The sequence below is a fragment of the Vombatus ursinus genome, unplaced genomic scaffold (genome assembly GCF_900497805.2).
Source record: "Vombatus ursinus unplaced genomic scaffold, bare-nosed wombat genome assembly UNPS02014852.1, whole genome shotgun sequence".
Classification (NCBI taxonomy): Eukaryota; Metazoa; Chordata; class Mammalia; order Diprotodontia; family Vombatidae; genus Vombatus; species Vombatus ursinus.
In genome coordinates, this window is record NW_020954630.1 from 3,390,628 (window position 1) to 3,462,716 (window position 72,089).

Here is a 72,089-nt window from a genome sequence, read left to right on the forward strand (position 1 = left end):
TTTCAGGAATGTCACAGTCAAATGTACAATTTTCACATCAAAGAAAAATGATGCAAATAGCCAGAAAGAAGGAGTTCAAGTGTCAAGTACTCATAGTCAGGATCACTATGAGAGGAGACCTGGCAACTCTATTATAAATGAGAGGAGAGGTTAGAATACAATATTCTAAAAGCAAGAGATAGGACCTCATAATCAAGAACAACTTTCCCTGCAAAGTTAAATGTAATCCCCAGGGGAGGGAAATGGATCTTGAATGCAAAAGACTTCCAAGCATTTTTGGTGAAATAAATGATCAAAACTGAGTAGAAACTTTGAAAACAAATATAAAAACCAAGAGCAAACATTATATGTGATTATTATTTTGTTGTTCAGTCATTTTTTTCAGTTGTGTCTGTCAGTTGATATATAATTGAGAAAAGCCATCCCCGTAAGACACAGGGGTAAAGCAAAGACGTCCACTATCAACAATACTATTTAACATAGTGCTAGTACTGCCAGCTATAGCAATGACAAGAAAGAGAAACTGAAGGTGAAGAAAATACAAAATGATTAATTTTTGTAGATGAGAGAATGTCCCTAGAGAATTCTAGAAACTCAACTAAAATTAATTTTTAAGATAATTTAAGATAATTTTTAAAATTCAGCAAAGTTGCAGGATATAAAATGTTGTTTAGTCATTTATGATTCTTCATTACCCCATTTGGGGTTTTCTTGGCAGAGATACTGGAGTGGTTTGCCATTTCCTTCTCTAGCTCATTTTACAGATAAAGAAACTGAGGCAAACAGGATTAAGTGACTTGCCCAGGGTCCCACAGCTAGGAAGTATCTGAGGCCAGATTTGAACTCAGGAAGATGAGTCTTCCTAACTCCAGGCCCAGCACTTTATCCACCATGTCACCTAGCTGCCCAGGATATAAAATAAATACACCTAAATCATCAGGATTCTCACATATTACCAACAAAACCCAGCAGGAAGATCTGGGAAAAGAAAGTCCGTTTGAAATAACTACAAAAGCTATAAAATACATGGGAGTCTTTCTGCCAAGACAAACACAGGAATTATATGAATCCAACTACAAAACACCTTTTGCAAAAATGAAGATGGACCTAAATAACTGGAGAACCAGGAGCGCAGCCTAAAGAGAAATGAAGATCTGGCTGGCCTGGGCCTCATCTTTGAAAGGGAGGTTGTGGGAGGAACCAGCCTCTGATGAGGGAGAGGCTGCAGGGGCAGAGGGTACTTTCAGCATGTTAAGTGGTCCAGGGGACAGTGAACTTCCAGTTGAAGAGTTTCTGGGGCATTGTAAAGAAAAACTGGGAAACTCCAGAGTACAGGCTGGAGAGGAATATACTAGAGTAGAAAGGAGGAAGAAGGGAGTGAAATTTGCTATTTCTTATAACTGGGGTGTGTGAGAAGAAGATTATACAAATATGGAGAAAGTAGAGAGAGGAGTTAACATCAGATGAACCTCATTCTTGTCTAAATCAGAGAAAGGACTATTGAACACAAACTTATACACAAAGATTTTAGAGTAGAAATACATGAGACTCAACAGGTAAACAGGATGGGGTGGGTGGGATTAAGGAGGATAAAACCAGGCAGGCAACAGTCAGGAGCAAAATTTAAGGGGGAAATTAAAAGAAAAAAGAAAAGAACGGGAAATGAAAGGAATGCCCATCAGTAGGGGGGGAATGGCCAAAAATGTGGTTATAGGAATGTAACGGAATATTATTGTGTCATAAGAAATGATGAAATAAATGCTTTTAGAGAAACCTGGAAGTAGGAACTGATGGAGAATGAAGTGAACCGAACCAGAACATTTTTTACAATAACATCATAAAGAAAAACAACTTTGAAAGATTTAAGAATTCTGATCAAAGCAATGACCGATGACATCTCCAGAGCACCTATTATGAAGCAGTTTACCCACTTCCTCAGAGCGAGGTGATGACTCATGGTACAGGTACAGACATATAAATTTTTGGACATGACTACTGTGTGGATGTGTATTACTTAAATATGTTTATTAAGGACAAGGGTTTTTTTCCCCCGTTTGTTGTTAACCAGGGGAGAGGGGGAAGGGAAGGGCAGGGAGGTTTTGGAGGAAAGAGTATTAGAAACATGGTTCCAAAAAAAGAACAATGGAATTTTTTTGTTAATGTTCAGAAGACAACAAAAGGAAGTTTAGAAGGAAGTGCAGACAAGGAGGACAGTTTTAGAACGAACACGTGGAATTAATTGCATACATTTTTAAGTAAGTAGAATGAAATAGAAATTTGTGATTTCATATACAGCTTTTTGTGTTCTGTTATGTGTATGGAAATGCTTTTTTGTGTTTAAATTCACAATAAAAATAAAATTTAACAAGAATCCCATTGCTTCTAAAGGATACTCTTAGAACCCTGTGTGTTGGGAGATTAAGTCCAGAGTTTATAAAGCCACACATATCAACTTTTGTTTTGTTTTGTTTTGTTTTTGGCTAGGCAATGGGGTTAAGTGACTTGCCCAGGGTCACACAGCTAGTAAGTGTTATGTGTCTGAGGCCAGATTTGAACTCAGGTCCTCCTGAATCCAGGACCAGTGCTCTATCCATTTGCACCACCTAGCTGCCCCATCAATTTCTTTTAATAAATTAAATCCTATTTTTAAAAAATACTAAAGGAGTTCACTATTTAGATACAACATGAGGCAGGAGCAAAGAATTCTCTACAAAGTGACTCCTGTATAATTTATCTTTGGAATTTTGGACGATAGATTTACTCTGAGGGACACCTATAGTGTCTCATTCAAAGGGGCCCCAATTACAAATCCTACAGCTTTAAATCAAGGCAGCATGGTAGAGTCAGAAATCCTCACTATTATTTATTAACTGTGTGATCTTAGGCAAGTCTTTGGACTTTATTTTCCCCATCTGTAAAAAAAAAAAATAATACTCTCCTTTCCCACCTCACAGTGTTACTGTAACGATAAAATCCACTTTGATCAAGTAGAAAGAGCAGAACTTTTAGGACCTAGGTTTGAATCTCAGCATCTGTTTCTCACTGGATGTGAGACCTTAGGTATATTACTTTCTTTGTATGGAAATTTCTTTAGCTAAAGAAATAAGGGTATTGGATAGATGAGGTCTAAGGTCCTGTCTATATCTAAACTTAATGCATGTAAAAAACAATTATAACCAGAAAGCTGTATATAATCATTAGCTATTATTATTATTATTGTTAAATGTAACTTTCTTTAAATGAACCACCCTGTAAATTATTAGTAAGGCAATTAAATATCCTTCAGGTCCTTCTTTACAACATTAGAAATTAAGAAACACTGATGATATACCTACCATAAAAGCATTAAACGTTTTCTCTCCTTGACAGGAATTCTGTAAGATCCTACAAAGTAAACGACTAGAATCCAATATTTAAAAAAAACACTGCTGTTATTACTACAAGATTTTAGTTCCTGTTCATTCTAAGAAAAATCACATTTTCATTTCCTATATTTTATTTATATTAGAAAGACATTTCAATATTAATTCAAATATTCCTCCATTAAATGCAAAAATGTTAATGCAATATTAAGGATGAAATTTAAATCAAAGCAAGAAATATAATATGAAGGTTCCCATGGCAACTGTAACTACACTTTTTGCTTCTGCATTGTAATAGGGTTATTCATTACAAGTTCACATAAAATATTATTTGGCAAATATTTATTTAATAAATATAGGCTTTAACTTCATGAAATTAATAGAAGGTTCACAGATATTGTGCAATAAGGTGGTACTGTCCACATGAATCATACCATTTTGCAGATCTCTGCTGTTTTTTAATCTTTTTGTATGAAAATAATGAATGTTACTGAGATTCTCAAAAATGTCTCAGTTCTTGCTCTAGCCAGATTTATTGAATTTTGAATTTCTAAAAAATCAGCTAGATAATAAAGTGGATAGAGCACTGGACCAGGAGTCAGAAAGACTTGGGTTTAAATCTAGCGTGGGATACTTTCCAGCTGTGTGACCCCTTAGCAAGTCACTTAATTTCTCAGCTTCCTCATCTGTAAAATGGGGAGAATAAATAGCACCTATCTTCCACTGAGACACTATCTGTAAACAGCTATGTCCATCTTAAAGCACTATATAAATGTTAACTGTTATTTTTTATTATTTTAAATATTCATATGATGGGTGAGGCTATTGGCTATAAGGAAAGATGGTGGGAGATACAGGAGACTTCAGAGGTTCTCCAAAAGCTGGATACATTTGGGATCATGAAATCATAGTACTTAAAAGTAGGACCAACCTCTGTGCCAGGCAAACTGGCTCAGCTCATGTGCCACCTATTACCAGAGCCTGTTCATGATCCCCACATTGTTGGTTCTTCCTGTCTTGGTCCTCCAAGTCACTTTGTATTTATTTTTTATATATTTTATATTTACATATCTGTGTACATGTTTTCCCTCAATGAATGTAAGCTCCTTGAGGGCAGGCTATGTTTCATTTTTATCTTTGTATTTCCAGCACCTGGCACATATCAAATGATGGGGATGGCATCTGAACCCCTAAGAGGCCTTTGAAAGCAACCCAGTCCTTGAATTTCCCCATACATTTCAGTAGCCCAGATCAATTGTGCCTTGGCCCAAGGCATTTGCCACCCCCCCATTACTTAATTAGCTTACTTGACACTCGTTAATCCCATCTAGACTCCTTCTCCATTACCTCTGGACCACCCCAAGCTACTTGCCCTCCTTAATCCCATCCAGATCTTCCCACAGTCTTTTTCATATAAAAGTACCAATCTTGCCCCCATTAAATGGTGCAGATTCTTAGAATCTTGCCAGCCCAATCGGTGTATAATAAAACCTCACTACTCTGACTGAAAGAAGAGGCAGACTACCCTGTACTCTTTCATTTTGGAGTTCCCAGCAAATCACAACAGCAAGCACTTAATAAATGTGTTTTGTTATTAACAGTCACAGATATATACATCTAGTGCTGGACTTAGAATCCATGTGTTCTGCTTTAAGAAATTGCAGCATCTTTAAGTTGAATAGGTGCTCAAGGGATATCTATTCCAACCCCTAACTGATCAATTATTTTCTCTAAAATATCTCAAAGTTAAATAGCAGTTCAGAGGATATCTATTCCAACCCATCCTTGATCAATTATTCCCTCTAAAATATCCCAACACAAGATCATTCAATTTCCTCCTGACAACCTGTAGTAAGGGAGAAACTTACTATGTACCGAAGCAGCCTATTCCCACTTTTGGACAGCTCCAATAATTAGGTCAGAGAGGATAGAGCCCCAGGCCTCAAGTCAGGAAGACTCACCCTTAACCCTGTTTGCCTCAGTTCTTCTTCTGTAAAATGAGCTGGAGAAGGAAATGACAAACCACTCCAGTATCTTTGCCAGGAAAACCCCAAATGGGGGTCACAAAGAGTTGGAAACTACTGAAAAATGAACCAACAACAACTTGTGAGAGGTAAGAAAGGATTATATTTCCATATAAGGAAATTGGGAGAAAAAGTAGCACTAGGTCAGAGGTTCTAAAACCGGCTAAAAGTGGATGAAATTGGTTGTTTGGTTAAAGGTGCTGGAAGTAGGTCAAAGGTTAAGCTTTACTTAGAGTGCGCATGTGTAACAAGTTCATTAATACTGACTTCTCCACCCAGAGGGGAAGCAATAACACAAAACTAGGCACATTTCATATGTTAATGGGGGGGAGCCATGTTATGAAATGGGAGTATCAGGAAGATTGTAACCCTGAAGAGCACGGACAAGAAGGAACTAACTGCATAAAATGTTTGCTATGGTTTCTGTAGGTTTGTGTCTTTTTTGGGGGTACCACACACACCCACCTCTTGCAAGAACTGTAAATAAATGTCTCCTTCACTCACTTCAGTGTAAGTTTTGTTTCTTGAGGGAGGATGGAACTCTGCATGGTATGTTTCTAGGGGAGCAGTGAGTTGCGACTGCATGCTCGGGCTAAACCCCTACCCTGTTTCTCATAACCTCACCTGTAAAATGGGGATAATCATAGCAACTATCTCTCAAGGTTACTGTGAAGATCAAGAGAGATAATTTAGCACAGTACCTGGTACATAGTAAATGCTATATAAATATTAGCTGTTACATATCTTTATTAATATCTTTATATTATCTTTACATATCATGTAAAGATAATATGTAAGTAATATATTGCTTATTTATATTTTAGCCAATGGTTTATTAAATTATTTATACTTATTACTTATATTTGTTATTTATGTTTATTACTATATTATTATAAATTTATGTATAATTTAATTGCATCCTGAGTTTGAGCTGATTATTTGGGAAGGGGGATTAGAATCCGGCAGGAGAACCTATGGATAAGCGATTACACTAAATTCATCTGTGGCTGGGAACCTCCTCCTGGCTTGATTGCCTGGAGACTTACAGCATCTTATAAATTCTATTTACAATAAAGTAAATTATCTATCTTTTTAGTTTTGCAGAGAAAGGGAAATCAACTTGAAGTGGTATCTCTGCTTTAAACTAAAACCCTTACCAGCTAATCTTATTATTGTCAAGCTGATCTGGAATCAGTAGCACCTGAAGGCCTTTGGGTTTTTCTCCCCTTCCCACCCCCCTAGGCAAGAGAACAACAAGGACAAAAAAAAAAAAAAAAAACAACAACAAAAACCCCAAAAAACCCAAACCAGAGAGAGTCAGTACAGACCTCTAGGCTAGGTTACACCCAGAGCCACGCCCAGGAGTGAAGACAAGTGTGGTCAGTTCCACTTACTTCCCTCCAAGGGGGTGGGGGGAGGGAGAGAGTGTGTGAGTAGGAGGTGGGGGGAATTGGGGGGTGCTGGTTCTTCTGATCTGGGCTGAGAATCTCTTGTAATGCTATTTAAGTTCTTCATCCTGATAATCTAATGTGTATTGCATACTCAGGGCCCTATTATTAAACATTTGAGGAAGATAATGTACTGAGATTAAAGATTATGCTGTCCAGAACCAAGCAGTTTAGAAGGGAAGGCTGAGGTCCACTTAGGTCAAAGGAAAAGGAAAATGGTCCCCTGGAATTAAACAACATTTACCACTTTAGGGAAGGTCATTTTCATGTACATGTAGCTCTTTATTAGGGAGGGAAGAAGTGCAAAAGCTAAGTGTTTATAATCTAAAATGGGTAATACTAGTGCTAAGGGACAAATTAACTCAGGCTAAAAAAAACTAAACTCCCACACCTTTATTTTTAAAATGAAAAGAATTAAAATGTGGGAGTGATGTGGTCTAGAGGTTAGGGGTCCTGGAATCCCAAAATCACAACACACGGGTCCTGCCCGAAAAAGAATTCGACCCAAGCCTTCTTGCAGCCAAAAACAAGGTTTATTGAAGATTTACCCTATTAGCTAGACTCTTAAGGAATCTGAGCATCTCTGGGCTACTGGCTAGATTCTAAGAATCAGAGCATCTTAATGGAGACAAGATGGATCTTATATACAGAAAAACCGTGGGAGGGACCTAGGAGTGGCCAAGTAGTTTGGGGTGACTGCAGGAGGGGTCTAAGGAGATCTGGATGGGAGTGACTAGTAAACTGGGGTGAACAGAACTCCTGGGACCTGGACCTTGTGGCCTAGGGAGAATGAAGCCTAGCTAGGATTAAGGGTGGGAAATGGCCGGGGGCCATGGGGAGATAAGACAATGGAGGGGAGATTGGGTGTAGCCACAATGAAAAGTCAGTAGCCTCAGGGGAAAGCCAGAGATTTGGCCTTGTGGGAAAGTCCAGGGTTTTTCCTTTCTGGGGCCCAGATTCCAACCCCATCAGGAGTGTTGAGGTCTAGGGGTGCTGGGAACCCCAAAGCTCTAGGAAGTCGACCCAAGCCTTCTTTCGGCCAGACGCTATGTTAGAACACTGGTCAGGGTGGGTAAGATTTTAAGAAGCTGTACTATTGGTCAGATTTTAAGAATCTGTGCAATTTAATGGAGGCAAGATGGACACTTCTAAACAGTGGTCATGGAGTGGCCAATAGCTTGGGTAACTAGGAGCTAAGAGAGAAGGAATTAAGGGTGGGAAGTGGCCTGGGGCGATCCAGACAATGAATGGCTGGGCTGGGTTAGAGGTAAAGGAGAATTGGAGGTTTGGGTGTGGGACCACAATGAAAAGCCCGTTGAAAGGATTACTGGGATGAGTTGATGCCTCAGGTGAACACCTGAGACTTGGCTATTTGGGAAAGTTCTAGGAAAGTTGGGGGGGGGGGCTATTCTAGGGCCCATACCCAGTCAGGAGCAGGTAGAAATTATATTTGAGACATTACCCCCCTCTACAAAGTGTATTTCTTTTAAGTACTAATGTGGAACCAATAAAGTATTATCTGTGATTTGTTTATAGCACAATTAGATTGGGAAATGTTAAATCTTATGACTTATTCAGAAACCCATTCATTTACAAATACACAGAGTAAAGCTGAAGGAGTCATTTAAGACAATTCAAAACCATTTGATCCTTGCTGTTAAATTCCACAGAACACACAAAACTTACTAAAATGGGAAATGAGTCTGTCCAAACTCATTAAAACAAAATTTTCAAACTGTGGCTACTTTCTAATGTGTTTATTGTTTTGCTTAGCTTGCTTATTAATCTAAGTCAGGGAGTAACATCACATTTGTAATACACTCCATCTTTCAGAGTATACTGACACCCTGGTAAGGCTACAGATGGCTACATTTCTTAGGTGGGCTATAACATCATCTTTTATCTTTAAAGATGGACAAAAGCAAGGGTGATTATTACCCATGTAAAGCTACAGCTGGAAAGGTCAATGCATGACCAGCATTCTTTCTGTACTGTATATCACTCATTTATTTATCCAAAATGAATTTGAATGCTGCTGACAAGAAACAACTTTAAAATGATATAGCAGCTGTCTGGGCATTTCACTGTAAGACATTCTCTTGGCGCATGCAACTTGGTATTAGTTGGACCAAAAAAAGGATTGTTTCCTCCAAAAAAAAAAAAAGTGATGCCAGACTGGTTGTGTTAATAAGACTTCGTGGTAATTAACTGATCAATTAGCACTTACTAAGCTCCTACTATGTACCTGGCACTGTGCTGAGCATTAGGGTTACAAACTAAGGCCAGAAACATTTCCTGCTCCCAAGAAACTCACAGTTTAACGGGGGAGACAACTTACAAACAACTATGTTCGAACCAGCTATATATAGGATATTGTATACAGATATATACAGAACAATTTATACCAGATAAATTTAAAAGTAAGAAACTAAGATCAAGGAGGACTGGGAAATACTTCTTGCAAGAAAGTGTAACTTTAGTTGAGTCCTGAAGGAAGCTAGGGAAGCTAGGAGACTTGAGATGAGGAAAGAGCTCTAGGAATAGAGGACTAAGTATGCTAATGAGAGTGCTAAGTATGGCTAAGGAGAGAATCCAATGAAACGCCTCAGGAGTTCAACAATGTGCAAGTCAATTAATCAGTCTGTGCCTCAGTTTCTTCATCTCTGAAATTCGGATAATAATAACAGGATTGTTGCGAGCATAAAATGAGATATTTGTAAAGTACTTTGCAAACCTTAAAACAATATGTTAACTATTATTATCATTAATAATAACAATAAAGCAAAGCTCAGATACTACTTCCTCTAAGAGGCCCTTCTTGGTCCCTCCAGTTATCATGGCCCCCTTCCTCTGGAAATTACTTTGTATACCTTTACATGGACTTAGTTTTAGTTTCTTGGTATACTTGTTATACCCCAGTAGAATGTAAACTCCTTGAAGGAAAAGGACTTTCATTTTTGTCTTTGTGCCACCAGTACTTTGATTTAATTTTAATTGAAGTGAATTTTGAAAGAGGAGTATAGTACTGTACTCTACAGTACAATAGACGAGCTACATCACATTTTAGAATTTCAGATCTATTTTAACAACACTGCCACTGGCTACCAGTTTGTGCTAAGGTGAGTAGATTAATTTCTTTGGACCTCAGTTTCTTCATTGGTAGAATGGAGGACTTAGAGCTAGGTTATCTATAAGGTTCCTTCCAAAGAAAAATCCTATGGTCCTATGCTATAAAGCAGAATGTAATATAATATGATATGATATAATATAATATAATATAATATAATATAATCTCAGTATATAATATAAAAGTTACTATAGTTTTTGAAGTAATTTTTTCAATAAAAATATAAAAAACAAAATAATACCAGAACATACTGCTTGTGAACATGGATTTCAAATTTCTATAAACAGAAAATTCAGCCTTATATTCAGGTCTGATGTTATGTAGTCATTAGGCTTTTATGAATCATTAGCCTAAGATTCACTTAGATGTAAAAGTGAAGGTTTAAAAAAGAGTTTGATTTGATAGCTAAAACTCAAACTTCTATACTCTCTGATTTCTCCACACTGCCCACTTCTCCTTCATAGCCCCTGATACTCAGGCAAGTAAGCTTATGACATACTTAATAAGAGTGCTACTCAGGTATGCGGTAGAGTATGGGAGGAAGGAAGGACAGAATCAGTGGAAGAAGAAACCAAGGCTTGGATTAGGGGAAGAGGACATGGGAGGAAAGGGAAATGACTCGGATGTAGTCCCAGAGACACCACAACCATAGGAACTCCCACACCACTATGGATGGGGTCTGGAGCTCATTTAAAATCCCCTCCTAATTACTGATTACAACACATGGCTAAATGTTCTACAGGAATTCTTTTTTTTTTTTTTACTGAGAAAATGTGGTTTTATTAGACAAATATGTCTCCACTATTTATAAAAGAGAAAACAATTTAACATATTGATGTTATCTCTATTGATGTCATCTCTGTGTCCAGAGGTCAGCATATACATATTCATTGCTTTTGAAGAATGAAAGAATGAGTGACCAATACCTTCACATGTTGTGATTAGAGGGAATATCTCCTTGTTTTGGAAAGGGGTGAGCTTTGAGCTGAATTTTCAAGACAGAAAGTTGGTTATGTTACCTTGTGGTGAGGTTTTGGAGGTGACATGCAATAACCACTGGGCAACTAGGTAGCACAGTGAATACAGTGCCAGGCCTGGAGTAAGGAACACCTGAGTCCATTTCCAGCCTCACACACTGGCTAGCTGTGTGACTCTGGGAAAGCCACATAACCTTATTTGCCTCAGTTTCCTCATCTGTAAAATGATCAGGAGAAAAAAATGGCAAACCACTCCAGTATCTTTGCCAAAAAAAGCCAAAATGGGGTCATGAAGAGTTGGTCACAACTGAAAAGACTGAACAACAACATTCAATAGCATGGTTTCCTTGGATACTGGATGATGCCAATCAGGTCTATGTTTTCATCTGAAAGTGGTGCCCCTTACAGATTGTTCTCGGGGAAAGTGTAGAATGCTTTATAAATCTGAGCCACTCTTCTATGACTCTATAAATTGTCTGCAGAACATATTCACAAGTCTCCTTGTATTTGATATGGGATACTCACTCTCTGAGGTAATTTCTTCATCTGGAAAATGGTCCCTTCCAGCTCCCACTGCATCCTGGGCCATATCCAGTTGTCCTGATCTATATCTGGCCACTGGACCCAGACAGCTAGGAGAAAAAAGTGAGTCTGGTGACTTTGCACAGCCCTACCTCATTTAAATCCAATTCACTTGTCTAGAGGCCTTCTGGTTCTATGTTTTGATCTTGTCATCAAAGTAAGATTCTATGGTCTGACTTTTTTTGCACTGTTTGCTCATGATCCCAACCAATTATTTGACTTTTAAACTCTTCGTTAAGATAGGGGTCTGCTTCCAGTGTGGAGGATGTACTGTCCCAAGTGGTATGATCAAAGGTGAGTTGTTTACTCCTTTCCTAGCCTGTGTTCTGGTCTATGAGTGACCACAAGCACTCTTTTCTGTTTTGGACCTCTGAGGATGATTCCCTCTCCACCACTGCCACAAGCTCCACCACAGCAACGCTCCTCCTCGCCCCAGGAATGCCATCCAGAACTGTGACCCAGAAACAAGCACAGGCAAAGCAAGAGAATCCTGCCTCTGCACCAGCAAAGAGATCCCTGTAATCTCCCTCTGATCAGCTACTCGATCCCCCCCTCCATCTGTGGGCCAGAAGCTCTAGAAGTAGCCACCGCCCCGGGTCTCTGCCAGGACTTGGGCTGGGATCGAGTTACTCTCTCACCACAGTCACAGATCTTCCTACTGACCTTCTAAGTTGTCTTTGGCATTTGCGGGTTGAGAAATCTGGAAACCGTCACAGCTGCCCTTGATTCAATCCCCTGAGGACTGCTCCAGGTTTGCTGAAGCCCAGTCTTCGTCTGTGCAGCCCATGCTGAACTGCGCTCCTCTCCCAGCCCAGCGCAATAGACCTTTCCAATCAATCATCTAGGTTGTCTTGGGCTGGAAATTTGTTTTACTCTTTTTGTTGTGGGTTCTGCTGCTCTAGAATTTGTTTAGAACCATTTTTTACAGGTATTTGGAGGAGTTTGGGGGAAAATTTAAACAAGTCACTGCTTTTACTTTGCCATCTTGGCTCTGCCTCCCCACTGGCTAGAGGCTTTCTTAAACTTAGGAAAGTATCCTGGCAAACCTGGCAATGATCTAAAATGCTAATCCTCAAATAGCCCCAAAACATGAACCAACCTTACAACTAGCTCTTGCCTCTTTGATCTCAGTAAACACTTTTACTGGTTTAGTTAAAAGATACCGTTTATACCATCCAATTAGTTTATTCCTACCTTATTTCTTCAGTGATGACAGACATTTTTTATGGTCTGATAACATCTGTGTACTTATTTCTAAGGGCTGCATAAACAAAACTTTTCCCCCATACTTTTCTTTTTGCTTTGTACCTGTGAATTCTAGTGAAGGAATACCCTATTCCAGTGTTCACTGGCAATTCCTCAGTAATTTATAGCCTTAGAGACTATATAATTAAGAAAACAACAACAACAAAATAATACCAGAACATGCTACTTGTGAATATGGATTTTAAATTTCAAAAAAACAGAAAATTCAGCCTTGTAAGTGATAAAACTTTACTACAGAAATGGTCTTCAATTTATGGAAGCAATCATAGATTTAGAGATGGAAGGAACCCAGAGAAGTCATCTTAGCCCAATCACTTCATTTTGTGGTCGCAGAAACAGGAGCAGAGAGACTCAGAGTTCTGTCCAAGGAAAGTCAGATAGTAAGTGGGAAATGTGCAAATAAAGCTGGCTATCAAGTATATTTCTATGAAGTGAGTACTACTTTCCTCGATTTCCATGACAAGATCAGGGAGAAGTTCCTATGGAGGAAAAAAACCACTCAATTATAATGCTTTTAAAACTTTTGGCAAGGAATAAACCACAATGGCCAGACCTAGGATATAACAGGTACTGAAAGAAGGTGTTCCAACTCAGCAAGGAACTGCTTCTTGGGGATCTCCCAGTTGCTGGTGTGGCTTCAGTCCTTCCCCTACTCCATTCATCTAGATTACTGAAATTTCTGTCATGTCAGAAGAATTCCTAAAACTACACTCAATCTGGGAGTTTAACCCCTTTCCTCTTCCGTCTGCCTGGGCCTAACGGAACTGGGACATGTTATCATACTTCAGCAGATACCATGTTTAACCCTAGTCTGACAGTTCCTGAAGTTCAAAGTTGAAAAATGAATTAGCATCCCATTTTGTTAATTCATTCTATTCAATATTCAGTAGAACTGGTTTACTTAAAATAAATGCTCCTTATATAGATGTTACTTTAGTTCAAGGGGAAGATTTTTTCCAAAGAAAAATTTAAAAGCAAACAAATACCAGAACATCCTGTTGTGTTTTTTTTTTGAAAGATGCTTTTGAATCTAATATTTCAAATCAAGGTTACAAACAAAACAATGGAAATTAAAAACAGCTAAGGAATTACAGCAATATACCAAATTCCAGTGCATATGAAGCAGCTGTTGCAAATAAACTAGTAACATAACCTTGAACTGATGCAAAAAAAAAATGTAATACAGAAATGAAAAAGCTCTTCATTTCAAAAGAGTAAATCAGTAATGTGACTGAAGTTTTTTAAAAGTTCCTTTTGGGAATTCTATTTCTTTTTCATTAGGCAAAAATGATCGTAAATGAAAATTATCATCTTTTTAATGGTTTGGTGAAGGCTGAAGTACAAGGGTAATTCTTTTCATTCTCAGGGAAAAACAAAGTTTTTAATGGAGATCTGTCTCTGAAGTAAGATGATATGTGGCAAGAGCATTTGGCTGGTCTGACCATCCTTCTTCTGCCACTTATTAGCCATGTGATTTTGGACAAATCACTTTACCTTTCTGGGCCTCAGATTTCTCATCTGGAAAATGAGGAGGTTGGGCTCTAAAGTCCAATCAAATACTAAAAATCTAGATTAAACTAAATATGGTACAGTGGTAAGAACACTGGATTTACAGTTAGAGGACCTGAGTTTAGTTCCATTTCTGCTACTACCTATGTAACTTTAAGTAATAATATAATAATATTTATATGTGTTTATAATGTGCCAGCCATTGTGCTAAGCACTTTGCAATTACTGTCATATTTGATCTTCACAAAAACCCTAGAAAGCAAGTGATACTATCATCGCCATTTTACAGATGAGGAAAGGTCACACAGCTAGTAAGCATCTGAGGCAGGATTGGAACTCAGGTCTTCCTGACTCCATGTACCACACTTGCCACTGTGCCACATGCATGATTTGAAGAGCAGGTGCCAATTGGCTTTGGTAGAGGAAGTTCCTTAGCTACAGTTGCTGACACTGATAAAAACCACAAATCTGGTTTAAAAACACACCTCCACACACAATTACAGGCATGTGAAAATAGAAAGGGCTGCCTCTGGAAGAAATGGGTCCCCCTTAATGGAAGTCATTAAAAGCCCGATTGATGATTTCAAGCAGATATTTATTAAGTGCCTACAATTTAGTGCTAATTACTGTCCTATGCACTGAGAATACAAAAAAAAGGCAAGACAGTCCCCGACCTTGAGGAATGCACAGTCTAAGGGGTGGGGGCAGAGGTGATGGGGAGACAACATGCAAACAAATATGTACAAACAAGCTACATATAGGGGATAAACTGAGAATAATCAACAAGGAAGGCACTAGAAATAAGGATTGGGAAAGTCTTCTTGTAGAAAGTAGGATTTTAGCTGGGATTTGTAAGAAGCCAGGGAAAACAGGAGATGGAGTTGAAGAGGGAGTGCATTCCAGCAATGGTGGACAGCCAGAGAAAATACCTGGAGACTAGAAATGGAATGTCTTGTTCAAGGAACAGCAAAGAGGCCGGTGTCATTGGTTCACAGAGTATGTGGTGGGAATAAGGTGTAAGAAGAATGTAAAGGAGAGGGCAAAGGGCTTTGAATGCCTAACAAAAGATTTTATATTTGATCCTGAAGGTAACAGGGAGTTTATAAACTGGAGTTTATTGAGCAAGGGGTGATGTTTTCACAGCTGTACTTTAGGAAGATCACTTTGGCAGCTGAGTAGAGAATAGACTGCAGTGGGGAGAGACTTGTGGCAGGGAGACTAACCAGCAGGTTACTGCAAAAGTTCAGGTATGTGGTGATGAGGGCCCACAGCAGGATGGTGAGAGTGTAAGACAAGGGGGTAATATGTGAGAGCTGTCATACAGGTAAATTTGACAAGTCTTGGCAGCAGATTGGATATGAAAGAAGACAGAGGAGTCAGAAGTGACATTAGGTTGTGAGCCTCAGTGACTTGGAAGATGGTGGTACGTTCAACAGCACTAGGGAAATTAGAGAGAGTGGAGGGTTGGGGGAAAAGATCAGGAATTCAGTTTCATATATGTTGCATTTAGGACGGCTGTTGTTGTTCAGTCACATCTGAGGCTTTGTGACCTCTTTCTTGGCAAAGATACTGGAGTGGTTTGCCATTTCCTTCTTCAGCTCCTTTTACACATGAGGAAATGGAGACAAACAGGGTTAAGTGACTTGCCGAGCGTCCCACAGCTTCTATGTGTCTGAGGCTAAATTTAAGCTCAGGAGTGAGTCTTCCTGATGCCAGGCCTGGCACTCTATCCACTGAACCATTTAGCTGCCCCATATTTAAGAAGTCTACTGGACATTTATTTTGAGATGTCTAATAGGCAGCTGGAGTTGCAATTCTTGACATGAGCAGAGAGGTTAGAATTAGATGAATAGATCTGAGAATCACCAGTACAGAAATGATAATTGAATTCCTAGTAGTTGATAAGTTCACCAACTTAAATAGTTAACAGTCAATAAACATTTATTAAGCACCTACTATGTGCCAGGCACTGTGCTAAGTATTGGAGGAAAAAAAAAGATAATCCCTGCACAAGGACAGGCAGAGGATACTGGCTGTTTATGGAACTGACCCCAACCATAGCAGCTGGTAGAAAATGAAAGCTGGCTGGAACTTCCGAACCCTCTACATAAAGAGGGGTGTTGGGAGAAGTTGTTTGCTCTACCCTCTCTAATCAAAAGGGAGAAAGAGGGAGCTGAGGGTAAATAGGAGGTGATGAGTACCAAAGCTAAAGCAATCTCCATGATGAGATTTCTGGGGATGAACATCCTGGAGCATGCTGGAGGAGTCTAAACCAAGAAAAGCATCTGGTGGGATAAAGAGAAGAGGGTGCAGGACCTAGCCCTGTGGGACATACACTACTGAGTATGCTGTAGATGTAGTATGCTATATAAATTTCCTTTTTGGGAGTGGTTGGGACTAGACTTTAAAATCCCTCTTGACTCTGAAATACTGTGCAATGTAATGACCATATCAATTGTTTATCTGTAAATTTATCCCAAAGGCAGGCTATTAGCTCTAATAATTTAAATATTCTCTCTTTATTCCTATTATTCTGTACAATGAAGAAAACCTTTAATAAACAAAAAGGTAAGCTTTAGGTAGACCCTTTTCTAAATTACAGGAGCATAATTTGAATGCAGTTTTACTATATTTACAATAAAACCCAAATTCATTCTAATGAATGGGGATTGATATACATAAAATACTGATACACAAGTTCCCAAGCTCATTTTATGTTTAAAAGCCCTGTGAGGCAGAGCAAATATTTTTCTGTTTTACAGATGAGATAGGACTGGGACTAGAATCCAGGTCTTCTTACTCCCAGCTACTCTCACCCATTCTTTCTACTAGGCCATGTGGATAATCCTTCCTTGAATATTTCCTCTTCTTCAAGGATTTCTGATTGCAACTTAGTGGTTACTACTTGTTTCCCTAACGGTCTCTAAGAATTGCTGTTTCTAAAAGTTTCATTACCCAGCACCCAATTAGCCTAAGAGTCTTTCCAAAATTAACAAGGATGGATCTCAGAGGATAGATGACGTGTATATGGGTGTGTACATGGGACCAGAGATGGATTTTATATACACATATATGTATGCATACATATATGTGTACATACTTATATATATGTATAAGAGTATATGTATATACACATTTGTATATACAGATGTGTATACATTCATACATACATATACATATATATGGCTTGCAAAGTATTTACAAATCTCATTTTATCCTCACAACATCCCTGGGAAGAGTACTGTTATTATTATTTCCATTTTGTAGATGAATAAACTGAGGCAGGTAGAGGTTAAGTGACTTGGTCACAGAGAGCTATTAAGAGCCTGAAGCCAGATGTGAACTAACTCACTATTCCTCTCTCATCATACGTGATGAATAACAATTCATCTCCCATCTCTGTGCCTTTGCACTGATGGTCCCTATGTCTAGAATGTTCTTCCTCTTTACCTCCAACTTTTAGAATTTCTGGTTTTCCTTCAAGACTCACTTTCCATAGGAGGCTCTTTACAGGCACCTACCAGTGCCTTCCCTTCTAAAATTACTTTCCATCTACTCCGTATCTTGTATGAGTACTTAATATCTCCACATTAGAATATAAGCTTAAGGTGAATGTTTTTTTTCTTTTTCTTTTTATCTCTAATGCTTAGCACAATGTCTCACATGTAGTAAGAACTTAAAAGACTGTTGATTGATTCTAGTTTCTGTTATATTTTATAGATAACATAGGATTCCTTATATAGCAAAAGCTGGTTAGCCTTAACATTGAAAGTAAGTGGAAGAGTGTAGAGAGATGGACTTGAGGTTGGTTGGAAGGACCTGATCCTGACACGTACTGGCTATGTCAGCCTGATCAAGTTACTTAACTTCTCAGTTTATCATCTTTTGCATTGGAGAGGTATGAGGCAAAACCTGAGCTGTATTAGTTTACGTTTCTCTCATGACCAATGATTTGGAGCAATCTTTCAAGTAGCTTTTGATAGTTTGCTAATTCTTATTTTGAACATTCTCTCCATCCTTTAACCACTTTATCAACTGGGGAATGGCTCTTGGTCTTATGTAGTAGTCAATTCCCTTCATCTCTTAGATGGCAGACTCCTATTAGGGATATTGAAAGTTTTTTTCTCTCCTTGATCATTTTTCTTATCTTAGCTACATTTTATTTCTGCAAAAGCTTTTGAATTTTATATAATCAAAGTCATCTATTTTGCCTTTTGTGATTTCTATCACTCAACTGGTTATGACTTTTCCCCTTAATCATAGCTGTCAAAGTAACCTCCTTCCATTCTCCTCCAAATCCTTTGACAATTTTTCTTAAAATTTTTAGACCTTGTGCATGTTTGGTGTATATTGTGCTATATGGTGTAAGGTGCTGGTTTAATTTAATTTCTTCAAATTGCCTTCTGGTTTCCCACCAGCTTTTTGTTGAACAGTTATTCTCTTGTTTGTTTATGGTCTTAGATTTATTGAATACCAAAATGCTAGGTTTGAGTGGCTTTGGATTTTGCTTATCTAGTCTGTCCTACTAATTTATTCTATTTTTAACTCATACTCTATAGTTTGAATGATTACTGATTTAAAATAATTTGGGATTTGGTAATGGTATACATGCTTCATTTCTCCTTTTTCCATTAATTCTCTTGAGAATCTAGCATTTTTAATCTTACAAATGGATTTTTAAAAACAATTTGGTTGGTTAGCACAAAATTTGTAAATTAATTTAGGTACTATAGTCACTGGCATGCCTAACCATAAACAATGAACTCTCCCCCAATTACTTCTCTTCATTTATTTATATAAAGAATTTTGTAATTGTATTTACATCTTCAATGTGCACTATTAGGTTAACTCATGCATTTTGTAGATAGTTTGGACTATCTCCTTCTGCTGAGTTTCATTAGTGCTATACAAAAATAATGATGATTAGGGGCAGGTAGGTGGCACAGTGGATAGAACACTGGCTCTGGAGTCAGGAGGACCTGAGTTCAAATCTGGTCTCAGACACGTGATATTTACTAGCTGTGTGACCCTAGGCAAGTCACATAACCCCAACAGCCTCACATAAAAAAAAAAAAAGAAATAATGATGATTCTCGTGATTTTATAGCCTGTTACTTTTGTGAAACTATTGTCTCAATTAGTTCCTTTGCTGATGCTCTGGAGTTTTCTAATAAAACTATAATATAGTCTGTCAATAGGGATTTTTTTTTTACTAATGTTTAATAGCTTTCATTTCTTTCTCTATGTATTTAAGAACTGTATCAATAAATAAACTGTACCAATAAATCAAGACATTGTAAAACAAAACCATAAGAATGAAAAAATAGAAAATAATGTGAAATATCTCACTGGGAAAAGAACTAACCTTGAAAATAGATCCAGGAGACATAATTTAACAATTATTGGACTATTTGAAAGCCACGATCAAAAAGAGCCTAGACATCATCTTTTGAGAAATTATCAAGGAAAACTGCCCTGATATTTAGAACCATAGGGTAAAATAGAAATGGAAAGAATCCACCAATCACCTCCTGAAAGAGATCCCCAAAGGAAAACTCATAGGAACTCTGTAGTCAAATTCCAGAGTTCCTAGGTCACGAAAATATTGGAAGCAGCCAGAAAGAAACAATTCAAGTATTGTGGAAACACAATCAGGATAACACAAGATTTAGCAGCTTCTACATTAAGGGACCAGAGGGCTTGGAATATAATATTCTGGAGGTCAAAGAAGATAGGATTACAGCCAAGAATCACTACCCAGCAAAACTGAGTACAATCATTCAGGGGAAAAATGGATATTCAGTGAAATAGAGGACTTCCAAGCATTCTTGATGGAAAAACCAGAGCTGAAAAGAAAATCTGACTTTCAAATACAAGACTCAAGAGTAGCATGAAGATGTAAATGAGAAAGAGAAATCATAAGGGACTTATTAAGGTTGAACTGTTTACATTCCTGCATGGAAAGATGATATTTGTAATTCATGAGACCTTTGTCAGTATTAGGTTGGAGGGGAAAAAAATTATATGTATGTATATATAGACAGACAGATAAATAGAGGGCACAGGGTGAGTTGAAAATGAATGGGTGATATCTGGAGAATTATACTGGGAGGAGGAGAAAGGGAGAGGTAGAATGAGGTCAATTATCTCACATAAAACTGACAAGAAAAGGCTTTTACAATGGATGGGAAATGGGGGAAGGTGACAGGGAATGAGTGAATCTTATTCTCATTGGACTTGGCTTAAGGAGGGAATAACATATACACTCAACTGGGTATGGAAATCTATCTTACCCTACAGGAAAATGGGGGAGAGGGGAAGGGGACAAGAGAGCAGGGGGATGATGGTGGGGAGGGCAGATTGTGGGAGGGGGTAATCAGAAGCAAACACTTCTAAGGAGGGACAGGGTCAAAAGAGAGAATAGAATAAATGGGGGACAGGATAGGATTAAGGGAAATATACTTAGTTTTTCACAACATGACTACCAAAGAAGTGTTTTGCATGACTACACATGTATAACCAGTATCAAGTTGCTTGCCTTCTCCATGAGGGTGGGTGGGGAAGGAAGAAGGGAGAAAATTTGAAACCCAAAGTTTTAAAAGCAAACATTAAAATTCGTTTTCACATGCAACTGGGAAATAAGATATATAGGCAATGGGGTATAGAAATCTCTTCTGCCCTACAGGAAAACTGAAGGGAAAGGGGATAAGAGAAGGGGAGGGGGAAGACAGAAGGGAGGGCAGATTAGAGGAAGAGATATTCAGAATGCACGCCACCTTATGGTGGGGGAAGGGATGAGATGGGAAGAAAATCTGGAATTCAAAATTTTGTGGAAGTGAATGTTGAACATTAAAAATAAATAAATTAATAGATATATGCCTTTGATCATGTTAAAGAAGTGGCCTTGCATACCAATGCTTTTTAGGGTTAACATATGAGTGTTTTATTTTATTAAGCACTTTTCCCTATATGTGGTTTTTTTAATATGGTTATGCTAATTGTTTTCCTAACAGTGAACTATCCCTATTATATGTTTAACTTGCTCACTGTGAGGAAAAATTGGGCACATGGCTATAGCCTCTTTGGTAACATTAACACTTTTTTTTTTTTTGGCATCATTCCTTAGGGACATAGTTTTTAGTGATCATTCTCTGCTTTAATCCATGTTTGGCTTGGCATCAGACCCATTATTTCTCTCATAAAAAGTATGGTAGAGTGCCTTCCTTCTAAATTATTGGGAATGATTTTTTACAAGAATTAAATGCTGTTTAAACATGTGAATTAAGATAAACAAGCATTAATTCTTACCATGTAGCTGTATTACCTACTATACAAGGGTTAGGGAGGGAATGGACAGCCCTCATGTCTTCCCTTAAGCTATTCAAATTACCAACCTGAGTTGGTTCTTGTCTACTGTATTGCATATTAACCCTTTCAGTTACAGAAAATTTTTGATTAAACAGTTACATCTCATTTCCTCAACAAATCATGTAACAAATACTTATTATGACTTCAAGTCCTTGATAAGTGTATTGATACTAGTGGTTATTTTTAAGTGACAGAAAAGTTCATTTTATTTATCACTAATTCCTGAAGAATTTGTGGCACTGTGCCTGGTGCACCGTAACTATTTAATAAAATTGCTTTATCTATCTAAACAACCCCTTTTATTCTAAATGGCAGAAATGGAAAATCCCACATCATGTTCAAAGCCAAAATTATAACACTACAAAAGCTAAAGGTAAAACAAAGTTCCTAGGTCTGAAGGTCTGATCTTATTGCTAAGGGATGGTCTAAGTCTGTTCCAAATCACAATTTCCTTCCTGCTTCTGACCACACAAGAACCACAATAAGCAGTTACCCCAAAACAGCACCAAAGGTCAGGCCAGTCTGGTTAGTCTACAGCTTGTAGAAAAGACCAGTTGGTATATGCTATTTTAGAATTAGGCCAATAGTTGTAGTTATTGTTAATCTGTGGATAGCAGTAATAACTTCAAAAGTAAGTATCACATGTGGTACCTTTTATAACTATTGTCATATTATATGTACTTAAAAAGGCCTAAATCTATTCTCTACCTATCTGCTCTACCAATTAAGCACTTACTTTATCTGTATGGTATTTTAAGCATTCCTTTATCTGTATGGTATTCTAAGCAATACAAAACAAGAAGGTAGCTGATTAATTTCATCCTTAATCTAACAATGCTATTTAAATGTATATACATACAAATGGTTCCATTTCAATGTTTTATATATTTACACTTTTCTAAAAGAATATAGTAAATCAGGATTGCAGTTGAGTTTAAGATTATGATTACTTAATTAAGCATCCAAAGATATGACACAAAATTATAAAACCCCCTTTTATTTAAACTGAAATACACTTATCTTTTGCATAGGTTTTAATCAAAATCAAAGCACTGATATTTATTTAGCCCATGATGACCTAAGAACAGAAAATGTATTTCCTTACACCTGAAATTATTCTTATTTAAGAAACACAGTAATTTATATAGAAATATTGATATGTTAACCTTTTCAGTATTTAAAATTCAGAAATGCTGATATATCATCAAAGCATTACCATCAAGGGGAAGAAATTTTCAGACACCTTGAAAACAATACCTGCATGTAGGCCGTTTCTGATACAGATTAACAAAAATGAACCCCATTTTCTCTAATACTAAATAAACGCTTTATTATATTGTTGCTTTTTAGATGACATGACACTATTGAAAACATTTGGTTGCTACTTCCAGAATTATCATGTCTGGAAAAAAATATTCTATGGTTTACCATTTGTTGCCATGACTTACAAAGATAGGGTCTATAGTCTATATCTACTTCTTCACAAGAGAGTTTTAAGGAAGATGATCTTTCTGTTGAATTTGAACTTTTTTGCATTATAGTTTGTGTTGTTGCAAAGAGAACCAAGTGATATTCTTTTACAAGCTTCTCCATGAATTTAGAACATTTCTTCAGAGTAACTTCTTGTAAGTTAACGCTTTCTCCTCCATTGCCCCGGTCTATCCAATAGAAGGCTGATAAACTATCTAAAATGAAAAGGCAGAGGGATGGGTGGCTACAAAACATAGTTTCCAGTGAGTAAAGGGTGATAAGTAACTGGTTACTGCTGCTGCAATTCACGAGAAAAAATCTTCCAAGACAGTGTTTTATTATGTCTTCTGTGCTCTGGGACAGTCTATGTTCAAGAATTGTAACTAGCCGAAGCATATCAAAGTGGTAGTCTGTGTCAATAAATAAGACTTCGACTTCTAATCCACCTTCTGATTTTGGAAGGATACATCTTGCAGTCAGATGATAGAGCATTTCTGTTTTTCCTGTTCCTTCTGGACCATGGAATTCTAGTATATCACCTGTAAAAAATGAAGGAATGCTAATTGGAATATAGTAGTCAGAGCTGCAGGTGATGACAAAATTTAGACAACAGTTAAAAGTATTTTTTTGGCCTCTTTTTTTTAAGATGAAGGCTTCTTAGACTATGTGAAAAAAACCCACATTTTGTCAAAATTGTAAGTGAAATTTATCAGTAAGTATTAAAGAAGGAATAAAATAGCAACTAAATATATTTTACCTTATGAGAGCAAGTCAGCTATTAATCATCCTCAAGTAGATTAAAAGCATTTCTTTCAGTTTATCCTTTACAAATTCTATTTTAAAATTCTTTATTGAAAATACCACTCAACTTATTTAAAATCTTTTGTGTTGATTCTTAATTTTGCTCTTTCTTCCTGGACCTCCTGGAGTCCTTTCAAAGGTGAGCCTTCTTTGAAAGGCATGTGTTTAGGTTAAATTAATACTTTCCCCAGTTTGAGAGGTGAAGGCAACTATCTAGTCCAGGCTGGTCTGTACTGAAAAATCCATATGGGAAAACTGGATGACTTGTCAGTTCTTCGTGCATTATGTCTTCACAAATTATTTTATTTCCAGCTCCAAACTGATGCAAATATAGACCCTAGATCAGTAAGATTTAAAAGGAACAAGTACACAGGGATACACAAAAAAATAACTACAAAACTATAATCTTAAAATACATATCTACTAGAGCTACCCCCTCCCCCATTTCTTTTAATTTAAATAAAAGTGCTTTCATATTTAGTGTCTCTGGCCTCTGTGTTGTTGTCCTTTTCATTGCTCTCTTACTAAAATGGCAACTGTATGTCATTCTCAGGTTTTAGATAAGCCAGACTGAAAAACTGGAGCATGTACTCAGGCAGGCATCATATTATGAATTCCTGGGATATATGACACCATCGTATAAAAGTAAAATTTCAGAATCAACATGATAAATACACATTTTTGGGAACTGTTGTTGTTTTGAATATTTATATCTCTGTTCCATTCTGCAAGCATAAAAAAATTAAGAGTTGACAGCATTTCAATTTAGGTTACCATTTTGATAACTTCCTAGTAAATACTTTGCTTTTTTACAAAACCAAATGCAGATATTTTTATACACAACAGAATAAACACTTCCTGAAATGAACCCCAAGCCTCCTTTCTAATTCCCCTAAAAGTCAACAATTATATAGTTCATTCAACAAACCTTTATTAAGCACTTAGACTGTTCCAAGCACTGTCAAATAGTAAGAAAAATACAAAGACAGAAAGAAAAACAGCCTCTGCCCTGCAGGGGTTTATGTTCTCCTACTTATTTAACTTTCAGGAAGTGGGAGGAAGTTACTTCTTGTAAAAATGAATTTGAATATAAAATATAATGATGACAACTTTAACACATGACAGTGACTAGTAGCTCCTCTACTAAGACAGCCTTCAACCTGACAAAGTAGAAAAAGCACTGGATTAAAAGAATACAGATGACCTGGGTTCTAGTCTTGGCGGCATCACTGCTATGTGACCATATCAAAGTTAATAAACCCTGAGCCTTGGTTTCTCATTGAAAAATGACGGAGCTGACTAGATGGTTTCTAAAGCTGTTTTACTATGCCCTGAAAATTCTAAAGAATTTTTGTAAAGAATTTCAGTTGAAATGTAAATTAATACTAAAACTACACAAGGGTTTGTTTTTGGTTTTTTTTTTTACAATTTTTGTTCATTTCAGTTGTCTATTTACTGATAAACATGGTCATCTAATACTTGATGTGGAAGGAATAGAACAAGTATTTATTAAGTGCCTACTATGTGCCAGGCAGTATGTTATGTACTTTACAAATGTTATCTCATTTGATCCTCACAACAACCCAGGAAGGTAGATGCTATCATTATTCCCATTTTACAGCTGAAGAAATTGAGGCAGATAGAAGTTTAGTGACTTGACCTGGGTCACATTGCTAGTATGTATCTGAGATGGCTTTGAACTCAGGTCTTCTTGACTCCAGGCCTGGAGCTCTATCTATGGTGTTGCCTCATTGCCCCTGTAATCATGGAGATATGGAATTATCTTATACAAGTTATTCATCAACTCCTCTATTTCTTCCTATGCTGATTATCCTAGAAAAAAGCCAAATCCTCTATTTACATAGTAATATCTGCCTAATCTGAAACTGTCTCGTATGTTGCAGACCTATGATCCTTCATGTAAAGTACAACTTCACAGTATTTCAGTGCAACTTAGACCTACTGATGCACCTCCTGATGCACTGTGGAGACAACAGTTACAACAAAAGAGTCGGGAATTTTGCTCAGGTAGGTGGAATTTACCTGAATCATTGGTAAACTACAAGCCTACACAATCTCTGCATTGTTTTTATCAAGAAACTTCTTCTGACCAAATAGTCAAGAGTAGAGTTCACTCAAAGAACTATAAAAACATAAGAATTTTAGAGTCAGAAGGCATGGAACATGTTGGTGATATTTTCATCCTCACTCATCTGAAACAAGTCCCCTCTTCTTTTTCAATTATACAAACATAACTGAGATAAATAGTATAAACCTGAACTTTTTAACATCAATAATTAGAAGCTGTTTCTCAAGCTACATACTATAGACCATGGGGTTTCACGAAGAAGTAAAAGGGGTCCTGCAGAAAAAAAAAAGTTGTAATGGGGAATGAATACCCAAGGCAAACCTTTCCACTCTGATGTCTGCAAGCTTCTCACATGATGTGTATAGTAAGATGAGGTGGATAATCACTGGGCATTGGTTAAAATTAAACAAGAATGAAAAGCTGGTTTCTTGTTGGTCTAAAATCTAATACTGTATGCAAAAAAAAAAGTCAAGTACTTATCTAACTAGTGTGTATAAAATAATCCATATTCATTTATATTCTTAGTTCTCTATTGTTTTTTTAAACTCAAATATACTGTACCAGCTCCTATTTCCAATAATTGGGTACAATTGGGAAGTATGAAGAAACAGGAAAATGAAAAATTTTTAAAAGCTTTAAAAACCAAGACTCTTAAGATAAAACAAACATCCATAAACTGAGTCTGAAAAGTAAATCTCAAATACAGAAGAAATGCAAATATGAAAATAACTGTTTCCATGTGGGGTTTACTTCACGAGATCCTGATGCAGTGTTTTTTTCTCAAAAATTTACATAAATTATAAGAGGAATGATTGACAGAGCTAATTTAGAAACAACTTAAAAAAAATTTTTTTAGTAGAAAATATGCTGAAAGAATTCCCTTCCAAATAGAAGCTTATCTAAGTAAATTTAAGTATGAAAATTGCTGTGAAGAATCTTACAAGATGAGATTACATCAAATATTGCTCCCAATTATGCAAACATTTGTCAATTATAAATAATTACATACTTGTCATTATATTTTTTTTTAGAACTATCAAGTGTTTTAAGTGTATATGTGTATTAAATTTAACATTATATCTTTATAATGTATTTATTATTAATCACTAACATCATAATGGAAGCCAATAAGAACATATAATTACACAAACATTTGCCTTACATGTCTTAAACATTTCATGACATTTAAAACATCAAGTAATTTCAAAGTACATTTTTCTTTTTTAAAAATGTTTACAGGTAACTTGTTTTTATATCAGTTATATTTTCAAATCCCTCTCTCCCTCCCAAAGAACCATTTCAAAGAACAATAACAAAGAGAATAGTTTAGCAATACTAACCAACATATTGAAAAAAGTCTGACATTACCTACAATATTCCACAACCAGAGCCTATTTCTATAAAGAAGGAAGGGAGGTTATCTTATATTTTTTCTTTGGGGCACAGTTTGAGCATTATAATTTCATTGGACTTTGTTTTTTTTAAATAAACTTTTATTGGTATGTTTTGTTTTACACTGCCTAAATTTCTCCTAGAAGTACTTTTCTGCCCCCTTTTCAGAGAGTCATTTCATATAACAAAGAATATTTTTTTTAAAGAAAAAAGAGAAAGAAAAATAATCAGCAAAACCAATCAATACATTGAAAAAGACTGAAGATTACAGGCAATGTTCCATACCCATGCACCTTGAACCTCTGCAAAGGAGTTGGGGGAGGTATTTTCATGTCTTATTTAGGGCAATGCTAGCTACTTCGTAATTCTGCAACATTCATTTTCAATTAATTTGTAGCTACTGTTAATTGCATTTAAATTGTTGTAGACATTCTGTATGCTGTTTTTGGGCTCTGCTTACTTCATTATGTATTAGTTCCTATAAGTCTTCTATGCCTCTCTGTATGCATCATATTTTTCATTTCTTACAGCATAGTAATATTCCATCAAACTCATATGCCATAATTTGTTTAATCATTCCACAATCAATGGGCATCTACTTTGTTTCCAGTTCTTTGTTACCTCAAAAAGTGCAGTGTTCAGTTTCAATTGTTGCTGTTCTTTCTTTTTATGTTGCTGTCACTGTGTATATTGTTTTCCCAGTTCAGTTAACTTCACTTTGATTAAGGTCATACAGAGTTAAGTCTTCCCATGCTTCTCTATGTAGAAGGATAGTTGGTCTTAGACTAAATGATTTAACCCCCTTCCCTCACTTGATGTAATCACAGATAATAAGGAGTTAATGTTTTTAAAAGTGTTAACATCCTGCTGTCTTTTCCCAGAAATGTGAGCATCTTTTTCCACGGAACTGAAGCAATGACGAAAACTGGCCAAACTCCTGGAGGTCTTTAAATAGCTAAGCCTGGAATCAGAGTGATGTGGTCTGAGAGTCTGAAGCAGTCTAGATTGGAACACGTCTTGTTAAGAGTGGCCACTGTGCCTAAACAAAGGTAGTAGTGGAGAGTTTCTCTCTTCCTTTTCCAATAAGTAAATGGCTCTTTGAATCTTTGCCCACTGTCAGATGGCTACTAAGTGTCTGAGCCAGGAATCAAAACTAGATCTTTCCTGATTCCAAATTTAATGTTCTTTCTTCTATGGCATATTATTTTCTCAATCCATTGTAGGATGGCACTGTAAACGTGTTACTTACCTCCTCCCCAGTAAAACTCTATGATTTAGAGTACTAACTGTTTTCAACGTTTAGGACTCATGGGAAAAACCATCCTTACTAGGCCATTCACATATACAGACCATGCATGAACTGGGAGTTTTAAAAATTGATGAGTGAATACATATATCCTTTTTTGGATATGTATTTTCAAAATTGCTAAACATTATCTTCAACATAATACTTCTCAATTTGTTTTTGTCTGCAACTATAATACCTCTTTCCAATTAAGTTAAACAAGTATTTGCCTAGTATTCATATAAAATAAGGCTAGGCTCTATGGAGGATACATAAGGGTACAATCTGGTTCTTTACTTGAAGCACTTTATAATCTAGACTGGACAACACTGAAGTACATAAAATGATCAGAAGTACAAAGTAGAATACAACAGTTTTCAATAAACTGCTAAATTGAATGTAATCAAATACCAAAGTGTAAGGTCCTAGGAACACAAAAATAAAAATTAGGGATTCCTTCTACTTTCCACAAGGAGGTAGGTCAGGGATGGCTTCACAGAGAAAAAACTTAAGCTGAGCGTTGAAGGAAGGTAAGGATTGTGAAAGGCAAAAAACAAGGAGGGTATACACATGAGGCAGGACTGATGGTCTAAGTGAACACAAAAATAAGCTATGGCATGCTGAATTCAGGGAATTTGCCTAGAACATAGAATGCATGAAGATGAATATTATCAAATAAAACTGGAGGTAAACTGGAAGCAAATCATAGAGGGTAGTTGGATATTGAAAGACTGGCAGAATGGATAGAGTGAATGGTTGGAGAAAGCATTCTGGGCAGGTGGGTCTGAAAGAGTGAAAGCACTAAGGTGGTAATGAATATGCTACATTCAGGATGAAGGAGACTAGTTTCTATCAAAAAAAAACCTAGATAAAATGTAGCAGTTTTAATATTTTATCATACTGTGTTAGCATGAACTTCAACTTGTATTTCCAATTTCACTAAAAACAGAATCAATCATATTTAAGGACACATATCACCAGAAAAGGAGATGATCTGGTCATGTAGGGAGAAAAGAATGCAAAAGATAACAACCTTATTGCTACAATGGTACTTTTGAGATACTAAAAGAGGTAGAGGAAGGTATCCAGCACACTGACTGTATATTCTATGGCAGTCTGTGGACAGACAAGAATAAGGAGTTGCAGTATGTATGGATGAGGGACACCCACACCAATGAGATCAATAAAAACGATATTCATCAGGGAAATATTAATATAAAAAAACTAAATTCTGCACACAAATAAAATCAAACATTATGATGAAATTAAGGTAACTGATTTTTGCTGTTTAGCTTTAATATTTTTAGTATTTAGTATTTTAGTATTTTAGTATTTTCAGTTCAATTTAAAAAATACAGGAATATATAAAAGAGAAATGATTAGCAAAACTGTAATCCTTTGAATAATAATACATCAAAACAAAATATTCTTTGTTAGAATTTCAAGAAAATTAAAAAGAAAAAATATTTTATATATAGAACAAACCATACAGAATAATAATCCAGAGTAAGTTAAACATTTCCACATGAGAAGTATTATTATAAGATACCTGCCCTTAACTAAAAAACTAAAACCACATTTCTTATATTTACATAAAAAATCCCTTTGTATGCTCATACACACATAATACACATATATCATTTCAAATAGGAAACTTTGAGAAATTTATTATTTTTGCTGGTGCAAAGAAATAACAATTTAAAAATACAGAATCATATTTATATATGGAATTTTTCATTATTCCCAATAGATAAGTTGACCAAATATCCTTCATGTGATCACAGATACAGAGCTGAAAAGGACTTCAAAGCAAAATTATTCTCCTGCTAAACACAACATTCGAGAGTATGAAACAAGCAGGAATTGTATGTGAAACAGGTACTCTTCCATCAGAATTAACCACTCCTGTCTTCAAATATTGCTGAAAAAGTGAAAGATGTCTCATTGTGAAAAATATGGGGCTGATAATCGATTTTTACTATGTGACACATTACAAAGTTCTGTTCATATCTCCTTGGCAAACTCAGTCACTGACCAAAAGCTGGCTATTTTGGCAAATGATATAACTAAATAATAACTAAATGATGCTGTACTTTTGGGTCTTGTTTCTACTTCTGTTAATTTTTTTTAGTATCCTCCCTCATTAGGAAGAGGCTGGTTGTCCATATCTGTTCCTATTACTATGCTATCAACAGTCCTTTCAATTCTTTTCATCTGTTGTCAACTGTGAAGTCAGATTGCCAAGTCTGTTAGAATTATTTCTAAAACAAGAATAAGTTAATCGTGGCAGAGAAATAACGCTGTATTTTTGAAAGTTATGCCACTGAGGTGCCAGCTCTGGTTGGCTCTACAATGCTGGAAAGGTTTTGACTATGGTCTCCAGCAACAGTTTTGCTTTTCTTTCAAAAGACAAGAATTACTAAGTATGAACTCACCATCAGTAAGCTGGCCACTTTGTGATGAATTCTTTGGCCACGGCAATCTATCAAACAAGTAAATAAGCCCCAAGGGGAAGTGTCTATTAGCTTTCCTCTGAGGTAACTGTATTACCTTTGGTTCATGGTGTTTGAGGCATCATAGCTAAAAAAAATGACATATAGACAACTACAATACAAAATGGTATGTAAGTAAAATGTAAGCACAGTGCTATATGAAATCAGCGGGTAGAACCAGTTTCATGAAAGAGGCAGTATTTGAATTGGGCTTTTATGTAGGAATTCAGGAAGAGAGGTTGGAGGAAGGCAGTCCAGGTCTTGGCTTTCCTTCAAATACATGAAACTCCCAAATAAATGACCTCTAGACACATGAAATGTTACTATGTATTTTACCTTATCCATTCACCCAGATCGACTTCTTTCTTCAATTCTGAGGACAAATAAGTCTTTTAAACTAACACAAATATACAACCTAAGCAAAGATATTGTTTACAAACTTTCCCTGGCACAGGAAATAGTCCTCTGCTAGACCACAGCTCGATTACAAAAGATGAGGTACTGCCACACCCTACCCCCATTCCAAAGGACACACTGGTTGGGGGAAGGGGTGGTGATAAAGGATATTAAACATCAATGTAGCAATTGACCAGAGTACTATTTTTCAAATGAAAAGTATGCCCCAGAAAAAACAAAATTCACATTATTTACCCACAAATAATGGAACACTGACTACCATACAATTAACAAAAAGGCAACAAATATTAATTAAATGTATACTATGTTTGAGACATTGTCTTAAGTGCTAGACTGAACTAAGCTGGTTATAATAAAGAAATTGGTCTATTGTCATTATCTTAGTCTTTCATTTTTATCTCTTAGCCTGCTACCTGCTAGATATTTATGTGCTTTAAAAACCATAACTTTGATATCCTCATATATGAGAGTACAAAAAATAATATAAGGGATAAATTTTCAAAGATATCCACTCTCCCCTCCCCCATTTAAAAATTATTATTATTATTTTTTTTTACCATGGATAGGAGAGCCTTCATCAGCAAACAAAAAAGGTTCTATATCTTTCAGGGAACTTCTACCTTCAAGTCGAGCAAGAAGCTTTCAAACAAACAAAAAGAGAGAAAAAAAGCTCATTAGGTATAAATAATGACCATTAAAAATGCAACTACATTTATTGGTGTAAGAATGCCTGCTAGCAATCCCTTTGGCCTGGGATAAAATGCTGCAGATAATAAAAGTACAAAATGAGGTAAAATGATAAGGTAACTCAGGAGGCTATCTGTCATGCCAAAATATTAACAGTAAAAATTGACCACCAGTATGGCAAAAAATAATTATTATGAACTTTCTTCATCTCATATAATCAAGAGGAATCTAATCATTAGTTTAGTTGTGAACCAGATGCATATTTAAAGGTGTGAAACATTTTACACCTTCAATAAAGTTTATTATGAGGTCTCATCATGGAACAGAGGTAACAATAGGTTTTCCAAGGTAAGCTCAAAGCTGAAAAGCTTTCCTGAGTACCAGTTTGTTGATGGGCTCTTTATCTCCTTTTTGAGGACCTGCCTGGCCAAGGTTTGGGACATTCCCTATCCAGAAGGTTGGGCACAAGGTGATTTTTTTTTTCAGGGGAGGGAAAGCACAGCAAGTCTACTGTAGGGGTTGCAATCTGCATTAATGGGAGTGTGGACATATCAGTGAAATCACAGATAGGTGAAACATTTAAGAAAATTAGGTTACTCAATATTCTGTAGGTGAGTGTATACATATACAGAGTATTAAAGGAGATTTAAAAAATCATACCAGCATTTATTAACCTAAATGATTACCGCACTTCAAAGTACTTAGCTTGAGAGGTTATATACTTATCACAAGAATTCTTCTATCATTCAAAACATTTCTGAAAACCTCTTTTAAATTATCCTCTGAGCCAAACAAGAAAACAAGTCTCATCATTAGTGTATGATCACATGTAGTGCAGTAACTAGGGATTTGTGTGCCCAAGGTTAAGTGGCAAAAAAAAAAACCTCCTTGTTCTCATTTAGGGGAAGAAGAAGCTGGGGAAGGGATGAGAGAAAGTGACCCCAAGATAGCAGTTTGAGGCTGCTGTGCTGGGAAAAGGGGAATGCTATGACACGGGAAGAATTCACCCAGCCTATCATCTGATACCTCCCTATCTTAATTAATCTTGCTAAATATTAAACACACCATTTCTAGTCTGCTAAATAACTGCAAAAACTGTCAGTGCCCTCTAAATGTGACACATCAAGACAAAGTCCCCTTTACCCTATAATAGTTACAACTCTGATCACATCTCATTTTAACCAAAGAAGCTATTAATCCAGCTTTAGCACCAATCTCACTCATCAGACCTATCTCCAATACAGGAATTTGGCTAATTTCAAAATCAGATTTGCCCTAAAAAAATGTAGATCTGCCACAGCCCATCGAGTTCAAAATAATATACCAAAAGGTTTAGAAGGAAATCCAGAGGAGTTCCAAAAACACTTTTGGTCAAATACAATGATAGTAACATTACAGTATAGCCTACTAGGGTAGCTACTTTGTAGCTTGTAATCACAATATGAGTATATTCATATGTGTATGTATTTATGGCTACACAAAAGCACATAAAAACCTGTCCCTCAGGGTGATGAATCGCTAAAGAAGGTAGTACTAAGCACTCAAGTGTGACTTGTATAGGAGAGAGGTATTCTTTAGGGCTAATTTCATAAGAAACAGTAGTATATTTACCAATCATTTCTAAAAATTAGGTGTAAACTGAAGGAATTTTCTACAGCCCAGAATATCAACAACTCAGAAATATGACAATTTGGTAAAGAAAAGAGTACTGCAGATATTATTAATAAAATAAATAAAACATTTGTTAAACATTCAAAAAAGGTGGCATTAACGTTATACATACTTTTGTCCCACAATTACATCCTCCTCTTCCATTTTCCAACTATGGTAACAAGGAATCTAATGCAAAAAAAGTATGCTTTTTTTTTTTTCATGAATGATAACAGAAAAGGAGGATGGGATATAGTTGCCAGAAGGCTTTCTGAAATTTCAAACAAAGAAACATTAATAAAAATCTCCCCTCTACTATGACAAGAAAGGGTGACAGGAAACTTCTGGGCTTTTGCAACAGAGTGGTCAAGGTGGCACTGCTACAGGGGCTGCCCATGGTAATGGGCAGCTCTTATGTGGGGAAGATCTCTTCTAACTGATGCTAATAACATCAGGGTCCATATAAAAGGCAGAAACATAAATGGGAAAAAATGAATATAATAATCATGTTATAAACAATTTGATGTATTCTCAAATAAAGTGCTTTCTTCATGGCAACCCTGTGAGAGATCTTATGGTTATTACAGATGTTGGAGGGTTTTTAGAATGAAAGTTCCCTGAAAGTGAAGAGTATTGTTAATTTTGTCTTTGTATACACAGCACCTAAGACAGTGCCTTTCATACATAGATGCTTAATTTGTTTAATTATTTACACCAAACTTCATAACTCCAAAAAGTGCGACTACAATGCCTCATCATGGCATGGAGGTTATTCTATGTTCCTGAAGTTCATATCGTCAAGGTTCTTGAAGGTTCTATCATGCTGGACAGCCCTTGAATATGACCTTGGCAACAAACTAAGACTGTAAAGAATATTCCTAAAGATGAGGTAATGGTTTTATAGCAGTCAAAGCCCTCAAAATGTGGGGAATGGATCTTACAGATGCAGAGATTGGGTTGGTAACCTAGATGACCTGAAAATAGAAGCAGATTAAGAGGCTGCAAAGAAAGGGAGGATGACAGAGCTTTAAACCTTCTCTTAGACCAAGAGATATTGTAGGGGAAGTCAAGTAGCTATTTAAAGACCTACAAGTTCAAGGTGCCAAAGGATTACACCTCCCCTTGAGGTACAAGTAGACTAGTGTTATATTGACTTGTTTTTCTATGTGAAAATAGGTTTAATTTCCTTTTTTTGCTCCAAACTTTCCAAGAAGTATTCCAACTGCTGGTCTAGGGACTCCCTAATCAGCATGTGTAGGTTCTCTGAATCTGTTTCAAGCCTAGAAGTGTTCTGTGGCCAAATTAATCTGAAAAATTCTAAATTAGGTTAAAGTTTAACAAAATGTTAATGTGCTATAGTTCAGAAAAACCTGATTTTTTTCTTTGTTCCCTAGGCTTTCCATTCCCTAGCCATACCTATTCCTCTTGCCTGGTACCCTCTCCTCCCTTCTGACTTGCCCCTTATCTGGAATCCTCGTATCTAGAAACTTGGAAGATTTCAATAGAAACTTATACTCTCCTGGATGACTGGGATTCAGGAGTGAGAAACCAATCAGAGCCCCCTTAGTATAACCCTTGGTCTCCCTACAAAATAAGTGAGCTGCTACTGCTCTCAGCTGAGCTAAAAGAGGTGCCCTGGAGCATGAATCTTTTCTTAGACCAGAGGTTCCCAAACTTATTTGGCCTACTGTCCCCTTTAAAATAAAATTACTCAGCATCCCCCTGGAAATCTACTGTAGAAGGTAATGCTTAAGCCAAGTCTTGAAGGAATTCAAAGATTCCAAGAGGCAAAAGTAAGGAAACAATGCATTATAGGCATGGGGGATGGAACTCCATATGTGAGGAATAGTAATTATGTTAGTATGTCTGGATGGTAGAGTGTATAAAGGGAAATAATATCTATAACTAGTAATATATAATTACACATTAAGCTGGAAAGGTAAGAAGGGGCCAGACTGTGAAGAGCACTCAATGTCAAAAAGAGATTATATTTTATTGAGGTAATAGAGAACCACTAGAATTCATTGAGTTGGGAGGTCAGACATGGTCATACCTATACTTCAGGAAAATCACAAGCAATTATATGGAGGATGGATTGGAGTAGGGAAGAGACCTTTTGGTACAAATAGGAAGTTATTATTTATTATTGGTATTGGTAGATCAAAGGGTATGCAAAGTCAAGTAACTTTTTAGGCATAATTCCAAACTTTGCCACATTCAGTTTTGATTGTTCTTTCATTTTACATTGTTTTTGTCATTGTGTATGGGAAGTGACTTACTTAACCACTATATGCCTCAGTTTCCTCAATTATAAAATTAGGATAACACCCTACCTTCCAGGATTGTTGTGAAGATCAATTATTTGGCCAAACAGGACATTATTATAGTTCATCCGTAAAGTTATGAGGACGTGAAGTAAGGTGGTGATTATATGAATGGAAATAGTGGGATATACTATGTGGAAGGTTTCTACAGAGGTAGTAAGACATATATGATAGCTGGGCTTGCAGTCAGAAACTTTGGGTTCAAACTATACTTCTGACACTAGGTATGTGACCCTAGGCAAGTCATTTAATTGTTATGTGCCTCGAGAAACTCCTTAGAGTTACAGAAACTTTTAATTTGCGATCCATTTTGGTGAAATGAGTTCCCAAACTAGGAATTTCCTACTATGACACTGTGATGACATACCTGGTCATAAGGGAAACAATGATAAAAAAAATTACACAGTTCCCCCCATGAAGCTTATATTGTACGAGGAGGGCTAAGACATAGAAAAGTATAATATCAGATAGGATGTGATGAGAGCAAAGGAGAGTTCCAGCCAAAGGGCTCTAGAAAGATTCATATGAGAAGACTGCCTTTTTTTTTTTTTTTTTAGATGTCAGAGGATGGGGAAAGATTAGGGAGAACAGCATCTGAGGTGAGTCTTTAAGGAAGAGACACATTCTGAAAGCACAAAACAGGGAATATATTCCAGGTATGTGGAACAGTTGGTGCAAATGCATAAAATCAGGAGATAGCATATTGATTTTCAGGAAACTTCTATACATGAAGGAACATAATATGAAATAAAGCTTGAAAAGTAGTTTGGAGCTAAATTACATCAGGGCATAATTGCCAGGAAAAGGGGAAAAGGTTTAATACTAGAATCAACACAGAGTCATAGAAGGTTTTTGGGTAAAAGGCTGATATGTCAGACCTATGCCTCTGGAAGATAATTTTGGCAGCAGTGAGAAGGATGGACTGGAAAGGGAAGAAGTGAGAAGGGTCTGAACTAGGAAGTATGAAGGGAGAAAGGGAATGGGATATGAGAGAAATTGTGAAGATAGAATTGCTAGTTTGCAGCGTTTTAAGGAAAGGAAAGAGTTAAAGTTGACTTGAAAGAGTTAAAGTTGACTTCAAAGTTTCAATCATGGGTGAGCATGATGAACTAAGGAAAACAGGGAATTTAGGAAGAGGGGAAGAGTAACAGGGACAGGAAGGGAAGATGAGTTCAGTTTTGGACATGATGAGTTTGAGTCTCAGCTAGACATTTTTGTGGAAATGTTCAGCAGGCAACTAGAAATGTAGGACTGGAGCTCAGGGTTGGCTATACTGATTTGTGATTAATTTGCAAAGGGGTACACATCAAACCCAGGGGAACAGTTAAGTCTGTCAAGGAAGAGATTATAGAGAAAGGAGGATCTATAACAGACCCTCTAGGAATACCCACATTGGGGGTGAGAGAAGGACAACGAACTACTAAAAAGAGAATAAGGAGCACTAAAGAAGGTAAACTACGAGCAAGCAATATCACAAAAACCAAAGGAGAGCTATCCAGGAAGAAGGCGTAGGAGTATGGTTAATAGTGTCAAATGCCACAGAAGGTCAAGGAGGATTAGTACTGAGGAAAGGTTATAATATTTGGAAATTTAAAAGGTCTGATGTCAAATACCAATAAGAGACATGTAAATTAAAACAATCTTGAATTTTTACCTTATACCCTGAAAAATGGCAAATAGGGCAAGAGTCACTATCGGTGAGATTTTTTGAAAGATGGGCAAATTAATGCACTGTGGATGGAGCTGTGAATTAGTGCAACCATTCTGGAAATCAACTTGGAATTATGAAAAGAATGTGAACAAAATATTCATACCCTTTGATATAGAGATTCCACTGCTAGACATATACCCCAAGGACATCAATGACAAAGAGAAAAGCCCCATATACTCCAAAAATAGCACATTTTGAGTAGCAAAGAACTAGAAACAAATTGGGGAATGACTAAACAAATTGTGGTACATGAATGTAATGGGATATTACTGCACTATACGAAAAATATACAGAGAAGCATGAGGAAATATATGAACGGATACAAAGTGGAACAGAACTAGAAAAGCAATACACAATGACCAAAACAACGTAAAATGAAAGAACAAGCAAAACTGAATGTGGCAAAGTTTGGAATTATGCCTAAAAAGTTACTTGACTTTGCATACCCTTTGATCCACTAATACCAATAATAAATCTATACCTCAAAGAGAGCAAAGAAAGATGAAAAGGACCCATATGTACAAAAATATTTATAACAGCTTTTCATGGTGGCAAAGAACTCAAAACTAAACAAATGGGGAATGTCTGAACAAATTACAGTATGTGAATGTAATGGAATACTACTGTGCTAAGAGAAATGACGACGACGACAGTTTCAGAGAAACCTCAGACAACTTGTATGAACTGATAAAGAATGAAGTGAGCAGAACTGCAACTACTTATACAGTAACAACACATTGTAAAGAGGCAGCTGGTAATGCAGTAGATACAGCACAGGGAGTTAGGAAGACCTGAGATCAAATTTTGCCTCAAACATGTACTAGCTAGGTGACCCAAGGGAAGTGACTTACTTAACTTCTATCTGCCTCAGTTTCCTCAATTATAAAATTAGGATAATAACACCCTACCTTCCAGGGTTGTTGTGAGGATCAAATCAGATAATATTTTTAAGGTGCTTAGCACTGTGCCTAACACATAGCAGGTGCTCAATAAATGCTTGTTTCCTTCCTCCCTGAAGACAAACAACTTTTAAAGACTTAAGAATTCTAATCAATGCCATGACCATCCCCAAAGGACTCAGGATAAAAACAAGCTACCCACCTCCTGACTCCTGAGAGTGACAACAGATTTGGAGCAGAATGAGACATTTTCTAGACAAAAACAACGTGGGAATTGGTTTTGCTTGATTGAGGATATTTGTTACAAGGGTTTCCCCTGCCTTTTTCAGAGATAGGAGGGAAAGAAAATAGATTTGTATTAATTTTTAAAAAATTAAATTAATTTGAAAATTATAATAACCAAGCTTGGCTGGATTTAAAGAAGAAATACAAGAAGGCACCAATCTCTTCCTTTCAAAGGAGGGAAACTACGGGTGTGAACAATGTTAATAAATATCGACTTTTTTGATGTGTTGGTTAGTTTTACTGAACTAGTTTTCTTTTTTATTCTTTTTATGAGGGATAACTTTCTGGGACAGGGGTTGAGAAATGGAAACTAGATGATAAAAAAGTTAAAAACGGTATCAATAAAAATGTATTAAAAATAACTGAATAGCTTGTTCCAGGATCTATTCTAACTGAACTCTATCAAAAGAGATGAGCATGACATGAATTGTAATAATCACAGTTCACATAATGCAGTAAGGTTTGCAAAGCATTTTATGTACAGTTATCTCATTTGATCCTCATAATAATTCTGTTAAGTGGGTGCTATGATTCCCACTTTATAGATAAGAAAACTGAGGTTCACTGTACACAGTAATAGCAATATTGTAATGATGAGCAACTAGGAAAGACTTAGCTACTCTGATTAAGACAATGATCCAAGACAATTTCAAGGACCCATGATGAAAAATGCTATCTACCTCCAGAGACAGAACTGATGAACTCTGCTGATTGAAACATACTTTTTTACTTTATTTTTATTGTTTTATTTTTTAATAAAATTCATACATAATTGGGAAATATTTAATGAAGTAAATAAAAATAATTTTTAAAAAGAAAAAAAACAAGAAAACTGATGTTTAGAGAGATTAAGGGACTTGCCTAGGTTCACCGAGTTATAAAGCATCTGAAGTAAGATTCAAACTTCGGCCATTCCCAAAAGCCACTATAACACACTGTCTCCCAACAACAGAAAACAACACTTAAAACAATGAGCAAACATTTAAAGTTAAAATCTGCACCTCATAAACGAAAAGGCTTATTTTAAGATTGAAGAATAAAGTTATAGAACTTAAATGTATGGACATGGCCAAAGGGAAATTGCTACTTTTGTAAAAGTCAGGAAGTCTCATGAAAGAACTGAAGAATTTTTGGAATTATTTAAGGGAAGGCAGAAGAGAAAATAGAAAAAAGTAGGTAACTGATAGAATTAGAAAAGTAGACAATTCATTTATAGGGTAAGACCTAGGTACTTTGATGTTGGGAATGGGATGATTAAAGATATTTAGTAAATGGGCTAAGGGGAGAGATCATAGCTGGGGGAAATACTTATTACAGGCAAAAGCTCAAGTTCTCTGAGCCTTGTAATATGGGGAAGGCTAAATGAAGCAGCAATAGATAGGAAGGGAGGGTGGAGGCAATGGTTAATAAGAACTGAACCAGTATAACTTTTGGCTGCTCTAATAATACTCTCTTACCTTTTAAGGCATGACCCGTACATAAGGAATTAAATTTCCTTTGCTGGTTTAAAGAATATTAGCCTTCAGGGTACTGAACTAGGACCATCTGTTCAAAACAGCTTTTGTCTAAATAACATGGAAAAGTCAATCAATACCCTCTGACTCTCTACTGTTAAATTGTATTGTTCCTATGTATATACTTTGAAGACAGCTCATGGAACATTTAATAATATTTTTTAAATGTTTATATTGTACCACAGAAAAAGAAAAAAGATAAAAGTAACCTATTTATCAGTTTAGAAAACTGATAGATAACTTTAGGTAGCAAAAATTTCTAACAGAAATTCTCACTGGTACTACAAAAAAAACCCACCCTTTTTTCAAATCTAGAAAATTATTTTTAAAAATCAATTATTCTAGGAAAATGGGTTCATAGAAAAACCCAAATAGAAAGCTGTTAAAACATTTAGGATACAGTTAGTTATTTGCAAGCTACCAGAGGGAGAAAAGAATTCTGTAATACATTATAGGAAGCTTTCCATAAGACTAGTATCTAGGTAGTAAAAGAAGTAATTATCAACAGTGAACTTTAATACTCAGACTTCATTAAGTACAATATTTTCTGAAGATAATTATAGGATTTTAAACATCTGAGCTGACAATTAAAAATAAAAATTACACTCATTAGTTTTTTCCAACTCTTCCCCCTTCAGGTTTATATAAGATATATATATTTAAAAAACAAGGTACATTACTCTCATAATGTATTGCTAAGGTTTATTGCTAACTATAAAAGATATGAGAGCACTTAAAAAAATGAGATCTGGATTCTAGTTTCTAGACTTCAATCCATAACCAGTTACGTGACCTTGAAAAAGTCATATTCTCTCTGGGTTTCAGTTTTCTCATTTGTAAAATAAGGAGTTGGACTAGATCCTAGGTAATTTCTAAAACTCAATTCTAAAATTATGTTTCCAGAACAATAACATCAAAAAATAATAAAAGTGTGCAATAACAGGTTTTTGTGCCTCAATCAAGAAGAGCAAAGAAGGATGGTGTATACATAAAACTTTTTCTTTTTATTCATGCCAAACGAAACAAAAGAAGGTAATTATTTGATCTCATAACAAGAGTGCATCATTGATTTACTAATCTTAACTTTTGCTCTTCTGCTAGATTGCCTAAAGTAAAAGCCTATGTGTGGTCAACTTAACCCCAGTAATAAAGTCAATCTTTTTCTTTAAAAAAAAAAAAAAGGATAATTATTTGATTAAATTAAGCATTTATGAATTGCCTATTTGTTGTGCCAAAGATATTCACCATTGTCACTGAAGAGAACCAGCAAAGAATCCAAGTTGAAGAGGGATTTGTTAGGACACACAGAAAAAAACCAATTACTTTCTGGTATTCCTATATATAGATTATTACATACAATTAGATGGCAATCTGGAATTATACCCAAAGAGTTATAAAACTGTGTATATCCTTTGACCCAGAAATAGCACTAGGTCTACAAATTATGTCTGTTTCCCAAGGTGATTAAAAAAAAAAGGAAAAGAACCTACATGTTCTAAAACAGTGCTTCTTATACTATGGGTCAAGACCCCTATGGGTCTGCATAACTGAATGTAGGGGTTTGCAAAAAATTTGGCAACAGTAAAAGGTTTCTAAATGCAAAAGGACCAAAAATTAATTCAAACTCAAATGTGTAATGAATCCGAAGTGTTTCTGGCAGCTTGCCTGTTGTTGCGTCGCCCAACTTCACTGCAGCCTTGGTTCTGAATACACAACATGCACACTTTGTACTGCACGTGCCCTGAGGCCACACAATGCTAATGAATACTGAAACTGGAAAAGGGGCCCTGTGCAGAAGAAGTTTAAGAAGCCCTTTCTAAAATATGTATAACAGCTCTCTTTGTAGTGGCAAAGACCTGGAAATTGATGGAATGCCCATCAAATGGGGAATGGTTAAATAAGCTGTGGTATATGGTTGTGGTGGAATACTACTATGCTGTAAGAAATGATGATTAGGTTGATGTTAGAAAAACATGGAAGGACTTGCATGAAATTATGAAGAGTGAAATGAACAGCACCAAGAGAATGTTATACACAGTAACAGCAATATTGTCTGAAAAATAAGTGTGAATGCTAAGTTATCCTGAGTATTATAAATACTCAAATTCACTACAAACGACCTATGAAGGAAGATGCTATCCACCTCCAGAAAAAGAACTGATAAATAAAAGTATGCATAGTATGGGGGTGTGTGTGTGTGTGTGTGTGTGTGTGTGTGTGTGTGTGTATTTGTGGCAAATGGTGGCCTTTTCTAGTGTGGGCTGGGGGAAGGGAGGGAAACAGTTTGGAACTTAAAATGTAATAAAAAATTAATTAGATTAAAAACAAAAACCAAAAAAGTCAATATTTTAATACCTTTTTAATACCAATATTCTATTAGTGATATTGTATGGTTGTGAGTGGAACAACTAGGTGGCATAGCGGATAGAGTTCCGAGCCAGGAGTCAGAAAAACTTGAGTTCAAGTCCAGTCTCAGACACTTACTAGCTGTGTGATCCTGGGCAAGTCACTTAACTCTGTCTGCCTCAGTCTGCTCATCTATATAAAATGAGCTGGAGAAGGAAATGGCAAACCACTCTAGTATCTTTGCCAAGAAAACCCCAAATGGGAGTCATGAAGAGTTGTATATTACTGAAACGACTAAACAACAACAAAATGGTTGTGAGTCATGGACTACTACAATCTCTGAAGAAAATGCAATGAAGGGATACATGGTGGGTGTACGTAGTTTGTAACAAATAAAAATTAAGGAACTACAAAGAAAAACCAAAATAAAAGATGCCTTATTGGTAAAAAGCCTTACTAGCTTAAAGCTGCACTAGGACCACTGGAACATACTGTATAAAATCAAAAAAGAAAAAAGGCTAGTTACATGGAGAAAGTAAGGAAAAACCAATGGAACACATGCTCCACGGGTCTCCTCTAGATTTTAGAAGGAAAGATAAACTTCCAGCATGTTTAGCTTTGAACTTAATAGGAGGACATGGACAAGAATCACATAGAATAAGCAGGCATAGATGGTCTGTGACAGGGGTGGGGAACCTGTGGTCTCAAGGCTACATGGGGCTTTCTAGGTCCTTGGGTGCGGCCTTTTGACTGAGTCCAAGTTTTACCAAACAAATTCTTTTATTAAGGGGATTTAATAAATTAAGAGAGACTCTGTGATCTATATCATTGGAGGGAAAATTTATATCAGTGTGATCATGGATCTAGGTGAATATTTAAATATATAAATTTGTTATTGTTCAGTCGTTTTTAGTTGTTTCTGTCTCTTCGTGACCCCATTTGGAGTTTTCTTGGCAAAGATACTGGAGCAGTTTGCCATTTCCTTCTTCAGCTGTTTACAGATAAGGAAAATGCCCAGGGTTACACAGCTAGTAAGTGTCTGAAACCAGATTTGAATTCAGGAAGATGACTCTTCTTGACTCCAGGCCCAGCACTCTATCTACTGCATCACCTAGCTGTCCTTATATACTTATTTAGGTATGAAAGAGCGCGAGAGCGCACGCGCGCACAAGAGAAAGAGAGAGAGAGGGGGACAGGGAGAGAGGGAGAGAGGGGGAGAGAGAGATAGAGATAGAGAGAGAGAGAGAGAGAGAGAGAGAGAAAGTGTTTGTGTGTGTGTGAAGTGCAATGTACTATGCTAGGTACTGGGGGTACAAAAGTTTAACATCTGGTAGGAATGATAAAAACTGGTGTACTAGATGATGTCTAAGGTATGAGGCTAAATAGAACTTTAAACATGTTAGAATAAGTACACAGAAGTTTCAATCAGAGTAGTAAGGGACTAAAGAAAGAAGCGCTAACTTCTGGCTTTGGGGGTGGGGGGGGAGGAAGAGGACAATTAGCGGTGGCTTCATGGAGGAATTAATGCTTGAATTGGGCCATTAAGGATTTTTTTTAACTGATGGAGCTATAATAGGGCATAATTCCAGGAAAGAGGGCCAAGGCTGGTAATGGCTTAGAGGTAGGAAAAAGAAAATACTATGGCCTACTACATCTAAGGTCCTATATTCTAGGTCCTAGGAATAGGAAATTGGTATAAGACACTACCTTTGACCCTAAAAATGCTTGAGGATATGCCAGTGGTGGGCAAGTCACTTGGGACAAGCAATAATTTTCATACAGTTCCATTTTGTGATAGCAATGGCCAAATGTATGTGCTTCTATTAAGTAAAACTATGCTGACTCAGAATGCTTGGCTTTAACGAGAGGAAACTAAACTGAATTGGTTTCCCTACCTTTAGTTAGTTAGTCCTCCAGCAAATGTGTGCTGGATTTTGTGCCATATACGTATTTTTGTACATATACAAAAAAAAAAGTACATATACTCTTTTGTTGTAAAAAATGTGCAAAAACTGTAGCTCTTCAAGAGCACACTTCATTGACTATTAGAGATATTTCAGTGGCTATGGAAGTGGGGAAGTCAAGCATCTCAAGAATGATTCAAATGAAACTGTACCTGTCTTATCAGAGAAAAAGGAAGGTTCCTTAAAAGGAAAATTTCTTTAAAGATGAAAAAATAATACCAAGAACGGACAAATTATAGAGGCAAATCAGCCCAATTAATCCTCAAAAACAAAGACTTCAAGAGGAAAATGACAGGGGGAGAAATTGTTACTGATTTTTCTACAGTGTGGAAGAGGCACTTAAGTAGCTCCTGGATCGCTACCCTATTGCGGCAGAGGGGTTTGGTTACTGATCTAGAGCCAGACCTCCTGCAGAATGAAGTCAAATGGGCCTTAGAAAGCATTACTAACAACAAGGATAGTGGAGGTGATGGAATTCCAGCCAAGCTATTTAAAATCCTAAAAGATGATGCTGTTAAAGGCTGCACTCAATATAAAACTCAACAGAGGCCGCTGGATTAGAAAACATCAGTTTATATTTCAGTTATACAGAAGGGCAATGCCAAGGAATGTCCAAATTACTAAATAATTGCACTCATTTCACATACCAGCAAGGTTATGCTTAAGATTCTGGCAAGCTAGTCTTCAGCAATATGTGAACCCAGAATTATAAGAACAGGCTGGTTTTTGAAGAGGTAGAGCAACTTGAGACTAAATTGCCAACATTTGCTAGATTATGGAGAAGGGAAGGGAGCTTCAGAAAAACATCTACTTCTGCTTCATTGTCCATACTAAAGACTTAGCTGGTATGGATCACAACAAAATATGGCAAATCCTCAAAAAGACAGGAGTGCCAGATCATCTTACTTGGATCCTGAGGTACCTGTATATGGGTCAAAAAGCAACAGTCAGAACCAAACATGAAACAACTGATTGGCTTAAGATTGGAAAAGGAGTATGGCAAGGCTTTATACTATCACCTTATTTAACTTATATGCAGAGTACATCACACAAAATGCCAGGCTGGACAAAGTAAAAGCCAGAATTACGGTTGCTAGGAGAAAAAGCAACAATCTCAGATATGCAGATGATACCATTCTGATGGCAGAAAGTGAAGAAAAATTAAGAAGCCTCTTGAAGAGGATGAAAGAAAAAAGTATAAAAGTTGGTTTGAAGCTTAACATAAAACAAACAAACAAACAAAAAAAAACCTGAGATCTTGGCAACAAGTCCCATCATGGCAAATAGAGAGTGAAGAAATGGAAGCAGTATCAGATTTTACATTCCTGGGTTCAACGATCACTGCAGACAGCAAATGCAGTCATGAAATTAAAAGACGCTTGCTCCTTGGAGGGAAAACGATGGCAAATCTGGACAGCATACTAAAAAGCTGAGACATCACCTTGCCGACCAAAGGTTCATATAGTCAAAGCTACGGTTTTTCCAGTAATAATGTATGGCTGTGAGAGTTGGACTATAAGGAAACTGAGTGCTGAAGAACTGATGCTTTCAAATTGTCTTGCTGGAGAAGACTTTTGAGAGTCCCATGGATAGCAAGGAGATTAAATCAGTCAATACTTACAGAGATTAATTCAGGCTATTCACTGGACAGTCATATGCTGAAGCTTAAATACTTTGACCACATAAGAAGATAGGACTCATTGGAAAAGATACTGATGCTGGGAAAGATTGAAGGCAAAAGGAAAAGGGGATGGTGGAGGATGAGATGAATAGATAATATCATGGAAACAATGAACATGAACTTGGACAAACTTTAAGAGATAGTGGAAGATAGATGAGCCTGGCGTGATATGGTACAACGGGTCACGAAGAGCCAGATATACTGACCAGCTGAACAACAGTAATCTCTACATTGTTGTAAAGGCTTCTTGAAGTTGGAAGAACAATGAGAAGACCAGTAAAGAAAAAAACCCCAACAACTGCTCATCATCGTTATGAAGAAAACATGTTGGTCATAGATAAGATAATACAAAGATAGGAATCCTGCAGATTGGAAAAAGGTAATTTTTACTAATGAAACTTTCATTCAAGATTATATTAAAATTAGCATCAGAAATCCAGGTGAGTTTGTAAAGTCTGAATATCTTCATAAGACTATAAAACATCCACCTATAAAATATTTTTAGCATTTTTTTTTACTTCTAGTTGGGTTGGAGGTCTAATCCCCATCGAGGGAATGATGAATTCTGACAAACATAATGATGAACAGAATTCACAAATGAAGACTGAATAGTCTAACACAGCCTTGCACCGTGCCACATATTATGAAAGAATAATAATTTATCTCTGAGATGAAGATAAGCATGCTTTCATAGCATGGGAAGTCATTTGATTTAAATCCCATGGAAAAGCTATAGATTATACTCAAGGACAGACTTGGAAAAATGTTTGCCAATGTAATATCCAGTGTATTATGTGATTTCCATAATAAAGAATAAAACAATCTGTCAAAATCTTGTGAACTCAATGCCAAATTTGTATAAAAAATGCTGCAAAAGAGGCCATATTCAATATTAAAAGTTGTGGTTTTGTTTTGTTTTTTGTTTTTTTCTTGGCGAGGCAATTGGGGTTAAGTGACTTGCCCAGGATCACACAGCTAGTAAGTGTCAAGTGTCTGGTCTGAGACCGGATTTGAACTCAGGTCCTCCTGACTCCAGGGCTGGTGCTCTATCCACTGTGCCACCTAGCTGCCCCTAAAAGTTTTTTTTTAAGATGTAAAAAGTTGTAGGGGTAACTGTGTAGTCAGTAAATTTAATTATTTTATTTTGTGCAATTAATTTGCACACTTCAGTAGGTATATACTACCAATTTTTCCACATTACATTTTGTTTTAGGTTTAATACATGTTGACATTTTCAGAAGATACACTTTAAAACTACAAATTTTCATATATGTAGAGCATACTATTCTAAATATTTACCAATTTTTCTTTGTGCAAAATACTTATTTCAAGAGAAGTAGGGTAGCTAGGTGGTACAGTGGATAGGATGTTGGGCCTGGAGTCAGGAAGACCTGAATTCAAATTTAGCACACCTTCCCTATAAATACTTATTTACTTATTTATAAATTATATACATGTCCTACTGTATTGGGTACATCATAAAACTTAAGCAAAAGTATAAATTTTTAAAAGATGAGATAAAGATGAAATAAAATTCGATCTTAAAGTCAACAGGAAGCCACTCGAATTTATTGAGTAGGGGAGCAACATGACACTTTAGGAAAATCACTTTGATAACAATGTGGAAAATGGATTAGAGAGGGGAGAAAATTTAATCAGGAAGACCAATTAGGAGGAAATTATTGCAATATTCCAGGTAAGTGGTAAGGAAGGCTGGAACCAGAGTGGTGTTTGTGTGAGCAGAAGACAGGAATGAGAGATGAGGAATGAAAGATGTGAAAGGAACAATGACAAGATTTGGCAATAGTCTGGATATGTGGATTAAGAGAAAATGAAGAACTGAAGATGACATTAAAGTTATAGATCTTGGTGATTGGGCTGCAATTCACTGATGTCTGTCTTTGAATGTGGAGCCAACTTTCCAAAGTGCATCTGGCGTAGCTGTCTGGGCTGCACAGGAACGGAGATGGTCACGCTTAGCCAGGAGAACAGACAGGAATTTTCTCAATGGAAACTTTAGGGTGCCAGATTGGGTAGGCTCTAACGTCCCTAAAAGGCCTATCCTTAAGTCATAAAGTGGAAGGTATGATTTTGGTGGAGACAAACCCTACTGATTGCCTACTGTGGGGAGGGTAGGATCCAAGTCATCTCCCTACCCTCAATGAGCTGACCATACAAACCCTGGGGTCAGGTCACAGTTTACATTCTGAACACCAATGGTCTACATAACCTTGTAAGTTCCTTATAGGTCTAAGTAATAGATGCCAGTGTGCTGTTATCATCACTAAGATTATTACTTACTACTTCCTGACAGGGCTTAAAGCAAGTAATATGTATTTTGTTTGCTAGTCTCTATCACTCAGACTGATAAGGGAATTAAAAATAACTAAGATGTTATTTTAAATGAAAATTTGTTAATTTTAAAACCTCATTAAACTTAAAAAGTCCATAAAACACTTCTATAAAGTCAGACAGGTACGAGATTGGGGAGGGACAGAAGAGGAGGCCACACCTGAGCATGAACTTGTTCGAAGATGAGTTCAACAAGCAGATGAGGAGGAAGTCTATTTCAGACTTTAAATAGTATCTAATGAGGTTGGAATTCCAAGGAATAAAAGTTTAAAGTAAGTATGTTTCAGTGATGGAATCTATTATGATTTCTGCTATCCTTCTATATTGCCTCCAAGTGGAATCTCTCAAAATAAACTGAATTAAGTTTAATTGTAATAATTTAATGAGCTAATTTAAGGAGACAAAGAAACTCTACCCTTTCACTAATTTCTATGCTCCTGTGCTTTAGTATAAGTAAATTATTTTCTTTTTCTTTTTTTTGCCCAAGTCTCTAAATATTTGGCATATTTAATTCAGCATTTATTAAATACCTACTCTGTGCTGAATGCTATGGAGTATAGTTATGAAAATGAAAAAAAGCAAAGCCCTGCCCTCAAGGAGCTTAAAATCTAGTAGAGGAAATAGAAGTGTAAACTTCTTAAGGGCAGAGTCTGTTGTCTTTTTTTCTTTACATCCACAGTATTTGGTCCAGGACTTGGTACATAGTAAGCACTTAATAAATGCTTATTGATTCACTGAAATAATTATGTTAGAATATACATATATGTACACACATATACACACACAGTAGAGGTTAGAGATGCATGAGATTGGGGAGAAAGAGAACATTTACTAGCTGAGGTATCAGAGAAGGAAATATCTGAGCCTGTACTTGGAGGAAGATGATTTTTAACAAGCAGAGAAATGGAAGAAGTCTATTCAGGCTTAAAAGACAGGTTGTACAAATACATAAGAGGCAGGAAGGGGCAGGAGGAGATCAGGGAATGACTAATTGTCCAGTCTGACTGAACGAACTATCAAGTATACACAGGAGAATATTATGAAGTAAGGGTGGAAAAGCAAGCTGGAGCTCTAGTGTAGAGAGCTGGCTGTAAATGTCGAGATGAGGAATCTGTATTTTATCCTATAGGCAATGGGGAGTAACAGAATCAGACCTGTGCATTAGATTATTTTGGCATATCTATGAAGGGTGAAGTAGACTAGAAGTAAAAGATCAATCAGGAAGCTATTCTAATAGTCCAGATGAAAGGTGATGATGGCTTGAATCAGGGTAGTGGAAGTGGGAATGAAAAGTAGAGGGTAGAATAAAAGATATTTCAGCAAATAACTGACAGGCTTTGACAACTAATTAGAGATCGGGGAAAACAGAAGGTTTTGAACCTAGATGATTAGGAGGGTTATGGTGCCATCAACAGAAATAAGGAAATTGGGAAGAAGGACAGATGCAGTTTGAGATGTGTTGAATTTAAGGTGCTGTTAGGGCCTCCTGGTGGAAATGCTTGGGAAACAGAGTTAGGCTCAGGAGAAAAATAACAGGTAGAGCTACAGGTAATCATCTGTTTAGAGGTAATAATTAGATAGCAGTAAACAAAATTGCCAAGGCAAAGAATATAAAAAGAAGACTGAGGATAAATCTGAGGTTGCCCACAATCAGGGAGACTAGGAAGAGAAAATATCAAATGAGTTTAAAAGGGGGCTATCTGAAGAGAACCAGTACAAAACAATGCCAACAATGCCACTGGAGAAGATGGTATCAAGAAGGGGTTGTTAGTTTCAAATACTGCAGAAAGGTCAAGATAGATGAGTTAGAAAAACCTACCAGAACATGGCAATTTGGAGGTCATTAGTGACCTTGAAAAGAATGGTTGGCTGGGAAATCAGATACGAGGATTAAGGATTGGGTAGATAAAGAAAAAGCAGAACAATTAGTATAGATTACTTCTTCTAGAAGTACTTCACATGGCTATGAAAGGGAAGAGAAACATGGGACAATAGTTTAAGGGACCAACAGCATCAAAAGGAGGATTTTGACCAGAAGAAGAGTCACTTTACTCTCTGAGATGTGAAAGAAGATAGCTAAGGACAGACAAAGATTTAAGGAAATGAAGAAACATAGTTGAGAAAAGACAAGAAATATAGCTTTAAGGTGCTATCAGTAAAATTTCTGAGGCAAAAAAAGAAGGGGCAAAGAAGAAAAGAACAAAATAAAGCTCAGGTCAACTGAGCAGTCACTTTGAGGTGGGTGATGGAATAAATGAAAGAAAATGTGGTTATGAGGACCCAGGTGAAATCAGGATAAACTCAATTAGCCCAATTTCATGACGGGCAAATGGTAAGGAAAAGGTAGCTTACTTATACTTTTGCCAAGCCCTAACTCAATCTTTAATTAAGTACAGCTACGCTTAGCTTACAAAAGGGCTCTGTTCCAAAAGTTTGTTTGCAAGTGAGTTGTTTGGAGCTCTAAGTGCATTTTCTCCTTGAAAAAATGTTGTATTGGATGGTTCTTTCCTAGGCCAACCCACAAAATTCCAATTTAATCCAAAAGGTACCAGAAATTTAGTACTGGCCTCATGACTCTGGGCAATTCACTTAATAGTTCAGTGCCCTAGGCAGCTAAGAGTACAAATTGTAGAGAAGGTACTAGCACTAAGAGGGACTGGGAAAGACTTCTTACAGAAAGTGAGATTTTAGCTGAGTCTTGAAGGAAGCCAGGGAAACCAGGAAGTGGAGATGAGGAGAGAAAGGCAAGCCAAGCCAAGCACGGAGAACAGCCAGTGAAAACAGACAGATCTGAGAGATAGTGTATTGTGCAAGGAGGCTAGTCACTGGATTTGAGAGTATATGGAGAGGAGTAAGGTTCAAGACTGGAAAGGCAGGAAGGGGCCCAGGTTATATTTGATCATGGAGGTTAATAAGAAACCACTGGAGTGTCTGTGTGTGTGAGAGAGATACGTCCCTTCTTCCTACTTTCCTTATTACTGTCTGGGGCACCACCACCCTTTCCAGTCACCCAGGCTGGCAACCTAGGTGTCATGCTGGACTCCTTACTCTAAGTCATCCCTCATATTCAATCTTTTGCCAAGGCCTTATGATTCTGCCTTTACATTGCTTACATATACCTCCTTCTCTCTTCTGATATTGCCACCACCCTGGTCCAGACCCTCCAAACCTCACACCTGGATTTCTAGTTGCTCCCTGCCTCAAGTCTTGCACTCCTCTAGTACACTCTTTACTCACTATCAAAGTGATCTTCCTAAAATGCAGGTCTGACCATGTCATTCCCATATTCAATGAATACCAATGGCTCACTACTGCCTCCAGGATTAAAAATAAAATCCTCTGACTTTGAAAACCCTTAATAATCTGGCCCCTTCCTACCTTTTCAGTCCTCTTACACCTTATTCCCCTCCATGTACCATTCAATCCAGTGACACTGGAATCTCCGTCCCCCCCACCCTTAGAATGTAAGCTTTATTAGGGTAAGCAATGTGTTTTTGCCTTTGTTTGAATCCCCAATGCTTAAAACATTACCTGCCACACAGTAAGCTCTTAATAAATGACTGCTAACTGACTGACAATGATTGGCATCCTTACTATTTCTCAAAGATGACACTCCATTTCTTATCTCTGGGCATTTTCACTGGCTGTGTGCCCTATGCCTGGTACACTCTTCCTGTTCATTTTCACCTCCTAGCTTTGCTGGGTTCCCTCAAATCTCAGCCAAAGTTCTACTTTCTTTAAGAAGCTTTCCCCACTTCTCCATTATAACAATAATAACTGTGTGGTGTTTACTGTGTGCTAGGCACATAGATAGGGCACACAGACAAGCAAAGCAGCCTCAAAAAGCTTATATTCTAATACAATTCTCTGCAGAGAGAAGCTAGAATTGGATAGGTGAAGCACAAGAGGTACATGTACTGTAGTTATCTCCAGGCCTGGAAGTGGAGGGCCTGCTCTCTACTTTATCTGCTAAGATAAGGTGAAATTTCACCAATTTACGGGATGCTGATCAGACTACTCATCTCAAATACCTTCTATGGCTTCTACTACCTATCAAATAACCTCTAAATTTCTTCAAGTCTCTCCAGTGAATAAAATCTCTCCACTTAGACACTAGTTAGGTCACCACTCAAGGCTACTTGAAAGTCTGAGCCGTACCTACCTTTCAAATCTTATCTCCAAGTACATAAGCCCTGTGGTTCACGTTCTATTCTCTCTATAAACCTTGCACATTCAGCCTTTGAGTATGTGCTTATGCTATTCCCACTTCCTAAAATGCCAGTCCCTCACCTCAGTCTGGACCTCTGGCCTCCATGCTACTCCCCTTTTCAAGGCCTAGCTCAGTTGCCATCTCCTCCATAAATTCAACTCAACAAACATTTTATGAAATGCCTATTTCGTGCAAGATATCGTGTTAGGCACTTGGGATATAAAGAAAAAAACTAAATAGCACTCATGCTCAAGGAGTTGGAGGGAGAGATGGACACAAGACACAACAGGTACAAAAATAAGCAAATATAAAGTCATATAAAGTAATTTCAAGAGGGAGAGAGTGCTAATCACTGAAACAATCAGGAAAAGCCTCAAACAGCACTTCAGTTCTATGCTGAAGGAAGCTAGAAATCCTGTGAGATAGAAGGGAGAAGGGAATTTATTCCATAGACCAGCCATGACTAATGTAAAGGCACAAAAGCAGCATGAAACATCATGGCGAAAGAACAGTTAGCAAGCCTGTCTGACTAGCATTGAAAATATAATGAAACACAACTGGAAATGCTGATGGAAGGTAGATTAGGAAGGCTTTTAAAACACCAAGATGAGAATCTGGATTTTATTCTAGAGGCAACAGGGAAGCCTTCCATCCATTTCCTTCTTACATTTTCTTTTGTACTTAATGAGTGCTGAATGAAACTTAATTCTCTGAAGCTTGAAACCTCCAAGTTATGCATGCTTTTCCACCTTTTGATAAATAACAGAAAGTAAGGGTTAAGGGAAAAGGAAGAGTTGAGGAGTATGTCAAAAATTATGATTTCTGTGATCAGAAAAGGGTTAAGAATAAATGTTTGACTGTAAACTCTTCGAAGGTTGGCGTTGTGACTTATTCCCCATCCATCTTTTCCAATCAAAATCTTCCCCTTCAAGTGTAAGATTGGGAGCTACAGTCTTTTCCATGAAACTTTTCTGGATCACTCTAATTTTAAGCAATCTTTCCTTCATATTTCATTTTTCAAAACCTGTCCTATGCTCTTGTCAAATAACTTGCATTCTAGTTATTTATGTGTTAGTCTTATTATCTAGCTACTAGATAAGCTCCCTAGGGACAGTGACATCATCTTCTTTTAAATTTGTAGTCGTAGCACTCACCCAGTGGCATGAAGGTACTTAATAAATGATTAATAGATACTTGTAGAAAGGTCGATGGACTAGAGCTGTGTTCAAAACCTGACGCTGGCCAAATCTCTTAGGTTCTGAGACTAAATTTCTTCATCTGTATGATAAGGGGGTTGGGTTCAATGGCATTCTATGATTCCTTGCAGCTCTCAATCTATTTTCCCGTGAAATGTTTGTGAACTAGATAATTCATCTATTTCCCCACAGCACCTGGCCCAGTGCCCTTGTACATAGCAAGTCTTCAATGGATGTTTGCTGAATGCGTTAATACTAAAGTTTGCTCTTCCTCTACAGCTTCCTCCTCTCCTCCCTTGCCTCCCAACTCCTCTCCACACTAATTCCCTATTTCCATCTACTTGCATCCGGGGTGCCCCGGGGGCAAACCTTAGTGGTGGCAGAAGGATGGCACTAGATGCTTCTGGAAGGGAGGTGCCTCCCCCTCTATTCAGCTCACCTTAAGTCTCTACAGGGAAGAAGCTTAGAGTGAGGCAGGAGGTTGTGTCTCAGTGGGAATGAAGGAGGAAAGAAAGGAGAGAGGAGAAGAAGAGGAGCAGGAAGGAGAGGGGGAGGGGATAGGGAGAGTAGGGAAGAATGGGAGGGAATATGGGGGAAGGAGAGGGAAAAGAAAGGGAGGAGACAAAAAGGGAGGAGGGAAGATGGGGAGGAGAAAGAGGGGGCGGGACCGGAGCGAAGGGGGAGGGGTGGGTTTGGAAAGGGGAGGAGGGAGAGTTAGAGGGGCGGGGGGAGGGATGGAGCAGCAGCCCCCTCCCACACGGAAGCTCCCCTGGGAGGGGCTACAACCTCCGCCTCCGCCCCCCGCAGGTCCCTCCCAAGGTGCCTCGCGGCTGGGAAGTGACCGAGGCGATCCTGGCTGGAGAGGCTCCAGGAGGACCGCGTGTCACCCCAGATTCTAACCTTCTTTCATCACTCTTTAAAAAAAAAAAACCAAAAAAAAACCACACACAAAAACGCTCCGGGGCTCACCTCCGTCCCAGACTCCGCCCTCCGGAAGTCGCCGCTCATCGCCCCTGCGGCTCTAGAGACCGGAGAGTCAACTTTCCCTCCTTCCGCGCCATTTAATGATTCCCGGGCTGGTGAGCCCCGGGAAGCGCAGCAGCCCTCCGGCGCGCATGCGCGCTGCGTGAGCGGTGCCCGAGGGAGGAGGGGTCCTGCGCACGCGCGTTTTCGGGGCCTGGGCCTCCTCTCCGCCCCAGTGCTGGTCTCGCTGCCTCCTGGCCCCTCCTCCCCCAGTCTGACATCTGGACTCTGCTCCCCTGCGGCAAGTGTAGTCGGTCTCCAGGGGAGATGAACTGAAACAGACCGTGATACTGTTTCCTTTTTTCGTCCTCAAAAATCAGCTAACATTTATTGGATAATTCGAGGAACTTTGTGGAATGTTTACCATTTAATATACGCTCCATAAATAAGTAGGTCTTTTTTCCTCCATTCTTAATAAGTATGCAATTTTATGTGCATATTTTTAATGGTTACTTTTTAAAAGTAAAATTATATATATATATTATATATTGATAAAGTTTCCTTCACAAGGTGTCCCCACACCGATGAAATCGCACATCCAGACAAAAATAGAAATAAATGGACGATGTAGCATACCTTAAGCTTCTAGAGTGACAGAGCATTGGAGGGGGAAAAAGAGGTGCAGGTGCTTGATTAGTAGAGAAATAGCTGCTCATTTGCAAACACTCGTGCCCAGTTTAAAGGAGACAATTTCGAGTTTGATGCTTTTTCCACTTCCCCTTTCCCCCAGTCAGTCATCCTGCCCTATTTGTCTTCATTCATTCAATAAATATTTATTAAGAGTTTATTAAGGATACCATGTGTGATACATATGTACTATCCTTTGTTCAATTCCTGAAGGGTTTTGCTCTCGATATCTTTGCAGCTTTTGACTGAAGACCACCCCTCTTCTCTTAAGACACTCAACTGTCTTGGCTTCTGTAACACCTACCTGTTGCACCAATTTTCTTGCTAGTTTCCTTTGTTAAATCATCGTCTCTGACCCACCCAGTGTTTTATCACACATTTCAACCACCTCCATCACTCTGTCTTAGATGTTCTGCTTTCCTTACACAGGTAAACTTAATTGGTAATTCCATCAGCTCCAATTGTCACCTTTGCTGATGACTCCTAAATCTAAATATCTTTAGCCCTAAAGTAACCTCTCCTGAACTCCAGTCCAGTATTATGTATTGTCTGATGGACATCTCTACCATATCCCAAAGACGTCTCAACTCAAGTTACTTCCCACACTTACTCACCTTCCAAACATCACCATTTTTTTTGAATGAATGAAAAAGTATTTATTGAGCTCTTCCTCTGTGCAAAAAGCTAGGGCTCCAAATTAGAAAATTGAAGAAACTCCTCCTTTGTTTTTCTTTTAAAAAAATTTTTTTTTATTCTGAACTTAAGAAAAAACCCAAACATTACTATAACAAATTAGAATGGAAAAAAAGAGGATTGCACATGAAACTGCAAATCTGTTATGTACAACCTGCTTTTCCTTTTAAATATAATTTTATTTTTTCCCCTCCCTTTCTTCCCTTCCAATGGTAGATAGCTACCATTAGACAAAAATATGTATGTGTGTGTGTGTATGTATGGAAAATCATATTATACATACTTCTATTTATCAGTTCTTTCTCTGAATGCAGTTAACTTCTTCCTCCATAGGTCTTTTATAGTTAATTTGGGTATTTATAATAGTCAAAATGATGTAATTGCTCAAAGTTATTCTTAAAACAATATTGCTGTTACTGGATATAAAGTTCTCTTGGTTCTCATTTTGCTCTTCATTATTTCATGCAAGTCTTTCCATAAACTGCCTATACCCTTTCATCCCCATTTTTGTTAAGGGCAGTGCTGTCTTTTTGGTCACCCAGGTTTGCAACCTGGGAATCATCCTTGGTTTTTCCCTTTTTTGTCAGCTTTCCATATCCTTCCTATCCTATGCCAAGCCTTGTTGAACCTACCTCCACAATGTCTATTGACTTCTCTCTACTCAAAAAACCATTTCCTTACTTCGCTCTCATTATCTCTCATCTGGACTTTTGCACTGGACTCCTATGTGGTCTCCCAACATCTAGTCTTTCCCCTCTCCAACCCATCTTAAACTGTTGCCCAAAGATACTGAAAACATTCCCCCAATTCTAAGTTCCCCTTCCATTATGGTGACTTTTTAAAAATATACTTCTTATGTCAACTTATTTGAGAATCTTGGCAGAAAGTAAGCTCCTCAAGGGCTTCCCCACCCCAGGGGCTAGCACTATACCAGACAGCTAATAGGTGCTTATGTTTTTTGATTAAATGATTGATGTACGGACAATTCTAATTGTCCTTCAAGCCAAGTTTGGATAAACACTTCCTTCGATTCTTATTTAGCTACTGGTTAGATTTGATGCCTTCTGAGATTCTTAACAACTCTTGAGATTCTGTGATTCTGAACCCACAAATTAAAAAAGTCTGCTCTTCTAAAAAAATTATTGTGATATGATCAATGGTTTGTTTTCTCATTGCTTCTGGTTTAAATCCAATTTTGTGCTTTGGAATAAAGCAATAATTCATCATTTCAATTTCCTTTCCACATGTCACATCTCATTAACTCCTCACTCCCAAAATGCTTCCACTGAACAGAAAAGAAGCTTAAATATTCGCTTTGTTAATGTGCATACATTAGGCATTGATACAAGGAAGAAAAGATAGGGTGACCACAGATTATGGTGTGGAGAAAGAGACTAAAACTTAGCATAAGCACCACCCCATTAGAGAGCAAATGACTGTCTGAATGTTGGCAAAACTATCAGTCAGCCAAAAAAACATTTAGAGCCTTTATTATTATTAGCCCTTACTATGTGCCAGGCACTATGCTGTAAGCATTGGGGATGCAAAGACAGGTAAAAGACAAACCTTCCTCTCAACGAACTCACACTCTAATGGAGGAGACTACATGTGACTGGGGTGTAGCCTGGGTATCTTTGCTGGATTGATAATTTTTTTTAGCACTTGGCAGTCTGCTGAGGGAGCTAGCATCCTCATTCCTTGAATACTTTTTGTTGGTCACTTTGTGCTTCTTTTTACTTAATCGTTAATGAAGTAGATAATAATAAAGCTTCTGAAGTTCAATTAATGTTTATCCTTGAATGAAAGGCATAGTAATAATAATATCTACCTTGCAGGATGAAACCAAATCATTCCCAACCTTGATTGTGATGATGATATAATATGAGTGAATATAAGACCAGGCCCTATACTCTTATTGTCTAGAACCTTTATATTTTGGTACTTTGTTATATCCAATCTAAAAGCTTATTATGAAATAGGTGACTTGGGGCAGCTAGGTGGTGTAGTGGATAGAGCACTGGCCCTAGAGTCAAGAGGACCTGAGTTCAAATACGGCCTCAGACAACTTGACACTTACTAGCTGTGTGACCCTGGGCAAGTCACTTAATCCCATTGCCTAGCCAAAAAAAAAAGAAAAAAAGAAATAGGTGGCTCTAAAATAATGTCACTTTGTTTTTTGAGAAATATATATGCCACTTTTGTTTTTGAGAAAAATATATACATATTCAGGTTATATACTAAATACATATATATTCATTTGTAGAGAATCTCATGAAATCCTAGAGCTGGAACGGTCCTTAAAGGTCATTTAGTCCAAGACCTACCTAAAGCATGAATAAATCCTGTCTCTATCTATCACAAGTGATCATTCAGTCCTAGCTGAAAGATCTTCTGTGACCAGCAACTCACTATGAACCAGGCAGCCCTTTTTATCTTACATAAGCACAGATCTTATCATATCATTCCACCTTTTAAAAACTCTTTAATGTGACTCCCTATTATCTATCAACTAAAATTCAAACTCATTAGCTTGAAGGGCCTTCTTCTACAGCTCCCTCATATGTACTTACCTTATCTCACTATAGGCCATGCTCTAGCCAAAAAGTTAAGAATAACATTTCTGTATGTTCTAGTGGAATTTCTAAACCCTCTAGGTAAGTGGTTTTGAACCCCTAGAGGGTGTAAGAATTACTGGAGGAGTTCGTCAAATCCAAAACAGTCCTTCTGTCATTAGCAGTTTTCTCAATCTATAGATACTAATTGTACAACTACTACCATATAAGGATATGCAAAATATTTTGACTTTATAAAAGGAAACCTCCTACTTGAAAAAGGTGGAAACTATTGCTCTAGGTTTTAGTGCCATAAATTATGTGTGATTGAAAGACTCAGACAGAATTGGTTTGAATTTAATTATTCTATTTTGGGTTGTTAGAGTGCCAAAGTAAGCATTCCCATTGGGCAGATGGCAATGTGGAGTTTGAAAGTCTGAAACTTGTGCAACAGAATTGCCAATTCCATAAAAATATGACACTAATAGTAATAATAGCTAATATTTATATAGTACTTGCTATGTCCTAGGAACTGGGCTAAGTGCTTTACAATTAGTATCTTTTTTGATCCTTACAACAGGTCTGGGAGGAAGGTGCTATTATTATCCTGATTTTACAGATGAAGAAACTTAAGCAAACAGAAGTAACTTGCTCAGGGTCATGCAGGTAGTAAGGAAGGAAATGGAAGTTGTGAATGAACAATAATGACTTGGTCTGCTTTTTTAAGGGAGGGGTCATTTATTAAGGTTTCCCCTTTATAACTTCCATTCTTAAAGCCTCAGAAATATTTCTTACTAAACACTATTTTTTTTCCTCTTTGATAGTCTTCAGTAGGTGTCTGTAATGTATGACTTCCAATTATGTCCATCCTTTTTCTTTTCTCCTATATTTATAATCACATTTGAATAAATATTAATCTGCAACCCAAAAACATGGTTCTTATGTGCTGATGATATTAATGGATAAATATGTTATCATCCTTATAAGGAGAAAAGGATTAGAAACCAAAAGAAAACACCTATAACAAAATATGTATATATATATATATATATATACATATATATATACATATATATATATATATATTTTTGGTTAGGCAATTGGGGTCAAGTGACCTGCCCAGGGTCACACAGCTAGTAAGTGTCAGGTCAGATTTGAACTCAGGTCCTCCTGACTCCAGGGCTAGTGCTCTATCCACTGCGCCATCTAGCTGCCCCTATAACAAAATATTTTTTTTTATTCTTTTTATTAATTTATTTGTTTTTAGTTTTCAGCATTCATTTCCACAAGATTTTGAATTCCAAATTTTCTTCTCGTTTCGTCCCTCCCCACCCCAAGATGGCATGCATTCTGAATACCCCTCTCCCTAATCTGCCCTCCCTTCTATCTCTCCCCCCCCTTCTCTTATCCCTTTCCCCTTCAATTTTCCTGTAGGGCAAGATAGATTTCTATACCCCATTGCCTGTATATCTTATTTCCCAGTTGCATGTGAAAACAATTTTTAACATTTGTTTTTAAAACTTTGAGTTCCAAATTTTCTCCTTTCCTCTCTCCCCACCCATCCTCATTGAGAAGGCAAGCAACTAGATACAGGTTATACATGTGTTAGACATGCAAAACACTTCCATAGTAGTCATGTTGTGAAAAACTAAGTATATTTCCCTTCATCCTATCCCCCCCCATTTATTCTCTTCTCTCTTTTGACCCTGTCCCTCCTCAGAAGTGTTTGCTTCTGATTATCCCCTTCCACAATCTGCCCTCCCCTCTATCATCTCCCTGCTCTCTTGTCCCCTTCCCCCCCTGTTTTCCTGTAGGGTAAGATAGATTTCCATACCCAGTTGAGTGTGTCTGTTATTCCCTCCTTAAGCCAATTCTGATGAGAATAAGATTCACTCATTCCCTCTCACCTTCCCCCACTTCCCCTCCAATGTAAAAGCCTTTTCTTATCTATTTTATGTGAGATAATTTACCCCATTCTACCTCTCCCTTTCTCCTTCTCCCAGTATAATCCTCTCTTACCCCTTAATTTTATTCTCCAGATATCACCCCTTCATCTTCAACTAACCCTGTGCCCTCTATCTATCTATCTATCTATATACATACATATAATTTTTTTCCCTCCAACTACCCTAATACTGACAAAGGTCTCATGAGTTACAAATACCATCTTTCCATGCAGGAATGTAAACAGTTCAACCTTAATAAGTCCCTTATGATTTCTCATTCTTATTTACCTTTTCATGTTTCTCTTGAACCTTGTATTTGAAAGTCAAATTTTCTATTCAGCTCTGGTCTTTTCATCAAGAATCCTTGAAAGTCCTCTATTTCACTGAATGTCCATTTTTTCCCCTGCAGGATTATATTCAGTTTTGCTGGGTAGGTGATTCTTGACTATAATCCTATCTCCTTTGATCTCTGGAATATTATATTCCATGCCCTCTAGTCCCTTAATGTAGAAGCTGCTAAATCTTGTGTTATCCTGATTGTGTTTCCACAATACTTGAATTATTTCTTTCTGGCTGCTTGCAATATTTTCTCCTTGACCTGGGAACTCTGGAATTTGGCTACAATATTCCTAGGAGTTTTCCTTTGAGGATCTCTTTTAGGAGGTGATTGGTGGACTTTTTCAATTTCTATTTTGCCCTCTGGTTCTAAAATATCAGGGCAGTTTTCCTTGATCATTTCTTGAAAGATGATGTCTAGGCTCTTTTTTTGATCATGGCTTTCAGATAGTCCAATAATTTTTAAATTATGCCTCCTGGATCTATTTTCCAGATCAGTTGTTTTTCTAGTGAGATATTTCACATTGTTTTCTATTTTTTCCATTCTTTTGGTTTTGTTTTATAGTGTCTTGATTTCTCATAAAGTTACTAGCTTCCAATTGCTCCATTCTAATTTTTAAGGAAGTATTTTCTTCAGTGAGCTTTTGGACTTCCTTATCCATTTGGCCAATTCTGCTTTTGAAGGCATTCTTCTCCTCATTGGCTTTTTGGATCTCTTTTGCCATTGGGGTTAGGCTATTTTTTAAGGTGTTGTTTTCTTCAGTATTTTTTTGGGTCTCCTTTAGCAAGCTGTTGATTTGTTTTTCATGATTTTCTTGCATCACTCTCATTTCTCTTCCCAGTTTTTCCTCTACTTCTCTTACTTGCTTCTCAAAATCCTTTTTGAGCTCTTCCATGGCCTGGGACTGATTCATATTTTTCTTGGAGGTTTTGGATGTAGGAGCTTTTGTTGTCTTCTTCTGGTTGTATGTTTTGATCTTCTTTGTCATCAAAGAAAGATTCTATGGTCTGACTTTTTTTGAGCAGTTTGCTCATGATCTCGGCCAATTACTTGAGTTTTAAACTGTTTGTTAAGGTAGGGGTCTGCTTCCAGTGTGGAGAATCTACTGTCCCAAGCTTCGGAGGTTTTGTGCAGCTGTTTTTAGAGATACTTCTAGGGATCTGTAAGTTTTCAATTCTTCCAAGGTGGTATGATCAAGGGCTAGGTGTTTACTCCTTTCCTGGTCTGTGTCCTGGCCTATGAGTGACCACAAGCATTCTTTTCTGCCTTGGAACTGTGAGGAGGATTACCTCTCCACCACCACCACAAGCTCTACCATGCCAGCACTCCTCCTTGTCCCAGGATCGCTACCCAGAACTGTGACCCAGATCCAAGCACAGGCAAAGCAAGAGAATCCTGCCTCAGCATCAGCAAAGAGATCCTTGCAATCCCCGTCTGATCAGTCACTCAATTTCCCCTTATACTGGGGGCTGTGCCAGGACTGGGGCTGGGACCAAGCTTCTCTCTCACCGATGTCACAGACATTTTCTACTGACCTTCTAAGTTGTCTTTGGCATTTGTGGGTTGAGAAGTCTGGAAACCACCACAGCTGCCCATGATTCAGTCCTCTGAGGCTTGCTCCAGCTTTGCTGAAGCCTGTTTTGCCTGTGTGCCCAAGCTGAACTGCGTTCCTCTCCCAGCCCGGTGTGATATACCTTTCTAATCAACCATCCAGGTTGTCTTGGGCTGGAAATTTATTTCACTCTGTCTTTTTGTGGGTTCTGCTGCTTTAGAATTTGTTTAGAGTCATTTTTTACAGGTATTTTGAGGGGTTTCGGGGAGAGCTCAAGCAAGTCGTTGCCTTTACTCTGCCATCTTGGCCCCACCCCTGGCAAAATATTTTTTAAAAATCAATTAAGCACCAATATTCGTTTATTGAAATAACATTTTTCTTATAAAGTACTCCATCTTAAAGAGATTCATTTGAAATTATAATGGAATCATTGTTTATTAAATGGGTGCCGTTTACTCAAACATTTCTAATCATGTATAGAAATAAATAAGTCAACTGAGAGGCAGCAAGGAGCGGTGGAAAGTAATGGATTTGAATTGTTCCACCCCTCGCTCTTTACATACTACTGTGTGACTTTGGACAATTTGTAACTTTCTCTGGCCTCAGTTTTCTCATCTACAAAATCGTTTTGGATGAAATGGTGTCTTTGGTCCCTTCTGGTTCTAAGTCTGTAATCCTATGATCATGACTAAAGATTTAAAAAATTTCCACAGAGGATGGCAAAAAATTAGGAACCACTGGAGTATTAGGAGAGGTTTGCCAAGCAAGCCAAGGCAAGTCTTATGTAAAATCCTTCATAGTCAAGAAAATCATAGGTGAGAAAAGAGAGTTCTGAAATTCAGAAATATCCGTAGAAAGTGCTCTCTACTTCCTCAAAGACTGTAAGAGTTGTTACCATTCCCTTGCTTGATCTCAGCCTCTAGAATATGATGGAGAGTCACAGACCAAGGAAGTGGTGTCTTTAAGGTTATTGCATGTCTAAGTAAATGGAAGCACACAGCAACTAATGCCTTCAGTTTCTCCCTGGAAACCTAGTGAAGGCTAATGCCTAGACCTATCACACCAAGTGATGTGCAGCAGCAGTTCTGTCAAGGATAGGAGGCAAAAAACCAGAATGAAATTCAGGGATCCAGGCAGCAGTGGGGATAAGGAACCAGGGGATTAGGAAAATCAGGAGGACTCAGATACCAGGGCTGTGATAAAGGTTCAAAGTTCAAGCAGGCCTCAATGGGAGACAACTGTACAAAGAAGGTGAAGGAGCAGTGACAGGAATTTGTTCCAAGGGCCAGTTTGCTGTTAGTAGCCAAGATATTTACAGAAAGTGAGGGACTAGTAGCAAGGGTTGGCTGATCCAGGAGGCAAAGAAAAAGATTCCTAATATTCAGACAGCTGACTTGCCTAGTTTCCCTACCTTCTCTCACCCTTGTGGGAGCCAATCATTGTTGAGTCTGGCCTCAGGCCTGCAGAGTGAGCCTGGGAGTATAAACTGAGTTTTCTGGCAGAGATATTTCCATGGGCTTAGAGAATAGGGCATTGTAGTCAGTGGCATGGAGTCAGTAGAATGAGGAAGTCAAGTCAAGTCAACAAAGTTTTAAGCACCTTCTTTGTGCCAGGCACCATGCTAAGCACTGAGAATACAAAGACAAAAATAGCTCCAGGCCTCAATGAGTTTATGGTCTAGTGGTGGGGGGGAAGTAGGGACGGATGACAACATGCAAACAACTGTGTACAAACAAGCTATAAAGAGGATAAATTACAGATAATATCAGTGGGGAAGACACTCACATTGAGGGGGACCCTGAAAGGTTACTTGTAAATCACAGGATTTTAGCTTAGACTTAAAGGAAGCCAAGGAGGTCAGGAGATAGAAAAGAAAGGAGAAAATTCCATGTATGGGGGACAACCAGCAAAGACAGGAAATACGTTACCTTGTACAAGGAGCAGCGAGGAGACCAGTGCCACTAGATCATAGAGTATGTTTAGGGTAGTAAAGTGTAAGAAGATTGGAAAAGCAAGAGAAGGTCAAGTTGGGACAGGTGACAACACAGAAGACACTGGAGTTTTTAGGCTTCAGCCTCTGACAGGTTCACTCTTGATTTAGTCAGACTGGAAGACAGCTTAGGCGGGGTTAAATAAGCTTACTTTATTCTAGTCTAGTCTTCTTTTTGCTTTTTTTTGGGGGGGGTGAGGCAATGGGGGTTAAGTGACTTGCCCAGGGTCACACAGCCAGTAAGTGTTAAGTGTCTAAGGAGGATTTGAACTCAGGTCCTCCTGATTACAAGGCCAGAGCTCTATTCACTGTGCCACCTAGCTGCCCTCTAGTGTAGTCTTCTCAAAAGGCTTGCTGATAATGGGAGCACCAACTCCTATAGCATTCCCTAATCACACTTCTCGCAGGGGTGGGCAAGAATGGTAGGAGCTACAACTCCTTATTGGTACCCTAAGCCTCAATGGGGGCCAATTGAGGCAAACACAGATTCCCCCAAGCCTTGACGGGGGCCGATCAAGGCAGGTACATACATTCCTCTATGCATTATCCATATCCCAAAGTGGGTTCCCCCCTTACTGACCAGTGTTCTCTTGCTTTATAGGGCAACAGACAAAGAAGGCATTTTGCCAACATTAAACTCACAGGTTAACTAGCAATATCATCATGACCTATATTGTGTTGTCCCTATATCTCACTGTGCAGATGTGGTGGAGATGTTTACAAACTATGACTGTGAGAAATATCTATTTTGGCCATGGATCCTGGGATCTAATATCTAAAAAGAATAACAAAACTTAGACACATTAAAATCCACCTTACTTACAAGGCTTTAAAAGCCAAGCAGAATTTTATATTTTGATCCTAGAGGTAGTGAGTGGGTAGTCACTGGAGTTTTTTGAATAGGGGGTTGAAATGATCAAATCTTTACTTTAGGAAGATCAGTTTGACAGCTGAGTGGAGGATAGACTGGAGTGGGGAAGAGATTTGAGGCAAGGAGACCAACCAGTAGGACATTGCAAAAGTCTAGATAAGAAAAAAAATTTGGGTAAGAGGTGATAATTGCCTAAAGCAGGGTGGTAGCAGTGTCAGAGGAGAGAAAGTGGCATATTTGAGAGACATTATGAAGGTCAAATTGACAGGCTTTGGGAGCAGATTAGTTGTGGGGGATCAAAGAGAGACTGAAGAGTCGACTTATAGGTTGCCAGCCTGGGTCAGTAGGAAAATGGTGGTGTCCTCTACAATAAGTGGAAGTTAGGTCAGAGGGTTTGTGAAAAAAAGATAGTTCAGTTTTATACATTTTGAGTTTAAGATGTCTATAAGACATCCAGTTTGAGATGTGAGGCTAGATAGAATTCAACAGAAAGGTTAGGTCTGGATAAATAAACCTGAGAATTATCTGCATAGATATGATAATTGAATCCATGTTAGCTGATGAAATCACCAATTGAAAAAAATATAGAGGGAGAAGAGAAGAGAAACTAGGACAGAAGCTAGGGGGATGTCCATGGTTAGTGGATGTGATTAAGATCCAGCAAAGGAGACTGACTGAGAATGATAGGAAGAGAACCAGGGTAGAGCAGTGTCATAAAAACCTAGAGAGAAGAGAGTGTTAAGGAGAAGAGGGCAATCAGCAGTGTCAAAGGCTGCAGAGTGGTTAAAAAGGGATGAGGACTGAGAAAAGGACATCAGATTTGACAATTAAGAAATGGTAACTTTGGAGAGTAGTTTCAGCTGAATGATGAGGTCAGAAGCCATACTGCACAGAGTTAAGAGGAGAATGATAGGAAAGAAAGTGGTGGCATTGATTGGAGATAGCCTTCCTGAAGAGTTTAACCATGAAAAGGAAAAGATAAAGGACTATAACTAGAAGGGATACTATTGTTGTTGTTGTTGATCCTTCGTTTTCGAAGAGGACTAACGACCTCACAGGTAATGTCTTGATTCATTCTTGTTTTTTTTTTTGTTTTGTTTTTTTGGTGAGGGCAATTGGGGTTAAGTGACTTGCCCAGAGTCACACAGCTAGTAAGTGTTATGTGTCTGAGGCCGGATTTGAACTCAGGTCCTCCTGACTCCAGGGCCAGTACTCTATTCATTGTGCCACCTAGCTGCCCCATCTTGATTCATTCTTCAATTAGATTTAAGTGAGTAAGTGAGGCAGAGTTGCATGAAGTTGTCAGCCTCACTTTCTCTTCCAGAGTCATCATAGACCAGTGGTAAGACAAAAGTCAAGATGACTGGCAATGGTAGATGACCTTGGTGTCTTCAATGTCTAACCAAGCTCTTAGTGCTCCACAGCACCTGCTTCAGCAGCCTTCATGGCTATTGGAACAAATTGTTCTCATCCACCCATTCTGCTAGGGATAGTCTTCAGATGCTTGGGGTAGACACCCCACTAACTCACCAACATGTTTGAGGCCTGTCAGTTACTCTCAAGAAGAGATAAACTGATCAAGTGAGGGCTGGTGTACAGGGAGAGAGTAAAGATTAGTGAGAAAGTAGAGATAATAGAAGGGGCCATCTTCTGGAGAAGATAAGATGGAAAGGAATCACATGCACGTTTAGAAAGAAGGGACACCTCTTCATTTTAGACACGCATAAGGAAGAGATTTTCGGTCAGACCTGGATTCAAATGCTACCTCAGACTCTTACTAGCTGAGTGACCCTTAGCGAGTCACTAAACTTCTCTGGACGTTGGTTTCCTCATTTGTAAAATGAAGGAGTTAGACTTAGTGGGCTGTAAGGTTTCTTCCAGACCTAAATCTGTGACCCTGACAGATATATTTCTAACAATTGCAGCCACAGAGTAACAAGCTACTGTTTTCTCTTACAGCTGGAGCTTCTGAGTGGTGGTCTTATCTCCAATATTCTATATATATAACTGGATTGGAATAGGTCTCTTCCAGCTCCAGCATTCTATTCTATAAAATATTTGAGTATCTGATCTACTTAATGGGACAAAACATACACAAGAAAAGTTAATAACAAAACAATACAAATCCAAAGTCAAGAATAAGACCCGAACCCTCTGATTCCAAATCTAGGATTCTTCAAATTGCTGTCTTGATTGTTTGTCTCTTTCCTCTGTGTCACATTCCTCTACTTGCCAAACTTTTGACATGGGTTTTGATTTTTCTCTTTGAAAACTTTTTCTTTCTCACCTTCTTCTTTAAAATCTTTTTTTTTTAAAATGTAATACAAATATTTCTATTTTGATTATATTTTAAAAACAAATATTTTACCGAGTCGTTTTCTTTCTTATGTAACATATTATTTTAAAATGGAGCAAGATCCAGAGGAGATGTGCAGTATGATGACCTCTAAGGTTCACATGGTTCTCCCTTTTTCAACTTTAGGGGAGTTTATTTTAGATGAAAAGTTATGAGTTTAGTCACAATCACTCTGAGCCCCCAGTTAGGAAAATTCCAGCAGAAATTTGGCTCTCTGCATTAATTTAAATTTATATTTATCTCTAGTTAATCACTGACCTCTCTATGGTTGAGGGAAAATTCAGTTTACTAGAAATGTTTGAATAATGAAACAGAAGACTATATTACATATTTGTGGATCAACAGGCATTGGGAGGGAAAGTCGGGGAAAGAGTGGGCCTTTTCAGGGGATCTCCCTCAGTTTGAGTTTTCTGCTCCAAGATGCCTGTAGGGCCAATGAACATCCTTTCCCTGTCGCTGCTTAATCTTACCTTTGTTCCTCAGGGGTATGATGAAATGCCACACTTTCACCAACTCTCAAATAAATGCAGTTCTAACTATTTTTGTACTTTAGTTCTTTATTCAATGTGTTTATTTGAATTATTTATTTCATTTTAGTTTAATAGTTTAATTTAGTTTAATAATTTAATTTATAGATGAGCCCTGAGGCATGGCAAATTTTCTGCAATTATCACTACATTTCAAAAGACTTTTCCACACTTATTCAAAGACCCATGAGATTGATCAGTTGGGTATCTTGTCATTTATTTTAAAGGGATCATTTAAGGTGATTGTTTCAGTCATGTCCCACTCTTTGAGACTCCATTTTAGGGTTTTCTTGGCAAAGATACTGGAGTGGTTTGCTATTTCCTTCTTCAGCTCGTTTTACAAATGAGGAAACTGAGGCAAACAGGGTTAAGTAACTTGCCCAGAGTCACACAGCTAGTAAATGTCTGAGGCCAGATTTGAACTCAGGAAGATGAGTTTTCCTGCAAGTGCAGTGCTCTATCCACTGATGCATCTAGCCCAGTATCTTTGCCAAGAAAACCTCAAATGGGTTCATGGGCACAGAGAGTCAGAAACGGCTGAAAAACCACAACAAATTAGTTCTATAACCTGGATAGCTCTTTGGGTGATATTTTTCATCTTGAATTCCCCATTGCCTTTTACTAAGAGGAAAAGCCTGTGTGATACAGTTCATAATCAAATCTGATGATTAACATTTTTCCCTCCTCAGAAGATTCAACTCCTTCTGTAGCTGAGGAAAAAAAATTCTGCCTTCCAATTCTGGTCTTGAGAGAGATAATTGGGAAGCTGGAAAGAAACTTCACTTTTCAATGACTTCCCCTTCCCATCCCCAATTACAACCAAAAAAAAAAAGCACGACTAAGTAAAGCCACATAGCTGATGATGAATGTCCAGTTTTGCAGGTATAGCCCACCATCTTCCTGTTAAAAAGATGGAGATATGCTTCACCATCAGTTCTCTGGGGTCAATTGGCCATTGCTTTGATCAAAGTTCTGATATTTTTTCATTATTGATTTTCTTAAATTATCATAGTAATTTTTAGATGGTTCTCATAGTTTAACATTTCTCTGCATTAGTTCATTCAATTCTTCCTAAATTTCTCTGATTTTTCCGTGTAAGTGGGGACTAACCAGTAAGTGGGGACCCAGATAGAACCTTCTGTGAATGCTCCCAAAACTGGGCCCTTATTGATAAGTCCCTCATTGCACTCATATTTGTCAGTCCTCATGAAGGAGAATGTAGTAGGCATTTATTAAGAACCTGCTTTGTGCCAAGCATTGTGCTGGGCACTTTACAATTTTTATTTCATTTGATCTTTACAACAACCTTGTAAGGTAGGTGCTAATATGATCTCCATTTTATAGATGAGGAAACTGAGGCAGACAGAGGTTATTTGACTTGCCCAGGGTTATATAGCTTGTAACAGGCACAGGCTAGATTTCAACTCAGGTCTTCTTGACTCCAGGCTCAGTGTTCTATCCACTGTTCTATGGTATAATAGTATTCCATTGTATTCCTATGCCATGATTTGTTCAGACATTCCCCAGTTGATGAGTATCCACCTGGATCCCAGTTCTTTACTCACAAATAACTGCTGGTATAAATATATATATATATATACACGTATATATTTTGTAAATGAGATTTTACCCTCTTTTTTTTACCTCTTAAGTGTATATGCCCGGTCAAGGTATTACTGAGTCATAGAGTATGTACAGTTTGATGACTTTTCTAGTGTAATTCTAAATCATTTTCCAAAATCATTGGATCAATTCACAGTTCTATCAACAATGCCTGTATTTCCACAGCCCTTCCAGCATTTATTATTTTTATCTTTGCTAATCTATTGGGTGGGAGATGAAATTTGAGTTGTTTTAATTTGCATTTCTTTTGTTATTAGTTATTTGGAACATTTTTCCAAATGGTTGTTGATTGATTGTATTTCTTCTCTTGAAAATTGCCTATTCAATCTCCTTTGTCCACTTATGTTTTGAAGAATGACTTGTTTTAATATATTTGTATCATCACATATACATCTTAGATATCAGACTTTTATTAGATATATTTCTGCAATTTTTTCTTCAATCATGAACTTCTTTTCCTAGTTCTGATTCTTTTTTTTTTATGGCTATTGGGGTTAAGTGACTTGCCCAGGGTCACACAGCTAGTAAGTGTCGAGTATTTTGTCTGAGGCCAGATTTGAACTCAGGTTCTCCTGACTTCAGGGCTGGTGCTCTATCCACTGTGCCACCTAGCTGCCCCTTCTAGTTCTGATTCTTACTACCTGTTTTGGTTATCTTGTGTAAGTCACTTCACCTTTTTAGGCCTCAGTTTCCTCATCTGTAAAATGACAGATTTAAACTAGGTGATCTCTAGGTTCTCTTTTAGTGATTCTGTAAGAAGCTTGCCACCTAATACAGGTACTATATAATAATGATAATGATAACTGACATTTAAATAAGGCTTTAGGGCTTGTAAAATACTTTATATATATGTATATATATACATATACATACATCATTTATTTCTCACAACAACCCCCTGAAATAGGTGCTATTAGTAACCCCCTTTTACAATGAACAAATAGAGGCTCAGAGAGATTGTTTTTTGCCCAGGATCTTATCACAGAAGTAACTGAGGCAGAATTTCAATCCACGTCTTCTTGACTTAAAGAACATCATGCTGTAGAACTCTTCTCATCAAGATTAAATATTGGCCTTCTATAGAAAGAATAGATTATCAGGCCCCACAGAATAAGAACTATTTGAAAATGCTAGCACAGTCAAGGAACCCTTTTACCGGTTGGCATTGGCCCCAGGAGGAAGAATCTCAGGATTTCACATCACATCCCAACTAGTTCAAGCCACACTTAAATAAGAATGTCCTCATGAACACACCCAACAAATGGTCATACAGATTTTGCTCTAAAGAAATCCAGTGGTGGTGGTGGTGGGGAATCTATTATTTATAAAAGCAGACTATTCGATCTTGGGATTGCTCTAAATTGCTATTTATGGCGGGGTGGATGGAGAACTGACTTTGAAGTCAGAAGGACCTACCCTGGTTCAAGTCCTCCCTCCGAGGTATATTAGCCATGTGACACTGGACAAGGCATCCCTCTAAGGCTCTAAGTTGAAAACAAATTGCTGACCTGCATTGGAAGAGGGAGTTTCTTACTTGGGAGTTTCCTATGTCAATGAAATCACAG

At 37.5% G+C, this 72,089-nt stretch overlaps 1 protein-coding gene across 1 annotated transcript; it reads right to left on the bottom strand.

Annotated features, from left to right (window-relative positions):
* Nucleotides 1-22,661: 22,661 nt before the first annotated feature.
* Nucleotides 22,662-55,671, bottom strand: XRCC2 (X-ray repair cross complementing 2). The gene is given in 4 exon segments (XM_027841055.1): nt 22,662-23,671; nt 32,166-32,247; nt 55,397-55,563; nt 55,566-55,671. Coding segments are annotated over 4 exon segments (1,080 nt in total). The 3' UTR covers nt 22,662-22,946.
* Nucleotides 55,672-72,089: the final 16,418 nt, after the last annotated feature.